Source organism: Poecilia mexicana, unplaced genomic scaffold (genome assembly GCF_051168715.1).
Source record: "Poecilia mexicana isolate PSO_F unplaced genomic scaffold, ASM5116871v1 scaffold_4, whole genome shotgun sequence".
NCBI classification, from domain to species: Eukaryota; Metazoa; Chordata; class Actinopteri; order Cyprinodontiformes; family Poeciliidae; genus Poecilia; species Poecilia mexicana.
Genome location: NW_028263373.1, coordinates 8654212 through 8726154, shown reverse-complemented (window position 1 = coordinate 8726154; position 71943 = coordinate 8654212). Strand labels below are relative to the sequence as shown.

At 41.3% G+C, this 71943-nt stretch overlaps 2 protein-coding genes across 3 annotated transcripts; one reads left to right on the top strand and one right to left on the bottom strand.

Annotated features, from left to right (window-relative positions):
• Positions 1 to 25173: 25173 nt before the first annotated feature.
• Positions 25174 to 45757, bottom strand: cbarpb (CACN subunit beta associated regulatory protein b). 2 transcript variants are annotated; one of them, XM_015006473.2, is made up of 11 exons: positions 45648 to 45757; positions 43836 to 44299; positions 43193 to 43265; positions 39380 to 39531; positions 36199 to 36257; positions 35300 to 35462; positions 33444 to 33615; positions 33167 to 33319; positions 32572 to 32815; positions 31932 to 32121; positions 25174 to 30124 (listed from the first exon to the last, which is right to left on the bottom strand). In XM_015006473.2, the coding sequence occupies exons 3-11, from the start codon at positions 43238 to 43240 to the stop codon at positions 28603 to 28605; spliced, it is 2703 nt and encodes a 900-aa protein (XP_014861959.2). In that variant the 5' UTR covers positions 43241 to 43265; positions 43836 to 44299; positions 45648 to 45757; the 3' UTR covers positions 25174 to 28602. The 2 variants fall into 2 exon arrangements, with proteins under 2 accessions (XP_014861959.2, XP_087861013.1); XM_088004887.1 differs by lacking the exon at positions 45648 to 45757 and having other exon boundaries at positions 43193 to 44572.
• A 1011-nt stretch (positions 45758 to 46768) lies between these two features.
• Positions 46769 to 54074, top strand: atp5f1d (ATP synthase F1 subunit delta). Its single transcript, XM_015006477.2, has 5 exons — positions 46769 to 47006; positions 48162 to 48315; positions 49802 to 49890; positions 53731 to 53856; positions 53948 to 54074. The coding sequence occupies exons 1-4, from the start codon at positions 46890 to 46892 to the stop codon at positions 53851 to 53853; spliced, it is 483 nt and encodes a 160-aa protein (XP_014861963.1). The 5' UTR covers positions 46769 to 46889; the 3' UTR covers positions 53854 to 53856; positions 53948 to 54074.
• The last annotated feature ends 17869 nt before the right edge of the window (positions 54075 to 71943 follow it).

Below are 71943 nucleotides of genomic sequence, written 5' to 3'. Positions count from 1 at the left end.
GAACAAGTATGATAACGGCCCAACGTCAGCAATTCAGGTGAAAGTGAAGAAATCAAGATCCCTGATTTTGGAGTCTAACGAGTGGAAAGGTACAGAATCGAAAGTGCTTTTAGGATCAACTTGGGACTTGGAAATTACGACCTGCAAGTGCAAATAGCGCACAGATTTGTCGCTATCTTTGTTCAGTCAGTATCAGCTTTAGAAACTTTAACTAGAGCTCTGATGTTAAACAATGTGTCAAGACTGGAGAGAAGTACAATCAAAAGTTGAGCTAACCAGCAAAGCTCTGCCCAAATGATCAATCTGCCGCTTTAAATCGGCACCACGTGACCTTGGAGGCAAAAGTACCATCAATGAAATCAAAAACTCAAAAGCAATATCAAGGATTTTTATTTTTTATATTTTACTAAAACATTCTTTGCATCAGCAACATTCCAGTTGCATAACAAACACATCTTCAGACATATTTCTTGCTGCCTGGTATATCTTGCGATCGCAAGACATTTGCCAACGACCATCTGCTGTCTTCACTCTTCAAGCAACCTTATGTCGCCTTGAGATGTCACTTATAGAAACAGTGTTAGTCAGACCTCATTTAAAGCTGCCAGATTGCGTTGTGCTAATTGGTATTCAACTTGATACGATTGACTTACTGTAGGCAGCCGGTCACTTTGTACTGTAAGTCACCTACCTCAAATGGTGGTGCAAAAGTTACATAGGTAGTCTCAAAAGTCATGCTGAGAAATCATAAACACAGATAATGAAGTGGAAATGATGGACAGAAAACACAAACACATCTTGCTTGATGCCAAACGGCAATTAAAACTTGGAAACTTATCTGTCTTTGTTGGAGGCAGAGCTTTGTGTCGCTCTTTCATAAACAAAACGTTCGCTGAAGTTTCACTCTAGATTCTTCAACCAAACATTAAGTCCTAACTCGAGTTTCAGGATGTCTGAACACGATCCTCCAGGCAGGATTTTAAAACAACTCATCGCACTGCATGCGAACGTAATTATGCACATGCATGCTCAGACAAGCCTCAAAAGTTTTATTTTTCAGAAACTTTAGCATGTTAACACTTACTCATGGAGTTCCGCAAGGTTTTGTTCTTGGTCCAGTTTCATTGTTGCTTCACATGCTTCTCACGTAACCTCTTACAGCCAATGATATATTTGATCACTGCTCTACAAATGACATCCAGCTTTTTTTATAGCTTTTAAATCTCTGTGTGTGCCTAGAATATTTGTTTCACAGAAGTATCCCAAATATTAAAAACTGCAGAAGATCAGTATACTGAGGCAATTGCACCTTCAAATTACATTAGACTAACAGTTTCTATCTGTTCCCAAACCAAGGCTTAAAGCTAAAAGCAGCAGCGCTCTGTAGCCCCTGTGCTTTGGTACATTGTGAACTTTTATTTATGTTCTGTGGCTTTTATGAACTTGCTCAAGAAGGAGTTGAGGACTTATCTCTTAGACCGGCATTTTGAGTGGCAATAAACCTTGATGTACTTCTTCCCTAATTGCTTTGATTTTATTTAAGTTTTTTTGCTGTTTTGCCTCGATTTTCAAGAGTAGATATGCCAGTACTGCAGATAAGATGTCCTCTCATATCACACTCTGCAAAGAACTCTGTGATAACTCATATGTGAGTTTTGAAGATCTAATTGTTTACACAGCTTTTGTAGTTCATCTGATTTCAATGATTCCCACCTGTAAGATAAAGGGGGTATAAACGTCTCATGCAGCACTATGACCTGTTCACTTATCACGCTGGACCTGATGCAAAATGTCATATTCCAACTTTCCAGCCTGCGTCTGCACGCTGGCCCTTTAAAGACTCTTGACTGCGCAAGAGCAGCAGTTGCCATGGCCACAAATGACTGAAGTGTATCTGTTGCCAGTGTAATGCTGAAAGCTGTCAGAAACAGATAAATACAATAAAAACAAGGAGGTGGGGTGTGGGGGGAGTAGCTTTTATTCTCATTATTCTCTTTTCAGAATTGGGCTTTGTGTGGCAGCTTAGAAACCCTAATTCTCTGCATCGGCCCCGACAATAAATCAATCACAAAAACAAACATATCTGCGAGTCTGTAATCCATTCGCAGATATCATTTTCGAAACTTGTCAGCGACAAAATAGTTCCATTTGTACCGCTTTGTGACGTCTGCGTCCGTTGTTTTTTTTGTTTTGTTTGCTTGTTGTTGCAGAGCACTCTCTGACAGCCTGATCAATGAGCTTCCTTTTTTTCTTCTTCTCTGCTCGTCAACAAGCGAGAATTATTGCAGAGACTTAAATCAATTTGTCTGCCATATATAGAAGCCGTTTCCTTCCAGAGCGAGGCAGAAAGGATAACGACGGATGGTGATAAATGGCAGGTAGAAAAAAAAAAAAAGACTGAATGCTGTATAAATATTTAAACAAGCTAAAGGGCAGATGAGTGTTTAGAATTAATTACCCCTCTCAGAGTAAATATGGATGCTATGACCGACTTCATGAGCTAAAGAACCATGCTGGAGTCCATGCAGTATTAAAGAGCCTCACCTTTTGGGGTTTATCAGGTTCACTGGGCGAGAGATAGAGGCCTTTGTTGTTAAATTACTTCCTGTCGGAAATATTTCCCTTGAATACGAGACAATGAAATGTCTCTTTGTTTTTGTTTTTTTTGGGGGTTTTTTAAAAAAAAGGGTAACAACTGGCCTCACTTTGGGGTCAGAAACAAGTCCATAACAAAAGACTACTGAGTATTATCACCCAATTTCAGCTTCTTTTTATATATATCTGCTTGGATCAGCTTTATTTGATCCAAACAAGGAAAACTTTGTTTTCAGAAACTCACATGGACATTAAATGTAAATAAACTCTTGAGAAGATTATATCAATATCTGTGTAAATCAATATCTGTCTTGTAAAATAAACAAAAATGCACATATGCATGTATTTATGTATTTACATGTGATGTTTTTTTTTTCTCTTTTTAATAGAGTGTTTGGAGTAGTGCGAATAGGCCAGCTGAGTGCTCTGTAAGATGTTTACGGTGAGCCTGGAGGAAGAAACTGACTCTGGAGTGGCTTTTGCAAATAGTGCTGGAAGGAAAATCATTAATGCAGTCTGTTGGGTTTCCTTAGACAGAAAACTTTTGAAACTCATTTGAACAACAAACTGATTTTGAGGAGCTGCTTTGACTATTAGGATTAATTGGAAAGTTATGTATTGACTTAACTATGGTTTTGTAAAATGCTTTGTAAACTGTGGGTGATAATCTTGGACAGGGCACCAGCCCATCAAGGGCAAAGACAATGGGACAAACCTGCAAGCATGCACACTGTCAGACATTACGGCAACGTAAAGCGAACAAGTGTACATCACGTTTGGACCGTGGAACCTAGAGAAAGTGCATCCACACTCAAAGAGAAGCCAACATAGAACATACAGGATTTGCATCTTCTTTAGGTTAACATATCACCAAATGCAGCTTTGAATATGTTTGAAACGTGTTAATACATCCATCAAAAAGATACTGTCATAACAATCATTCCATGACTATTCAAATAGACCATTTAACCAGACAAAAAGAAGAGTGGAACCCTGCTGAACACTGAAGGGCTAGGCACAGTAGGACAGGAGAGCAAAAGTCGTTCTGGTAAAATCCTTTTTTTAGTTCATTGCTGAGCTTTTACAAAGTCTCCCAATAACTGCCTCTTTTAATGCTTTTTTTGTGTTTTTTTTTTGTATAACAGCAGCGGTGGAGGTGGCGGAGTAAGATGAGCTGTTTAATGCTGGATAATGGGAGCAGATAGAAGAGCTCTTACCCTCAGGAAAGGGGGTGGCGTGGGGAGGGGGGAGAGTCATTTCTGGAAATAATGGATATTGACAATGGGGAAACAGAAATAAAGTGGAGACGATAACAAGGCAGGAAAACATGGGCTGTGCGTGTGACAGGAGCACAAAGGATGCGATATTTCACATCAAAGGCAGCTCCTTGTACGGTAAAATGGATGCATGTCCCACACACAGCGCTCTCTGCACCGCGCTCACACCTTCCACGCTTGTGCCCACTCATATGCACGTACGCCTTCACACAGTTTGGGTTTAAAAAAAGAGCTCCCTCTCCCTACACACACAAACACGCGCACACACACACAGGCAGAGTCACTGAAAGCTACATGTCTGATCCTCCAGAGACTCAGCTTGCATCATTCTAAGTTGTTACAAAACAAATGGCCCTTCCATCACTGAACATTACTCACACAGAGAGGATGCTGCTTATTGCATCTACTAGGTGTTTCTATGCAACCTGCGTGATGAGAGGGAAAAAAAAAAAGCCACATCCACATGGCATTGTTGGCTGATTGGCAGTCCAAACAGGAGTGAGCCACCTACTGAGGCCACACGGATGATGTCACTGACAGTAGATCCATCTGTTGTGAAATCAACTATTACGAGGTAAACATGTGAATCCTACTGTATTTTTTTTCTCAATTTGCTTACAGATTTTAAACACATATGCCGCCGAAGTGCTGTGAAATATCACTTGTTTCTGTGTTTAATTTTGTTGCCACACCTGAATGCTTCTGATAAAAAAAAAATAAAAAAAATACAAAAAATTTAATCATAATCGCCATCAAGACTTTTCTTTCACATTACCGGAGAGTTAACTTTTGAGTTCGGCAGACTCACGTTAGATGGCGTGACCAGCCACTTTAAGATCCCGATGGAGTCTCTGTCTTAGATTTAAACGGGCCGCACAAATTCACATCTCTCTGCACATTCAGATCCGAAAGAAAGGCAGTTGCAAAAAAATGTGTTCATCAGCTCATGTTTATGCACACAGAAGTATCTCGACAAACAAATACAGATTAGCAGTTTGAGTGATGCGCAGAATTTCAAATAGATTTTGATCTTCCTGAACGACACTGTTAATATTCATGCGGCTGAGGCAGAAGAATCTGAGTGGCTGCCAGTTGTTTCCATCAAGCCCTAATTAGGGCCACAATAGAGTTGTAACCGTGTTTGTGTGGTTGAGTGCTTGCGTCACAACTACGCTGATTGAAAATGTTTGACAAAAAAAAAAAAAAAAAAACAGGACAGAGGTCACGATCATATTTTTAATCTTTTTGTACGCACGTGTGTGTGGGTGTGTGTGAGACAGCGAGCATCTCCGCAACACACGCACCTGAGCATACTTATTCCACGTATGATGACTAGTTGTGGATGTTGTTCCTGCACGGCTGTCAGAGGGGAGATTTGTCCCTTTTGTCTTCCTTGAAGAGTTTTAAAAACTTACGTGAAGAAAGAATTTCAGATTTAGAAAACAGTTTAAACATAGATTTTTTTCTCTTTTTTTTTTTTGGTATGGACTGATTTGCAAACATTTTATTTTTCTTATTTCTTCCGGTGCTGTGAGGTGAGGGAAGCAGAGGAGGAGGATGAGCGCCTCTCTGGGGAGAATGATGCCATTTGGCTTTGCATAACTGTGTGCTGGTGTGTAGATGTGCACACACAGTGTAGCCCAGCGGGGTTGATGAGATAGAGGAGCATATGAATGAAAACAAAAAAAAAGTCAGGCAATAGCGTCCTTATTACGATAATAATAATAATTTTAAAAAAAAGCTAGGAAGATTTATTTAAGATTTAATTCGTTATGTGTCACATCTCTATATTTATAGATTTTTTTTTAGATTTGTTATAAAATCTCTGTGTTGAGTTAGAGCCTCTGAACTACCTTAAACACAGACCAATGAACATGTGAAATATTAGTGTAAGAAGAAAGTTTCAAAGAGGCTTTCATAGCAAGAGCATAATCCCACCTTTTAAAACTATTACATAACAAATACCTTACTCTTTTTGAAGTGCTAAACCTGTAGCACACTTTTCGAACTTTAGTCGTGTGAAAAAATAGAACATTCTATGAAAACCTTATCAATTCAAGTTCATGTGAGACTTCCCAAAATTTCTGTAAAATGATCAAATATATGTATGCAACATAAAAATGATTATGTGCAAAAAAAAAAAAAAACTGCTCAGAGGTAAAAGGTGAATGTATGGAGTGGGGTGATGTTTTTCTTAGACTGATGACGTCTATAGGAACCATGTCTTTCACTGCAGTTGTTTCAACTACAGGAATGTAAAAAAAAAACCCCACAAAAAACAGTGACTGACTCTATTTTATGTACTCCGTATGTTTTTTTTATATTTTGCTTAGTAGCTACTGAGAAAAGTTTTGAATAAAACTTGAATCTGACCTAACGTTAGCACACTGCAGGATTTAAAACGATGCTGTAGTCGTGGCAGTAGCAAAGGCCTTCAGAGAGATTTGCAGGCTGTCTAACAGAAGGTGCTAGCAGCGCTCAATATGTCACCGTCTCTTGTTTGGTTAATTGCAGCATGGTGCCGGTGTCAACCTTTCAGCAAGCCAAAATTCACTCATAAACACATACTCACACACCCAAATGGACGCATTCCCACTCATGCGTCCCACTGCAATGAACATATCAGTCCGTCATGACTGAATCACGATGTGCAATCTCGTGGCTAGTTTCGGTGCTTGCAGGTTTCATTTTGACAGCAAAAAGCTTTGGATGGGCAAAGTCACCGGAATATAACAAAACAGCTTTATTGATAATTATGTTACTAGAAAATTAAAAACAACAACAACAACAAAAAACCCACTAAGTTCATTGAAGCCTTCAGATCAACGGAACAAGCTGAAAGCCAAGGGTTAAAAACATCAAATTTGACTTAACGTTTAAACTGTCAAAACAAGTCAAATATTTAATCTATTTACTGGACTTCCAAACTTGTGAGGCTCGTTAATCTGTCGTTTTCTGACAGCTGTGTGAACATGCGAAAGAGCAGCTGAATGCCATGGGAATCCTGGAGGATCAATGAACGACTAAGGAAGCAAAGAGATCAGGTTCATCTTATTCAGGTCACAGCTTCCTGTATCAACGGGGAAGGAAAGCAGTGAGGGAGCGGACGTTAATATTTTTCGATTAAATCCTACGGCTTTCGCCTGCGTACGGTGTATTTTTTGTGGTGTGTATAAAGTTGTGGTCGTTTCGGGTTTTGAGATTTCCTTTTCTAATTGGTGTAAAACAACTTTATACTTCCTCCCACTCTCTCTCTCTCTCTCTCTCTCTCTCTCTCTCTCTCTCTCTCTCTCTCTCTCTCTCTCTGCGTCAACTCTCTGGTGAGTCAAATGTGATAGCAAAAGGCCACAGAGCGGTAGTCACCTCCGAACTTTAATCAAGCCCCTTCAATCACAGACACAGACACTGCCGGCAGAAGGAAGCTGAAGAAAATGGGTTATTTTTGCTTTTCTTCTTTTTTTTAATTTGATCTTCCTCTCTCTGCTCTACAGAACACAACCTCCAGATAAACTTGTCTTTTGAGTCTAGGGGGAAATTATATCTATTTATTTATGAGCTTATCTTCTGTAATTGTGTTACTCTTTCATTTGGAACATTTATTTTTATTTTATTTTATTTTTTCTGCAGAGGAGCTTAATGAGCTGCCTTGAACTGAGGATGTGTCCACACAGGACCCAATTAAGTGGAGTATAAAAGACCATCATTCTTCTCTCTCCTCGCTTGTGTTGTTTGGTGCTCCTGTCGCCTCCTGAGTGGAAGGACGTGGGGAGGTACACGGTTAGATTCATTTTCACTTGCCAGCTAATTGCAGGTTAAATATGTCAGGCTAATGCTTATGCATGGTGGGACGTTAAATCAACTCTTTTCACATCCAAATTCAAGACACACACAAGTACGGTACTGTGAGTACCCCTTACAAATGTATTCTCTTAGCCACAATCAAATGTTTCGGATGAAGCTAATTTTACTGTAAATCCAAAATGGAAATGGGGGAGGGGGGAAAGAAGCATCCCAGCTCCTGTTCACAGCTCCTGCGGCAAACATTAATTTCTCAAAACAACAAGAACCAAATGTTTGTCATTAATTGGCCTCTAAAGGGTTATAAAGTTTTATTTCTTTTTTTTTTTCTAGGGTGTGGGGGATCCAACAAACCGCAGTGAAAACAAACAAGAGTGGCCATTGACAAGGAAGATAAAGGAAATGAACTACTGTAAAGCTAACGAAGCATTTTAAAAAATTAAAGAGTATTATATTGGTATTTTAAGCTGTTGAGGGGCAAGATGGTCTGGGGCTACTTTGTGTCTTCGGGAGCCATTTAACTTCCCTTTAAGAGATGAAACCATAAATTCTGCTCTCTAGCAGAAAACCCAGAAGGTGCCATGTGAGTGGGCAATCCATCACTTTGTGAACTTTATCCTAACCCCTCTGGTCACACGCAGAGGGAGAACGGTCCAAAGCCAACCAGGAAGCCCTCATTTTGAACGGCTCAAATAATGTTGTCGAAGGATCTGAAGTGGGCCAATTCAAAGTTTGAACTGTGACGCTGCAGCATTCCCCGAAATATACTGGTCACGGTGGAAACCCCTCAACAGTGGCTGAATTAAAACAGTTCTGCAAAAGAGTAATTAAAAAAAAAACAAAAAGGAAAACCTAATTTCTGTTTATAGAAGCAGTTCATTTTTAGATACAGTTGGTTAACTTTAGCTTAAACAAGGAAATGATCATTTGAAAACTACTTTTTGTATTTATTCAGGTTATCTTTGACATCGTAACATGTTGGGGAATGGATGGATGGAGTTCCCATGATGCTTTGCAGATTGTTGTATCCACTTACTACTTAATTATGTTATGTTTTTACCTAATTGCTGTAACTGAGTGTTGGTTCAGTATCATAGTTGCTCTTTTCATGTACCTTGACGTTAGATAGTCACACATTTCTGACACTGTGGAAATTGTATCGTGAGTAATGTCAGGCAATAGCCTTATGTTCATTGTCATCCCCATCGTTCAATAGAATTAAGGCAATAAAGTGGCACCTCTGCTCAAAAAGCATTTCTCTTTACTTCATTATTGCTGACTTTGAATGCAAGAGTGCCACAACATGAAATCTGGTTTTGATCTTCTTGAGACATTCCACCGTAACGACAAAAGTAAAAGCATACATATTTTTGTGTTCAATAAAAAAACATGTTGAAGCAATCGTGTATTTGTTTTTTTCCCCCCTCGTTCAGCAAAAGATGCGACAAAACAACCAATCATGTTTTACCGAAAAAGCTCATTCAAAACAGTGCAAGGTGCCTGTGGTCATTTCACCAAAGCAGAGTGAGAAACCTTAAAAAAAACAAAGAATAAATAACTAAACTTGGTAAAAATGAACCACAGTTACAGCTGGATCGTATGAAAGGGAGGAATCTGAAAGTGGCCAATCTGCAGCAAATGAAATCCAAATGGGGTTTCAGTTTGGTGGTCAGAGGCCAGACATTACACTTTTTACCAACAGGAATTATTTATTAAAGTCCTTCTAAACTCCCACACACACGTTCATCCACTCCGGTGGAGAAGAAGGTGCCGCTGGCTTCTCTACTGCAGTATTGCTGAAACACACACACATGCACTCTGTAATGGGGCTGCAAGCTTGTTTTTTTTTTTTGTTATTATCTCTTGCTCTTTTTTTTTTTAAGGCTTTTATGCTTGTTGTGTGCACCCATGCTCTGGCCTCCACCACTCCCTCCCTCCCCCTAGTGATTTCCATAAATGTACATTTCTCCCCCTTCAGCCACCTTTTCGACAAGTTGTTGAAATCGCACATTAGAGGAGAGGAGAGTGTGTCTTTGGGTTGCTGTGGCAACAGGGTGAGTCATTCTGCTGCAGTCAGTTTAGTCACACTTACACCGACTGTATGTTTCCCTCTCTTCCCGTTCTTTCCATCTCGCCATCCCTATGGCTTCCTGTCCTTCACACACATGCTGGCACACTCACGGTACATTTTCCCCGTACTGCGTGTTTACTTCACACGTCGAGGTTAAGAACTGACTCGGGTTTCTCCTTCTAATTATTATTATTATTATTACAAATTTTCTGCACCTCTGTGTGAAGAACGAGACAGCTGCTATCTTGAGATCAATTGAACGTGCGTGCATTTGTGATGTGTGCGAGCGAGCGATGATAAGGGCGATCGGAATATCGCTGCTCTCCCTTTGATTACTTATTTATGGAGAAGGCTAATCAGTAAACCCAGAGTTGAGAAGCACGCTGTGAAAGAGACGGGGAGGCGTGAGAGGAGATGAGGGAGGCACTGAGAGGCAGGGGGGCACCTAACACTCATTTTCTTCCAGCAACACTTGTTAGCTCTGATTAAAAGAGAATATTTTTAAAGTTGATTTTTTTTCTCCCCCTCCCCTCCCCCCCCTCCTTTGTGGTGCTTTTTTCTTCTCTTTTTGAGTAACACTGTGAGTCTTTGCTTCCTGTTCGCCCGTTGAAGGACTGTGCACATTTGCAGCTCGCATGTCAACGCCACACCTCTGCCTCTGGAAGTGAATCACCAGACAACTCACTGTTGCTTAATTGTCACAGAGCTTGGACAGTGTTTTGCTATGATGAGGAAGTGGAAAAATACCCCTTGCAGTGCCACAACTTCAGAATGAATAATTTGTTTTAGCAACAATATTCAATATTGAGGTTAAATGTCCAGAGTTACGATTTTCTAAGCTACATGGGAGAAAAGTGACGATGAAGCTAAAATGTGTAGCGCAACTTTGACTCAGTCAGTCCAATATGTTTTAAGGAAATCTCAAACGGATGTTACAAAAGCTGTTTGTGTGTGGCGAACAGAAGCTCCCCAACACTGCGTTCCTTCAGCCGGCGGAACGAGAGTGGTTGAGGGCAGGTGTGACGAAATACACACCCAACCTGCCACATGCCTCACCAAAGTCCCAGTCAAGTAAATGCACATGAGCTATATAAGGAAACACATGAAAACATACTTATTTCCTCCCTATAACTCAAGCGAGCAGCTAGTCAGAGTAGAGAAGGGTAAAAAACGCCTCTAAAATCAGAGAATTCGCAACGTTTCTCTCACCGTAATGTCTGTAAGTATAGATGGTGAGGATTGTGAAGAATTTCTAAGTCGTACTATGAAATCGAGTTACAGCTATGAGGTGTGAACAGCTGTACTACGCAGCCCTCTGTTGCCAAACATTTCAGTAATGGACAAAAGCCCCATTTTCAGTTTTTACTGTCCAGTCGAAAACCGCCTCAGACAATGTCTCAGACTTTAGTAGCCCCAGTTCATACCTTTACCACACCAATGTGCTAATCATAGCAGTTTCAGAAAACAAATATAAAGAGTGCTGGTTATAGATACACCCATCTAGTCGTTAGTGTTATGATCCATAAATGTTTTAACTTTGGGTCACAGCTTTGATCATTTCTTTGTTTTATTCCTCGTTTCTTATTTGTATCACTTGTGTATTTGACTTGTTTCCTTAGATTAGCGTTCATTCTGTTTGTTAGATTCAGGTTTTCCTACCGTCTGCTTTCCTTCTGAGCTGTCTTATCTTTTCACCTCTCCTCCCAGCTATTTTCCATCTCCTACTTTCCGTCTGCCTTCATTCTGCCTCAGCTACTTTCTAGTTTCCCCTGATCAGTCCCTCTGGTTCTCGCGTCGCTCTCCACCCTTTCAGTATACATAGCCCCCCCACTCCCAATCTCATTTCTCCTATAAGCATCTCCTCTCTATTTCATGAATATTTGTGCTTTTTGATGAGCCAGAGTCCCTGTCTGCATTTTGAGCTGAATTCAGCTCCACCAAAAGTAATATTTAGAGGAAGCGCAAACTTTGCTTTATATCCCTTCCATCCCCGAACCTTTCTTGAAGTTTTTGGTTTGCAGTACTGTTTTCCCTTGAAACCCAAGACTTGGACACTGCCCAATGGGTCTTACTGGCAGATGGTGGGTGGCAGTATAGCACAGTTCCTACCACCCACATCTTGCACAAAGAGCCCTGTTCCTCTCGTTCTGGCAGGAGGAGATATAAGCCAGTCAAAAATGATACAAGAACAAGACAACAGCACAGAGAACAAAAGCAATTGAAGCCAACATCCGGCACGTCAGACAATATCTGAAATGCAGGCTCTGCTAACACAAATCAAAATACCACTCAAAGTGCCTTAAAACTAGAAACACATTCCCTCAGCTGCGATCAAACACCAATATGCAATATGCACCAATAAGATCACAAGTTTCCCCCAACCATATAAACACATAATTGGATTCTTTGGTAAAATCCAATTATGGATGCAAAATGTATAATTTTAGGAATTTTTCCGCAATTTATTACGCAAAATTTGCTTTTAATATCTACAATACATTTTTTAAAGTAACTAGCTTCGAACCGTGCTGCCTATCTTCCTTCTTTATCTATACTTATAGAAAAAATTCCCCTCATTCTACAATTTGTTGCAATTATCTTGCAATGGATAATTTTGTTCTAAAATCTGAATTTTAGTTTGATTTTAGTATTTATGATAAATGTTACTATCCAAAGGAAGAGAAAAGCCAAGAAGAAGAAGAAACATCGAGCTTGATAATTACTGAGAACTTAAAGATGAGAAGTCATGGAAAGTCCCGGTATCGGTACTGTCAGTGAGTAGAACCACTACTGGGGCGATGCTATAGGCAACTACAGAGGACGAAAGCATTTAGGAATAGTAAAAAAAAAAAAAAAGAGTGTTTGAAATCCAGTTTTGTCTGAAATTGGTGGTCTATGCTGCTAACAACAAAATTGGTAGCATCTAGTTAACCAATAGTTTTGCTGATGCCAGACATAGTTATACCTCAGTCCAGTCACATATGTTATGGGTTTAAGTAATCATTGGCGCATAATGCGACATTTGTCACTTGGTGTGACATCGCCATCACCAGACATCGGAGCGCATCCTCGAGTGGTTACTGCTTTGTAAGTTGAGCCACTGTGACAATGCACATGTTGAGCATTGGCTTGATTGAGCACCCAGACTTGTGCAAGCCCACAATTTGACCCCTAACAAACTCTGTCGAGTGCTTATAGCAATCTGTCTACAAGGCATGCTCTGTATCTGATGACCTCGACTCATCATTTTGCCTGTCGGTTGCTCTTGTAACTGCGACTCATCATGACGACGCTTATGCCCTCTGGCGTCCATTGTAGACATGCAATTTTTTTTGTTGAAACTGAAATCAAAATTCAGTGACGATTGCAGGCCGGACCTTAAATGAGTAAGTTTGACGCATGAAGGTTGAAGATGATATTTACAGGTAGGTCACATACGTATTTAAAAGTACATGGGCCGATTTCATGTCCTTTGCGGTCGCTCTTGCCGTGTCTGATCCGGACGTGTGTTGTTATTTCGATAATGTAGATAATTTGAGACATAACTTTCCAGTCATGTCCCTGTGGTCGGGTAGATACTTTCAATTTGGTGTCTCAAGATGGAGTGAGTCACTCATCTGTACCTCAGTGCTGACCCACGCATCACCCCAGGTTCCCCGAGGTAGATTGAAGTGATTGACATGGTCATAACAACCACACACACACACACACACACACACACACACACACACGCACACACGCACACACACACACACACACACACACGCACACACACACAGGAAGATGTCTTTCAGCAAATGTTTACACATTGCTCAGTAAATATTGCTTTGGGTGTCTCTTGGCCTTTGAAAACAATTTTAAATATTACCCTGAAGTGTCTCAAAATCTGACTGAGATCCTACGCTAAGCATGAGACAAATTGCTACAGCTAAGTCCAAGGAATTCTACAGGCTGGTTGATGAATAAATAACCCTGTAGTGTTTGTAATAATGTCTGAATATGTGTGGGTGTATTTTTGTCTTCCAGCCTCATCGTGAAGCATAACTGCTGTAGCAAAAAGCCTGAAAGCTTTAGTCTGTATATCACATCACAAGCAAAAGCTGGCAGAAGTGGGGGGGAGGGAGTTGTTGGGGGGGGTTTGCTCCATCTCCAGAGAGGTAGGTGGAGGGAGGGGTGGGGATGCACAATGAAGAGCTGAATGACGCAGCCGAGAAAGGAAAGGGCGGGATGCATGGAGTAGAATCCCCAACAAGGAGATGAGGAAGAGGAGTAGGAGGAGGAGGTGGAGAAGAAGAAGCGTAGGCAGACTGCGTGGGAAGGAGATGCTGCATAATCAGCTTTCGAGGGCTTTCTCCTGCTTTCGTCTTTACTCCACTCACTCCTTTTTTGAGTAGCCTATTTCTCTCTGTCAGCCCTTTCCTTTTGTAATTGACCGTCTCTCTTCTCTTTTAATTTTTCACGTTTCGTCGACATTCGGTGTTTTGTTTTTGTTTTTTTCTCTCTCCCCAGAATGACTCATTTAGCAGCACCAATTCAGGTGTGTCAACATGACACTTTTGTCTTGAAATTCACACTTTTGAAATGAATTTTAAAAGAAGCTAATGTCAAGAAGTCTCTGCTTGTGTCTTGAGACATGACACCTTATGCTAACTATTTGCTTAAGATGGAGAGTAATACAAAAACAGTAGGAGCAGTGGTTCGTCTGTACGCATTTCCCCAGTCCAATTCACAAAATAAATCTTTTTATAGCTTTATGGCTATCTAACATTCTGCTCGGGTCTTCTCAGTCAGTCCTATTTCACACTTATCAGCTTTTGGCATCACATTAAATGAGCTTCACATAATGAGTGAGAAACAGAGGAGTCGACTGATCATGAGCAAAGAGCGGCCCGATGAGTCATCGGCGTCTCTTACGCGTTCAAACTGCGCCTGGTCGCTGCTCCTCTAAAAGGCAATCCGGAACTTGGGAGGAGAGAGGCAGGGGAATGTGTGGGTGGAGGGGGAAGAGGAGGAGCAGGTGGTGATCATGGTAAAGGGAAGCGATGAGGCGAGAGAGAGAGAGAGAAAAGGAGAGACGGGGTTTTCCTATCAGAAGCATCCCCTGAATACTGAGTAACTCCACAACAGATTAGGTGGAGCAGGTTGGGAGATGGAGGAGAGGCGGAAGGGATTGCAGAGGTGTTCATTCATGTGTGTTGGGCAGATTTCAAATGTGCAACTCGTGGGTGGGTATGTGTACAAATGGTACCAAAAAAAAAAAGTCCACGGCTATTTGAGGTCCTAGACTCTGTGAGTACATGTAAATTGTGAATGAAGAACTCCTACTTAAAGGGAGCGATCCATTAAGAAATCTGGGTTCACATTGTTGAAAACTGCTGAGGAATGACTAAGCCAGTTTTGGGTTATTTTGTTAGCTTGGAGCTGCCTTGTAACCAACATGCAGCCCTGAAATATTTCTTGTTTGAGTTTAAATCTATGTTACGCTATATTTAAAAAAAAAAAAAAAGTAATTGGAGATTGTATTTAAATCTCATAAGGTCTTATTTTCAAGACCAACGGACAACAGACAAGTCATTGCAGTTTGTTCAACAAATTTTAAAAAGTGAAAACAAAGACGGTAACAATCAAGCATCAAGAACATGCAACAGGCACCCAGTTCCAGTAATGATCATTTGAAGTGTGGACTGTAAAGCTTAACCCACTTAGCCGAAGACTGCAGTATTTAATGGTTGGTAAAAAGTTTGTATCCATGACAAATAGTGTCCAACAACTGTAAGGAACCATCCGGGATGTTTACGTACATTTTGTTGCCATAATTACCGTGAGATAAGAAACTGGCCCTTGAAAAGTTGTTTCTTCATGTATGTAATTTTTCATATTTCTATAATAAAAGAAGTATCATTTCTATTTTTCTTATGTCTATAATTTCTATGCCAGATACAAGATGTTCAGTGTGAGACTCTTAATATGTTTCATATTCGTGACTATGATTTAGCAAGGACAGATTGTGCAGAAATAATAGCCGGGATCCGTTTTCAGTTTAAAAGTTACATACCCTTAGATTTGCTAGTAACCAGTTAGAGGTGGAACAGAATAATGTCAGACGCAACCTGTAGACGCCGCTTTCCTGTCAGTAAACAACTGTGTCATCTGCATACAGATGGAGAGATTCAGACTTAAATTATATACATTGTTAAAAAGTTATTGACCCAATACAGAGCTTTGTTTACACCTTACTGGGAACTACGCAAAGAATTTCATGGAACAAATATCTTTTTGAGTTGCAGATTTAACTTTTACATCATTATAAGAATAATATTTGCATACTAATTTTTGCTACTGCCACCAAGTGAGCAAAATTTAAGTATGTGAGGAGTGCAGGGATGTAATACACAGATCAAAGTCAAGGTTCTGATCATTTCATAAAACCTGACTTGCTTGAGACAAGAGGGAGCAGCTAATTTAGTTTGCATAATTAGATAACACAATATTGAAGGAAAGAAAATGACCATCATCTTCACTATTTATATCTGTTATTCTTTTTTTTTTTCTCACAGGTTCAATAGAAGTTATTCCTCATTCCACACTCTGATGATGACAGTGATGACGTCTCCACACATAGCGAAGGACAAACCGATTCGGTTTTGCCACTGGCTGCCTGCCGATGTGTCAGCCCCGGTTATTGGCTGGCAGACAGTGGCGACTGTGGCGGAGGTAAGCTTTGGTATGATGCAAAAGAGTGAAATGAAATCACACGGAAGGCTGTCGCTGTAGCTGTCTCCCTCTTTCAGGAAAGATTAATGTCAGACTCCCCAAAGCCTTTCATCCACCTCCACTTTTAATGAATGAATGTAGCTTTTAGTGGTCGGCTCTTTTCATCCTGCCGTCCGTCAGGGTGTAATACAAAGCAATGTCTGAAACCAGGGAGCACACAGCTATTTTGCTGAGAATAAAATATTTCCTGTTTATACCAACTGTGTTAGAAACAAACTGCATGTATTTGTACAGCCAGAAGCAGATAGGTATAGATTTCAAGTCAGTGTCAAAGTATCATTTTCTATCCTTTCAAACCTTTTCCTACGTCATTGTTATTTTCTGCTATTTCCTTATTAATGGGCATTTAATTGGAATGGGCTACCAACACTTGAATGCAGCACAGATTTTTTTTTTTTTTTTTTTTTCAGTCTGTGCTAAATCAATTCATGGAACCTTTCTGCATCATGACATTTCCTCTGTTTCCTGTGGTTTCTCCCATCTCAGCTGATCGCACTGCACTTTTCTTCGCCTTACTTTTGATGTATAGTTTTGACTTGTAGATTGGCAGTACAACTAATTTTTTAAAAAAAGCAAACATTTGGCTTCTTTTGAGACAAGCGACTTCATATTCGTGGTGCAGAAATAATCTTACTTTTAATCTGTCTTAGTCCGATTTCTACTGTTGTTGCACAACACCTCCCCCCCCCCTTCTCTCTCTCTACTTCCTCTTCTGAGAGGAGGGAGATGTTGCTCCCAGCTCTCCGTCTAACGGGTGAATTGAGTTTCCTAAATCTGCCGAGATTTACCCTACCCAGAACTGAAGTAAACTCTGTTTAAGCTGGGTGCGAGAAAGACTAGCCTGGTTTCTAACGACCTCCATCCAGATGTCCCACCCTTTTTCACCCTGTGAATTAGCCAGATAAAGCAGCCCGGAATCAGCTAGTTTCACAGAGCACACCTGTTAACGGTCGCTCTTTCTCTTATTACAACTTGCACTTGTTATTGAACCAGGTTGGTTTTAGTGACTCGGGCGAGTCCCAAGGGTGTTGTTTTAGTTTTGGCTAAAAGCAACCTATAAAACATTTTCCACTTTCTCCTCCCAGAATCAAACTTCATAGCTATTTTACAACCATCAAAGAACTTTAAGGTGACTCATTAACTGAATGTCCACAACATCTTTTAGATTCTCTTAATGCTAATTATTTTATTAGTAAGGCAGTTTTGCAAGGGTCAGTACAGCTTAAATTAGTAGCAGAAATAATCAAATAAGTAAAATCAATAATCTAGCCAATCTTTCCCTAATGCTGACACTGTGAACTAAAAAAGATAAACTTTGAGAGAGACGGACGGAGTTTGGCATTTTGAACCCCAGAACTGGCCTGATGATGAAGAAGGTGTTGCAGCAGCAGGAGGCTCCCAGTACAGGAAGAGTACTGAGTCAGAGCGGCAGGTCTCGGGCCTCAGGGTGACTTCCTCATGCTCGTAGCGGCCCTCTCCTTCTTGTCTTGCAGCTCTGTAGCTCCTTTCTCCTCGTCTCACCATCTTTCTGGTCTCTCGAGATGTAGAAGGGCTGGTCTCATGGAAGGAACACACCAGTTCTTCCTCTTTGCCTTTGTTCTTTGTCTTTGTCTTTATCTTCATCTTTGCCTTGGTATTTGTCTTTGGCTTTGTCTTTGGGGTCTCGAACCCAGCTGAGAAAAGTGCAATTTGAAGCCACATGTTGCGGGGCTAACGGGTTGGTCCCCATGTGCAGAACAGTCTTCGGTTCTGTGGCCCCGGCTCTTCTTCAGCTGCAGAGTTCTTTGTCCATCTCGATCTTGGCTCGAAGCTGCCTGAAGGATCCAACCAAAGATTCCTCTTTTGCACTCACCTTATATAGGGTTTATCCACCCTTTTGGTGCATTTGCATTGGCTAGCTTTGTTGCTGTGCCTGTTTCATTGGCTGACTGCTTGGACCGATAATCTCATATCCATCACCATCTTTGGACATGACCTGATGTCTGTTCTAATGTCCCCGAGTTGCTCAACAGCCCTCTTGTGTCTAACCTTCTCTTAGGTACGTTTAAAGTTTAGCAATAAGGCCTTAAGACACCTCCGCTCTCCCATCAGTTCCTCTTTCCACCTGACCTTTCACCTACCATCTACCTCCAACACATCATCAGTGACCTTTAGTTACAGTTACACATTTCACCACATTTCAAGTTCAATGTCAAAATCACATTTATAACCTTTTAGTTTATCTGGTTTAGCATTCACTTATATTATAATAACCATTACTTATTAGTTACTCTTATAATCATAATGTGAGTTCTTACAGACATTTCTGAAAAGAAACCAAGAATAATTCATTATTCTAATCATTTGACACCATGTTACAGTTACTTGTTTCACCTTTAAGTACTTCCATAAGTGTAAGAGTAAGTGTTAAATATTCTTATAATCAAACCAACATCAACCAATATTAATTATTAGCTTAATTATAAGTTATCATTATTAATTCAAGTATTTTACTCTGGGTTTTATCCAATTACTCAAAATGTTTAGATTTTATTCTTTAAACCTTTAATGCCCAAAATGAGCAGTCTGAACTATTTTAATCACTGCAGGCTGGAAACTTCCTCTTTTTCCAGGAAACCTGCTTTTCCTGTTTCATAACTCTCCTTCTGTCAGACTATGATTTTTTTATGATTAAATAGAAAAAAGTAGAATTAAAGCAAAGTTTGCAGGACACAATAACACACACACAACCAGATTAATTTTATTACCATCTGACTCTACTGTTGGGTCTTGATGTCACCTGTGTAATCAGTTTTAAAGATAACTTTATTTATTGTTATTATTAAACTAAAATCTCCAGCATGGGGAAGTGGGATGAGCTCGACTTTTTCTCGACACCCCCTCCTCGAGGTCGGACCTTTCACATGCTGGGAACCCAACACCCTCCTTCAGGTCTGCGTCGTCGTCCTCTGGAAAGAGAAGATGGTCCTCTGGGATGTGAAGATGCAGATCCTCAGTCGTCACAAAGGACTCAGCAGCTTGTGATGTGAAGATGCAGATCCTCAGTCGTCACCATGGCCACAGCAGCTTGTGATGTGAAGATGCAGATTCTCAAAACTCCACTGCTCTTTGACACCCCCTCCTTGGAGTTTTGATGCCTCCCAGGAAGTGATGAATGTCGAAGAGAACCCAGGTCGCTCTGATCCTCAGCTGGATGAACTGTCGATTCTTCAGGATGTGGCAATTCCTTATGGACAGGTTGATGAGTTGACGGACTGAGGCAGAAACTTCACAAAAAAAAAAAAAAATCTGGAAGTTCTGCAGAACAACACAAAAAGCATGAGCAGCATGACGCTTTATCCATAATCATAATCCTTTTCCGTCGCTGGAGGTCATTAAGGGGTACTGGAGTTGTCGGAGGCATCAGAAGTTGTTCAGGTCCTGGGAGGAAACTGTTGACCCTTCCCCTTCCAGGTGTTCAATGCTTTGTTGCAGGATGATCTTTGTGGTTCTCTATGATGCCACTCCTTCCTCACGACTTCAGTCCCTTTTCCATTTTAATCCATCCGTTTGTGACAGGAGTTCTTCTTTAGCATAATCCAATTTCTTCAGGGCCCTCCCAGTCAAAGCCTTGAAGTTGTTCTTTGAATGGCAATCATCCTGTAATAGTGGAAAATCTAACACGTGATGGCATGTTGCTTGATTCTTGCAATGTTCTGGTTCGCTTTAGCTAAGAACTGGCTTGAGCACTGACCTTGTGGACCCCTTTCCTCATTAATAGTACTGTTTTGCAGTGCAGTACTTGCTTCACAAAATTCTTTCCATTGAATTTGAGCTTGATCACCATTGTTGCAGGCCGATCTTGAGCTTTAATCCAAACTTTCTGCCCTGTTTTCAATGACACTGCAAACCGCAACTTCCCCTTTCCCTCTCTGGGCCAAAAGGAGAAGCGCCTCCGCCCCCTGCTTTCCGTGACGTGAACGGAGTTTCTCTGCAGGGGAAGACCTACTCTTCTACAGCTGTCACTGTTACATCATGTCCATCAGCACCAAGAGGTACTCCTGACCTCTCTTTTCTGTTATCCATGGGGTCTGCTACATCCATGCAGACTAAAGCCCTGGGTAATGTGCTCTTTGATGAACAACCCTTCCATCCGCTGCCCTGAGAGCCCTGCGTATGGACCACATACTCACAGTCTCACAGCTGCATCGGACGGTCTGAAGGGACGTCCAAAGGTCTTGTTCCACCAGCTCCTTACGGGTGGATCGCACGCCTGCATGTCCTAGGGCCCCATGCACGCTCCGCACGACCTCGTCCCCGTACTCTTCTGGGACCTCCCTTCCTCTGGGAGAACTGTCCCACTTCTCGATTCCAGCAAAGACAACCTTCCTTTGATTCACTCGAGTCCATGTCTCAAATCCCTCTCCACACAGAATCACTCTCACTGGGGCTGACTGGAACAGGGATTTAGACAGGGATCAATCTTCATCTTCTCTCCTGCTCTGCTTTTGTGTTCGAGTCGCCTTTCCCCCAAAGCCTCTCTTTAGCCTTCGAGCAGGGATGGGTTTAGGCTATTGGCTACTGGCTTCTCGTCTGGACACTCGCGTCTATCCTCAGCAGAAGCTCTCCCTCACCTGCATGCCATACAGTTACTGCGAGGGTTGTGACTGACAGCCGGATCAGTCACCACTAACTCTATTCCTTAAGAGCTAGCCTCCAAGTGAGCTATTCAGATACTCGCCTCTCTGTTTTTACTGACTTGGTTAACGTAGGTCCTTCCTACTCATTTGAAATGGGCCCACCTCTTCTCAAGGGGCGGTGCCCCACGTTGGGCGCCACCTTGTTGTTGCACAACACCTCCCCCCCCCCTTCTCTCTCTCTACTTCCTCTTCTGAGAGGAGGGAGATGTTGCTCCCAGCTCTCCGTCTAACGGGTGAATTGAGTTTCCTAAATCTGCCGAGATTTACCCTACCCAGAACTGAAGTAAACTCTGTTTAAGCTGGGTGCGAGAAAGACTAGCCTGGTTTCTAACGACCTCCATCCAGATGTCCCACCCTTTTTCACCCTGTGAATTAGCCAGATAAAGCAGCCCGGAATCAGCTAGTTTCACAGAGCACACCTGTTAACGGTCGCTCTTTCTCTTATTACAACTTGCACTTGTTATTGAACCAGGTTGGTTTTAGTGACTCGGGCGAGTCCCAAGGGTGTTGTTTTAGTTTTGGCTAAAAGCAACCTATAAAACATTTTCCACTTTCTCCTCCCAGAATCAAACTTCATAGCTATTTTACAACCATCAAAGAACTTTAAGGTGACTCATTAACTGAATGTCCACAACATCTTTTAGATTCTCTTAATGCTAATTATTTTATTAGTAAGGCAGTTTTGCAAGGGTCAGTACAGCTTAAATTAGTAGCAGAAATAATCAAATAAGTAAAATCAATAATCTAGCCAATCTTTCCCTAATGCTGACACTGTGAACTAAAAAAGATAAACTTTGAGAGAGACGGACGGAGTTTGGCATTTTGAACCCCAGAACTGGCCTGATGATGAAGAAGGTGTTGCAGCAGCAGGAGGCTCCCAGTACAGGAAGAGTACTGAGTCAGAGCGGCAGGTCTCGGGCCTCAGGGTGACTTCCTCATGCTCGTAGCGGCCCTCTCCTTCTTGTCTTGCAGCTCTGTAGCTCCTTTCTCCTCGTCTCACCATCTTTCTGGTCTCTCGAGATGTAGAAGGGCTGGTCTCATGGAAGGAACACACCAGTTCTTCCTCTTTGCCTTTGTTCTTTGTCTTTGTCTTTATCTTCATCTTTGCCTTGGTATTTGTCTTTGGCTTTGTCTTTGGGGTCTCGAACCCAGCTGAGAAAAGTGCAATTTGAAGCCACATGTTGCGGGGCTAACGGGTTGGTCCCCATGTGCAGAACAGTCTTCGGTTCTGTGGCCCCGGCTCTTCTTCAGCTGCAGAGTTCTTTGTCCATCTCGATCTTGGCTCGAAGCTGCCTGAAGGATCCAACCAAAGATTCCTCTTTTGCACTCACCTTATATAGGGTTTATCCACCCTTTTGGTGCATTTGCATTGGCTAGCTTTGTTGCTGTGCCTGTTTCATTGGCTGACTGCTTGGACCGATAATCTCATATCCATCACCATCTTTGGACATGACCTGATGTCTGTTCTAATGTCCCCGAGTTGCTCAACAGCCCTCTTGTGTCTAACCTTCTCTTAGGTACGTTTAAAGTTTAGCAATAAGGCCTTAAGACACCTCCGCTCTCCCATCAGTTCCTCTTTCCACCTGACCTTTCACCTACCATCTACCTCCAACACATCATCAGTGACCTTTAGTTACAGTTACACATTTCACCACATTTCAAGTTCAATGTCAAAATCACATTTATAACCTTTTAGTTTATCTGGTTTAGCATTCACTTATATTATAATAACCATTACTTATTAGTTACTCTTATAATCATAATGTGAGTTCTTACAGACATTTCTGAAAAGAAACCAAGAATAATTCATTATTCTAATCATTTGACACCATGTTACAGTTACTTGTTTCACCTTTAAGTACTTCCATAAGTGTAAGAGTAAGTGTTAAATATTCTTATAATCAAACCAACATCAACCAATATTAATTATTAGCTTAATTATAAGTTATCATTATTAATTCAAGTATTTTACTCTGGGTTTTATCCAATTACTCAAAATGTTTAGATTTTATTCTTTAAACCTTTAATGCCCAAAATGAGCAGTCTGAACTATTTTAATCACTGCAGGCTGGAAACTTCCTCTTTTTCCAGGAAACCTGCTTTTCCTGTTTCATAACTCTCCTTCTGTCAGACTATGATTTTTTTATGATTAAATAGAAAAAAGTAGAATTAAAGCAAAGTTTGCAGGACACAATAACACACACACAACCAGATTAATTTTATTACCATCTGACTCTACTGTTGGGTCTTGATGTCACCTGTGTAATCAGTTTTAAAGATAACTTTATTTATTGTTATTATTAAACTAAAATCTCCAGCATGGGGAAGTGGGATGAGCTCGACTTTTTCTCGACACTACCATACAAACTCTCTCTCACTTTACTGTTGGCAGTAGGGATCTTGACCTACAACATCTGGCCATAATAAAACATCACAGTATTTCTCGTTGAGGTGACTGCCATCTTCCAGACACAAGCCAATTGAGGTCAGCGTCACCTGACGACGTTGTAATAGAAGATGCCTCAACTACTTTTCTTGGAAGCATTCGTTTGGCAACATTTTGGATATCCAGAGAGACAGGGCATACCATCAGTAGAAACTGGGGAATCCTGCCTTGCTGACCATGGTTTAAGCACTTCTCTAAGGTCTAAAGAGATTCAATTTGGTTTGTTCGTGTAGCGCCAAATCGCAGCAAATATCATCCCCAGGCACTTCACAAGACAAACTGGTGCAATTTGTTTTATGGAATCAACATTTTTATAAAAAATCAAATCAATTTTGCTCAATCCAATCCAATCCAATCAGCTCTCATTACACAGAACCGAGTTCGATACCCGCTGTTTTATTCCTCCGTTTACCAAAGTCGGTGGACCGCATAATACCAATTAGTAAAAAGTTTATTATCCAGGAAAATCATGCAGATTTCCTCATGTCAATTGTTCTGCAGCAATCCTTTTATCCAGAGCAAGCATGTGATGGTGGCAGGGCAAAGAAACAATTACCCTCGAAAAGGAAGAAATCTCCGACAAAGTTTTGCCTACTTTGAACGAGAGGACAGAAAAGGCGGAGAAAGCAGACACAGTTTCACTTATCTAGGATGACATTTTTATTAAAAGGAAATCGGAGTAAATTGAGTTAAAGCGCCTAAAAATCGGCTTTTGCCTCAGAAAGAAACAAAGTTAAACTTACAAGCACCGAAAACCAATCTGATAGCGAAAACATAGTCAATGGCAGCACGTCGAGGTCTTGCAGTGGTTTCATCCAGGAAAGAGAACAGAATCTACAGAGTTACAAAGTGCATCTCAGCCGTCTGAGGGAGAAACAAAGGTTTGTCGGTTCAGTTTAAAAATGTGAAATTGAGATATAAGCACCGAATTTGCAAGTTTATTGAGCTGTATGACACATTGGTGTGGAAAACCTTGTGGTGCTGGGAGGCAAAGGGGACACAGTTTGATTAATGTTCTACATTAATTAATCAGCGACCTGGAAGGTGATTTTTAAGATTTCATGAGGTCCCATTATTTGCTCAATGACCAGCTCAGCACCCCAATCCCAGTCGGCTAGAGTAGACGCAGCTCAGCCAATGTGGCGTGGCAGATCGTTCAATGTTACAGCGGGTTATGATGACTTGTGGTGTCATTTGTGAATTCCGGTATAATTGAATTCTGTTTCCATTTGGGTGAAAAAATCTCATCGTGGTGAGGAGTTAAACCCTCCGTCTGACAAGAGGGACGGCCTAAAAGGCACGAAGAAGACGACGAACATTTGACAACTCCCCTTTGTTGATGACAGACTTTATTTGGCTTTTCTTTCCAGTTAATTTGGGGGGAGGTGATAAGGGCATGAAAAGAAATCGATATGAGCCGCAGCAGCAGAGAGAAAAATGAAATGAGATTCATGAGAGGCAACCCAAGCTGCGATCCGTTCCCACGCGTTGATAAACTACCATTCCCTCCGAACAAAGCACACTCTGGCCAGCTTCGCTTCATTCTTTTTATTGACAGATTGTAAAACAAGCCTAAAATAACACTTTTCTTTTTCTTTTTTTTTTTGTTTCAAACAATTTGGTCCCTTCAGGTTAAATAGGTTCGACTCAACAGTAGCTAAGTTGCTATGAAAAGCTCATCACATTTCTTCCCCAAAAGAAATGAAGTTCACAAACAAGCAAATAATACAGATTTACTTTTTTTTTTTTAAGAAAGAAATTGCACGAAATCTAAGTCCGAGTTTGACTCTTTTAAAAGTGAATTCCCTAACATACAAAACGTCTCTGCCTTTTAACAAATAATTATAAATTATGGACTTGATTTTATTATTTTTTTTCCTTTACCATAAGTCTGAGAAAAGATAACGATTCTGTTTTCAAATGTGAACTCTCATGCAGTCCTACATGTGGCTATGGCACCAATGCATTTGACAGGCTACTGATTGTATACAAACACCGTTTACTTCACTTTTACAGTTATCAGTCTAAATCTAATGAAGAACATTGATTTAGTCTAGCTCTTGCGATATTGTGCTGGAATGCACAGCAAACTGTATTACATATATATCTTATTTTACATCTGCACTGTTCCACTTAATAAATATGGCCATTTTCTCTGTGGTTTCTAAACTGTTGTTGTCGCGGACGTTCCAGGCTTTCGATGTGCAGGGAAAGCAGTTGTCCTTCTGTTTCACAAGAAACCTTTTATCCTGCTGGTGTATCGTATTACCCTCTTGCTGATGACATCAAATATTTGGGCCGTAATGGTTCAATATGCATGTGGCGTGAATGAAAGGAAAGAGGAGCAATCATAAGGCTCTCCGGTCTCTCCCATTTGCATTCACCTCCTTTCATCTCAGTCAGGGGAGGAATTCAGCTCTTGCCCACTTTGCAATAAAAGAAGACTCTTTTCATGCAGAAGGAGAAGATATAATGTGGGCAGACAGGAGAGAGGTATTATCATCATCATCCACCCAAATAAATAGAGAAAGAGCCCTTTGCATTTACTGCAGGGCAACAGCCTTAGAGGATGGTGGGGGATGCAAGGAGGACTTCCCTCCTCCTCTTATCGTTAATATTTATCCCAGTCGTCTGCAGTGATCCCCTTGCTCCACATTACAGAGGCAGGGATTTCTACAGCCCATCTGAGGAAAACTTTATGAGCGCAAGCAGTTTATGATCAAACTGACAAAGGTGCTCAAGATGAATAATGTACTGTAGCGCCTCCTCGCTTTACTCCTAATAAATAATCAAATGTTCTCATTTTAGTTGAATGGTAGCTGCTGTTTCCTGGAATCGCACACAAGGAGTAAATCGATTTGATTTTTGTTCAGGTCAATTTTGAAAAAAAAGTTTATTTTTTTTTTAGCAGAAGACAAAGGAAACCCAATGAGGACAGTGGCATTTACATATCAAGTTTAAAATGACGACCTGTTGTATTGGTTGTTCAGCAAATCCCACCGGTGACAGACTGGACAGAAATCTAAGGAATTTGGAGGCCAAATGAAGCATAAAACTTCCTGTTGTTAAAAATTGTACATGGTCTACCTTGGCAGGTTTGTTGGTCTGGCTTGTACAGTCTGGCCTTCACTCCAATGTGCATAAATGAGCTGCTTCCCTGTTGCCAATTCACCTCCTTGGACCACGTTTGACAGATACTGATGCTCACTGAACAAAAGCTTGGAAATACTATGACCCCTTTCTGAAAACACACCAGTTCCCCCCTGATCAAACTCTTTCCAACCCATCAATTGTTGGGACAAACTCTTCACTCACTGCCTGTTTTCCATACAGTAGCATATGTCACGATGAAGATATAATCAGAAGCCTCCCTTGCAGAAAAAGCTCCATCGTAAACCCACATTGACCAAGCTCTCTCTGGGATTCCCCTAGTCGTTCAATGGCCCATGCATGTGTTAGCTGTCAAAACTCATACTAGAATTATGGAACGACTACAGGTTTGAGAGATCATCAACCATAATACGTTAAAACAAAAAAAAACAAAAAATCACATCTGTGATGTAGCCACATTCAGACCAGCTTGTCCTGTGTGTGTATGGCTAAAAATCATAAGCGCCAAACTTCATAAAGGTGAACTCAGTGTATCTTTGCAGCACAGCTTTAATTGCTTCTTCATATTCTGGAGAGGCAAAGTCGCTTATTCTTCCAGAAGTCATCTAACGGTGGGCTCTGCCTATACCACGCTTTGCGAGCCCACGGGAGAGCCCACGGTTGGCTAACTTCGCAAAATCACAAAGAGATGGTGAAAAAGTGTCTTAATCCCACACTTTTTGAAGTTTTTCCTTTCACACCACCTGCCAGAGGTCACAACGTTATGATCAGTGTATGCCGGAAGGTAGCGCATGTTTTTAGAGCTTAGCGTGGTTTTGAAAGATTTCTCACAATAAATACCCATCATGTTCAGTAGTTCTTACGTAACTGCCTAAAAGATAGCTGTAAACCTGTAAACACAAAGGTCTATTTTTTTCCTGCCAAGACAGAGACACGTGGTGTCAGTGCTGCGCCAAGTGCTAAGAGCTTATTGAGTTCTTACGGATACACCTCGCACAGTTTCTAAATTGTTCTTTACGCTATCCAGGTGTTCTAAAACGTAAAAGTACCTATTAAGTAAAACAAACAAACAAACAAACAAAAAAAGCAAACAAGAAATCAGCAACAAAGTTACGGAATGGACTCAGGAAAGAGAAATATAAATAGGTTCCCTTCAAAAGAATACATTTTACAAGAAATTTGCCTCGTCTCTGAGAAGGTTGTAAAGTTTGTTGATTTACACAACCAGTTTGGACCTTTTCTCGCGAGGTTTAAAGTGACTTAGAATCTACCAGTATGGAGATTAATTTGTCTGATATGGTCTCGGCAGATTAATTAAAATTTTAATCCTTCATTTAGTTCAGCTAATTATGACTGGCAGCTAACTGTTGTACTCAGTTCGAGAGCTTTTCACTTGTCTAATAGCACCTGGTTTCACAGTGGATCAGTGAGCAGAGGCTGAACCTGCGTCCAGCTTCAGGTTTTCTAACTGGAAAGACATAATTGGCAACACAAACTGAATCCAAATGTAGAAATGGCCGAAAAAGGATACAGCTATCAGTAAAGCAGGTGGGATGTTCTGACATGTTTCTCTGCTTATCTCTTGTTTTCCACAATCAATCATGTTCATTTAGAAGCTGCAAAAATGTGAACATGAAACACATTCAAAATGCTTAACACTGAGAACATTTCTTTTAGATCTCTTGGTCTGTAGGCTTCATTTGTGGACTGGTTCAACGTGTAATTTGTTATGTTTTATTCATGGCTCTAGATTTCACCACTCAAGCCATGCACAAAAGAACACAAACTAAAACCAATACAAATTGTGTATGAGGAAAAGTGAGGCTGACGATGTCGATGACTGGAGCCCTGCTACACTGGGCTGTGGTCTGGGGAGGCATGTGCGGCTGTTACGGTTACACACTCGGTGGGTGCGTCCTTGGTCCGGCGAAGGGCCGCGTACAGCCTCTCGTCCAGGTTAGAAGTCAGCTTGTCCGTGAGCTCTGCTGTGATAGTTTGAGGGCCGTAACCCGAGGAGTTAGGCGGGTGAGGAGGTGAGCGCTCGTCCGGGAGCTCAGGAGGGTGCCCGCATTGTTTGCTGTCCTCCTGAGTGTCAAGTTGCTCAACCAGCCCTCCATCTTTTTCAAACAATGAGGGCTGAAGAGGTGGAAGAGAGGAGGATGTGCGTTCCTCTGAATCTGTGACCGTAAGTTTCTTGTTCCTCAACTCAGACTCAGTAGACGTTGGCTCAACCTTTGGGGTGTCAGGAGTGCTGCCAGTTCCATCGCTGGTCTCCTCGTCAGGCGCGCTGACGATGCGGGGCAGTGTGCTGTGGTAGCTCGTGTCCAAGGGGTAGTTTACGCTTTCTCCCCTCCGCAGTGGAACACGGTGTCTTTCAAAGGAGGTCTGGAAGTGTCTTACTCCGGGGTCACTCCACTGTTTGTGGCGCTGCCACTGCTTACGGAGGTGAACGCGGGAGCGGTGTTTTCTTGGCGACTCCTGCAGGTCAAACTGAGGATCGTGGCGGAGGAACTCATGGAAGAGCGCATCTGTTTTCTCGTCTATGCTGTAGTCACGCCGATGAAGGGTTATTGGTTGAGCTGGAGGCTGTGCATCCTCTCGAGGGTTGAGCATCTGACCGTATGGCAGCCAGCTTAAAGCGCTAGCACCTATCTCCATGGGAACTCCTCCACTGGCACCCAGCAACAACTCATCTTCAGGTTCCTCTTCGAAGAGATGAGACTCGAAGCTCTCGCCGATAGTGCCCGTTCGCCCCGCATTGGTGAAATGATGCCTTTTCTCATGGGCAGTTCTGTCTTTAGGGCTGTCGGTGATGCTGCTGCTGCTAAACAGCCTCAGATCCTCGGGACCTCGAGACGGAGCCTCTATTGACGCATACCCGCTGTCCATCTGTAACAGTTTACGAGTCCCCGATTCTCCATCACTACTCCCACGCTCTGATTCTGTGCTACCATGTTTTCTCTTTAGTGACTCTTGCATCCCCAACTTCTCATCTGCATATGCAAAGAAGTCCTTGTCCTCCTCTCCACCCTCCGCCTCATCGCCCAGGTCCTGGGACGGGTAACTGGGAAGACCTCCTCTTTCAGCGTCTGTGCGTACACTCAGCGAACAAACACTGTCAGCATCGCTGCAAACCGAGTTCCTGTTGTTGTTGCTGCTCTGGTCGGAGGCAGCGTACTGTTCTAGCGATGCACGCAGTGTCCAGATGTCTCGGTAAAGTGACTGTGAATCCTGGGGTTGGAAGGAGTCTGGGGAGTAGCCGCCTTCCGTCCTCACCACAGAGAGGGTCTCTTCTTGGGGATCAGGGGACAAGCCAATCACCCCCGGTCCGCCACGGCTGCAGCTGGGCTCCACCACCACCTCTACCTCTACCCTGCAGTGTGCACACAGGGGTTGGGAGACAAAATAAAATACAATAATAAAATAAAATGGGAGAAATAAGGACACAAGTGCAACACAAGTGTCATTGTCAGAGAGCATTGACCTGAGAAACACTACTGTGTTCACAGTGCACAGAATGATTTTTATGACTTGCAATGGCTGCTGCTGAATGTCCTCTGAGAGCCAAATCTTTGAAGCCACAGGAACTAATATTCTGCTGTCGGGTTTGGAAAAAAAAAATTATCTTCCAAGAAGAATAAATCCACTTAAGTAACTGAGCAAAAGGCTCATAAAACAATTTTGCTCATTGCAGCTTCCGAGAAGTTAATTACATATTACCCAATATCATCAAGCACACACAGGAAACATTAATGTTTATATGTTTATTTAATGTTCAGCACTAGCAAAATCCAAAATTATATACTGAGCAGTTTTTACTTTATGAAACTAAAATTATATAGGAAAGATATAAAGTTAGAAAAACAATTTAATGTTTGAGGACCTTGTGAAATTACCCAGCCATGTCAGCAATGGAATGGGTTTTTATGCCAGAAATAAACTCTGTGTCCCAATTCTCCACACCGCTCTCGGGGGAGGGAGGAAGGGAAGAGCGCTCTGGGAATCCCCAACATCCTGCTTAAAAACATGAAATCGAGTTTAAAAGACCTCTTGTTTACTGGGACTTTGTCACACAAGTGGCCGGATAATGGCGAAATCGCATCTTCACAGTAAGTCAGTATGGTGTTAGGAACTGATTGCATCTCACAGAAAAACTATTCCTCTAAAACAGATCAGGAACACTCTGTCATTTGTTACCCAATCTTTAACATGAAGACCTTAGCTGTGAATTTGTAGCAGCTATTTCAGTAGGGTTAGATGACACATGCAGGCTGCTACAACTAGATTGTAAGATGGATGGATGGATGGATGGATGGATGGATGGATGGATGGATGGATGGATGGATGGATGGATGGATGGATGGATGGATGGATGGATGGATGGATTGAAAGACATTTTACAGAAAATGACTGAATGCTACTGAATGGATAATTTATGGATAGACGGATAGATCATGTAGTGGATAGATGAATAAACACAATGATTGCTGAACCTATAAAGCAATGAGTCAATTTATTGCATGAAAAATTAAAATGAGCTTTCTAATGTTTGATGATTGATATACTGAAGGACAGTTTTGTTTTTAGAGATGTTATCCATTTAATTTGTGTTTCGGTTGTGTGTGGTTTTTATTTCCGTTTTATTTGTTTTTGGTTGCTGTGTTTCATTTTGGATATTTAGAATAACTTTCAATTTCAACGTTATGTGTTGTTTTATATATAAAATTAAAGTTTATTGGTCTTTGAGAGAGGGAACTTGCATTATTATGCCATTATGAATATTTTACTTTAAAATGGTCTTGAAACAATATCATCGTTTATTGCAATAATTACTGGGCCCGGAAAATCTCTTATCATCCACGCATCAGTCATCGATGTGTGGATGACTGAACAGCTTTTAGATTGTGAAAAATGAAACAAGACCTGGAAAACAATTGTATCAAACTCCCCCTTTTTTCCCCAGACCGCGTAGACATACATGCCTCACTAGTAGCCTTGTTTGGTCTAACACAAGTTTTTTTTTTTTTTAAGAATTTACTCGGCAGATTAGTGAGGGAGTATTGAGACTCAGAGTTTACATTTTCCGTACAGTGTTACCATAGCTTCTCTTGTTGCCGTAAAACATGGTTGCAAGGCAGCAAAGCAGTGGAGGGGATGAATGGCAAGGGAATTAAAGATACCTGCCGAGGGAGGGGGGTGGTGTGGATGGGGGTGACAGGAGGCGTGTGGTGGGCTGGCTCTGATAGTAGGGGACATCCTGGGTGCGGGCAATGTACTGGATGAGGTCTATGTGGTGAGTGTCATTGTCGTCCTGGTCCATGCTCTCGCTGGCGGCTCGCTGGCGCTGGAACTGCCTCCGCTTGGGAGAGCCTGGTGCACACCAAACACAAAGAAAGAGCAATGAGTTTCGACAAGCCTCGAGACAGCAGGAGCGGAGTTGCACTTAATTCAGCTGAAAGCTCCGTCCGACTGTTTGGGATTTTGTGATCTCTTTGGAGCGAGGACAGAAGAGCATCGGGAGGAACCGGCGGGAGCGTGTGTATGGTAGATGAGGTGAGCGGCAGGGAGGATTAAGTCAAGGGCTCGAAATGATTTGGAACAACCAAACTTTACATCATTGAGCCATCTGTCTTGTGTGCTTGTGTGTTTACATCCAGCTCAGGAAAAAGGCGGCTCACAGTGGGTTGCTGGAGCTCCCTGCTAAACTGCTATCTGCTTACCATGAGAGAATGTTGGCAAAGACACAAAATAAGTAAAATCTACAGAAAAAAAAAGAAAAGAACAATGAATGATAGAACAGAAAGAGTATCAGAAATGAACCTCTCGTGTCCAGGCTGGATGCTCTTTGGCTGCTGTCCAGCTTCCACTTTTTAATTTTGAAGTAGGGGCTGGCCCCCTCCAGACTAGCGTGGCGCCGAAGTTTGGTGAGAAACTGCAGGACAGGCCTCGGACTTCCCGCGATGCCACAGGTGGGGCCCGCACCGCTGTTCCCCATCGTCGGCGCTGCCTCTCCTACGCTGACACTGCTGCCCCTGTCCCGGGGCCTCGCTCGCATCATCTCGATCTAAGCAGAGACACAGAGATGTGGTCATGCGCAAAAATGCGCCCACAGCAGTAGTCTGAGTGGAAACCTCTCCGACAGTCCGTCACTAATGTAGCGTCTCCACGTTCACCCTTCAACCATCGTTCCCTCATGCCGTGTGAGCTCTAATCTAATGTGTGCAGAGATGTCTTTAGGTGCAAAGTCTGGCCGAAAATGCACCGCTTGACAAGTGATCCATGTCTGCATCTTCATGAACTTGGTAATATACTTTATTCTAGTTTCCTTCTATTGTCTTTTGGACAGTTGTTATATCCTTACTTAGTACTTTCTGGTAAATTACTCCTAGATTTAATGTTAGGTAAAGCTACTTACAGAGCTGGAGGTCGGCTTCGTTGAGCCGAGAGCTGCAGATTTCTCACAGAAGCTGGTGTCAACCACAGAATTGAGGGCATCCCCGGGGAGGGCACAGCTGGGATTCACGCTTAAATTGATCAGCGGCGTTTGTGGCAGGGGGCAAAGCATTGGCTAAAAAGTGAAGAACAAAACCCCCTCAAAAAAAGACTTTGTTTTAGGTTTCATCTGTTGACTATGTGGCTTTTTGAAAGTAAAAATAAAAATAAAATCATACAGAAGAATTGTAGTCTCTGACCTGGAATATGGAAAGAGCTGATTTAGCCACAGGACGGGTCGTTGACGTGATGGTGTTTTCAGCCGAGTCACACTCATGAATCGTGACGATTTTGAGTGCCGGCGGGGGGATGTTGAGGTTTGTGAGCCGCGCGTTCTTCAGGTGGTGGAAGTCGCCTTCGGTCAGAGTGTACCTGAGGTGCACACGGGTGAAAAGTGTGTTTGCAGCAGAGCATGCGCAGTGCCTTTCAAAGGTACCGCTGCCCTTTCAACTGTGCAGCTGTTTGCCAAGTTGTAACCAACAGATGACCACGTGAAGTAGATAACAGTGAAGCGAAAGAAAAAAATTCAAATGCTTTTCAAATTAAAAAAGAAAGATCTGAAAAGTGTGGCATGGATTTGAATTAGACCCCCTCTACTCCGGTAAGCCCAAAATAAATGCAGCACAACCAAACAGCAACTTTAGGAATCAGCAACTAACAAAAGAGTGAGAGTTCACTTAGACACATTTTAATCTCAGTTAGACTGGATGTGTTCTGTGCAGATCTCAGAGGTTTGCTGGAGAACGTTAGTAAACAAACAGCAATTGTGAGCGCCTGTCAGAGTTTTGTTCAGTCCATCATTTGAAAATGGAAAGAGTGTGACATACTTACAAACCTAAGAAATAAACTGACAAGCTTGACAGAGAGGGCTAATCAATTAATTTAGCAATTCTGACTTTATTGGAAGAGTAACAAGAGAGACAAAAAGACTGTGTTAAAATAAAGTCATAAGAAGTCCCATTTGCAGCTTGCCACAAGCCATGTAGTGGGCATAAATGTGCAATAGATTATGCTGTTTTGAAAAACTAACACTCCTCATAGCCTTGAACACATTGTGCATGGTGGTAGAAGTGGAATAAAGGACATAAAAACTATTTGCAGTTGATAGGAAGTTGGAAGGAGGTTAATGAGAGGGACGCCTGTAAGAAAACCTGCAAAACCCTTGAGACATGACAGGATTTTCACCTTCCAGCAGGAAACAGGACCCCCAACATACAGTCAGAGCCACAACGATATAACAAAGTCCGGACTTAAATCAAATTAAGAAAATTACTGAAAATCTCTGGAGAAGCCGCAGAGATCCAGACGGATCTCCGGTGCAGAAATCTGTCAACAGAACGACCATTAGTCCTTCAGTTTTCTTCAGCAGAAATGTGGAAAGTGATTGAAGCTATCAGTAAAGGGCAATCCTGGAAGAAAACCTGTTCACAAAAGTCTTAAAACTGAGGCAGATTTTACCTTCTAGCAGGGCAATGGTCCAAAACACACAGTCCAGCCAAAGTTAATGACTTTAGGCTATTTAGGAGTGCATTCAGTTTTATTAATTGGACAAAAAAAAATCTAAAAAATAAATAAATAAAAGATACAATTAAATCACTAAAGTTTGTGGTTGCAATGTAACCAGATGTTTAAAAATACAACTTGTAGAAATACTTTTGCAACCCAATGGAAGTGGCACACATTTGTATTACAAAGTTCACATTGGTGTGTCTTATCATTGCATAAGAAAGCAAATCAACTTCAGAGCCATCACAGCCTCACGAAACTCAAGGTTAGGCCCCATAGAATAATGTGCAGGGCTTCAGGAGAAAAGTAGGACAGCAAAGAACAAACAAACACAAAAAAAGCTCTTTGTTTCCCCAGCATATATAATGGATTCTACAGTCATTCTCAATGCTACACCAGCGTAGAAGTTGGACATAGTGAATTGTTTACATTCTTTGATCTCAGAAAACAACAGTCATTTAGTGCAAGAGTCGAGTGCTGAACGAAAAGCAAAAAAATCTCTTTTCAAATGTGTGTGTGTGTGTGTGTGCGCGCGCGCTGGCTATCTGACCTGCGGCCCTTCTCCTGGGTTTTCTTGCCATGATCAAAGAGAGCAGCTTCATTGAAGGAGACACGGCGGCCTGTGGGGCCGGTGGACAGGAAGCGCTCTGTCTCTTGGTTGTGAGAGCTGGCCATGGACAGGCAGTCTGACTCATCCACCCTGATAGTGATTTCTGCCCAAATATAAAGAGACAGAGGGAAGTCAGAGAGACTCAGATGTTCAGGCTGATAGATGGAGAAGAGTTTTAATAAAAGATGAAAAGGAGATGGATGAGTAACTATACAGTCATGCACTCAACGTGACTGGTGGGCAGCTGAGCAGGAGGTTCATCAACATTCAACACGCCACCCCCCCGACCCCACAAAAAAAATAATAATTTAAACCCAGTTACACTGACTTAAACTTTAAGTTAATGAAGTTTTCTCAATGACTTTATAATGACGTGGTGAAATCGAAACATACCTGGAGTGTTTGTTTGATTCCTTCATGCATGTTTGAGAAATTCTCTTGGCAGCCATTTTCGGGTGCCTAGGTGTGTGTGTATGTATTAGAGAGAGAGAGTTTGTGTGTGACCTTTGAACTCTTTTTCTGGTGTTTAAATGGTTTTATAATTCATGGAACAAAAATGACCTATTAGACCATCTTTGTACCCTAGTGGTGTACAGCCCACATGGACATATAAACAAAAACAAAGTGCCGCTTTTTCCAATGATGGGAACCATTTAGGAAAAGTCATAAAATTTCAAGTTGGAAAAAGATAGTTTAGGGTATGTTTTTTTTTTCCAACAACTAAACATTGTAGTGGGTCACTTTGGACCCACAAAACACAAGGGTTAAAAAAAAAAACAGCTTCCATCAGAGTCAATCTGTTCATTTATCCCTTCTTCCTTTCTGCATCCCCATCTCACCATGGGTGGGCTGAGACTCCTCCATATAAGTGGCAGTTTTCTCGGGGTCATCGTCGGCCCTGGGATTGAAACACAAGAGCAGATTATTGCTGTGACAGGATTACCCACAAAGTTTCCGACAACCAAGACACCCAGCCGTTCTAACACATGGCATATGCATGAATCTAAATGATTTCAACATAGCTCTGTCTGTTTGTTTTAATGTTGTTCATCTCCTGGGGGAAGACGCTGTATCCCAGGCTGAAGTCTTCTGATGCATCAAACAGGTTTTCCTGTAGGAATGCTCCTCAGCTTCTCTGTACTTGCTGAAAAACACATTCCCACACGAATACACTACCACCACCAGATCACAAGCTGCTAAGTATCAATACATGCCACCCTGTTCAGATTTCCATTTGGTTTAAAAAGAAAAAAAATCATCCATAGTTAATAACTGCAAGTGATCAACTTCCTTGTGGAGGTGTGTCTGCTCAAATCCATTCCTGCAAAAATATGAGGAAGTTCTTGGAGTAGAAAAACCTTTGCACTGTGTGCCTACCTGTGTGGTTACGCTAAGTGAAAGCCTAACTTTTACCAAAAAAGAACATGTTGCCTCGTTAGATTCTAAACGCACTTTTTAGGTTGCAGGTTAAACTCATATTAAATTCTATCAATACGACAGAACTCCCACACCTGCTCACCGGTTGCCCGACGTTCTTTCTCAACAAGTTTATTACACATTTGGGATATTTTCTTAAAACCCCTCTCTGTTTTATCACCCTTATTAGCTGCTGATCCTCTATAGTGCCTCCTAAATCCCAGGCAGAGGATTTGCTTGATGAGATGAGAGGAAAAAAAAAAAGAAAGAAAGAAAGCGAAAGCTCTCCAGTCATTTTCCTCCATTTTATTTCACCGTGCAGGGCTGAAAGCTGCATGCATGTGCTTGTGTGGGTGTGAAGTGACTGGAGGGACATGTCCATCCACCCAGATCTGTGCTTTTCCTTGTCTTTCATTTCCTCTGTGGCTCCTGCTTTGCCGTACAAGTGTGATTTGGTGACTTCGATAGGCGTGCGTGTGTGTGCGTGTGTGGAGTCTCTGCACAGTGCTGGGTTGAGACGCAACATTAATCACCGCCGATGGCTGCTATGAAATCTCATTACCCTCATCATTTGTACCAGTCGGCCCGATCCTCGTTTTCACGCCTCGGCCTGAGCGCTCGCTGTTTATCTGCACCTAGAGCTCTCGTGTGCTCGTGTGTACGAGGGTTGTGCATGTGCTGCCGTTAGACGGAGCCACAGAATCCGAGGGGTGAGAGGATGGCGGGGGATGGGGGTGTGGGGGAGGGAGAGAGGGAGGGCTCAGCCATTTCTGCAGTGAATAAACACAGACGATTCGCAGATAAATAGCCGTGAATACTGAAAGTGCCTCCAACAAGGTGTTTTCATAACAGCACCACAGGAGGTCCTGACATTCAAGGCAGCAGCCATGTAGAATGAGCGAGCACGCTGCGCTGTCATGCTTTAACATGCTTACACGTCTCTGTAGGCTGCCAATCCTGCGAGCAATAACAATCCAGCAATGAAAGCATATAAGTAAACGTTTTCTTTTTTTATTATTATTATTATTTGCACTGCAGAGACTGTGAAAAGTTTGAACACCCCTGATCTGATATTGGAAAATTATTATTATTTTATTTTTTTATTTTTTTTACATTTAGCATGACGTCTGTTCTGTAATATTTAGCCAAAGCACTATTTTATTAGAAGAAAAAGTAAAAAATAAATAAATAAAACTTACTGTAATAACCTGGTAGCATAAGTAGCCACATGCTGATTGAGTTTCATTACTGAGACACGGCCCCACACATCATTGCCAGTTCAACGTTGCCAATATTTTCCAAATCTACCCGACTGTCGGGAAATCTCCTGTTCACAGTCTTCCATGAGTGAGCTGGGAGACCTTCTGCCAGATTTGGTTTTGGAAATTTTGGCTACAATTTTCTCAATTTGTTGAGTTGCGTACGAGCTGTGACTCAGTGTGATGCCGGATAAAGACATTCCTCTTCATACTCATGTATTGAACAGTCACCTACAAGCTCAGGGTCAAAACTAACTAGAATTAAGAGGTGAAGATAATTTCATAACATAACAAACACCCCATTTCGAACTGAGCAACAACAACAACAGAAATAATTCAGATCATCAGTCTACAGAGGGTCTGGTGTTCTTTAGGTGATGCATAGTGTTATTTTTTCAATGTCAAACATACCTTGTAGAAAAGTCTTGGTTTTGCCTTCTCCTGACTGATACCTTTGTACATTAGATCCCTTTTATTTTATTTTTTTCAACCTCTCTGAATATGATGGTGTAGTCAAAGGATGCAAATGAGTATCTAATAAGACTAAATATTGCAGTCCAAACCAAAGGTCCAAAAAAGTGTTTGTCTAACGATTCCTGTTTTATTTTCCTCTCCAAACTGTTTTGTTTTCCAGTTGAATTTGTTTGAATTGTACAGTATTTACGTCACATTAAAAAAAATTAAAAAAAATAAAGTTTTGAAATGATTTCACGGAATCATGCCATTTTTCCATGAGAATCTGCTGTATGTCTCACTTGCTGCTTGTTTCACACATGAGTCTTGTTACATCCATTCTGCAATTACGATCAGCTCCACAATGAATCTATGCATAATAGGACTTACGCCAGACTCTCCTTTAGCAACAGTAGACTGTCAAGAACCTCCCATGCACATGGATTTGTAGCCTAACCTGCGGTTTTGAATTGAATTTTAGGGAGTTTTTATGTGCAGCAGAGCATCGTAGTAGGTTTGAGGGGGATTGGTGGGTAGATAACCGAGACATTTGACAATAACAAAAAATATCAGAACGAAAATCAATACAACGGCCCTTTCCTACAGCCTCAACATCAGCAGCTGACTTCAATCAGCCTCGCTGAAACACGGTCAACAAAAAGTGAGCACCGAGGGGCTTTATGAGGTTACCATTTATTACTCTGCTCTTGTTATTAGATTACACAGCTGCTGCTTTTATCATGTTCTCTGCTTTTATCAGTTAAGTCTGTCGGTCTCATGTCGTTTCAAGGTTTATATAACTTCAGACGAGGGGACTTAAGCAAACGGCTGAGCGACAAATAAATACACGGTGGATCCGCCGTAGGTCCACCGCGTTGTTTCGACGCCGCACCTGTCACAGAGGCGCCCTCCTCGGCAGCAGCAGCGGCGGCAAACGATGAGGAAGACAGAGATGCTGACCAGCGTTCCTACCAGAAAGGCAGAGAGGATCACCAGGAGGAGCACGTGGCCATCCGGCTGCTCCTCAGGCTCAAGTGGGATCTCCTGAGGTAAAAACACAAAAAAAAGGTACGGAGATGTTAAAATGACATGTTTGCCTTTTATAGGGTTAGACAATGCTTCTTGTCTGAAACAAAAACAACTTTAGGGGGAAAAAGTCTATGTTTTCAGTAAAGTCACGCGTTAGCAAGCGCAGCAGCTTGTGAATCCTTGCTGTTTGCGGTTAAAATTGTGTCGATTCATACTTTTCAGTGTCACGGGTCTTTATACCAAACTGTCGCTTTAGGCCTGTACGTTGCTTTTTGGGGTTTTCAAACAGATTGCACTTGGTGTTTGGACTGATAAGCTGCTTGGGGCTTGAGGAGCTCTGCCACTATGAGGCAACATGATACCGACAAAAAATAAAATAAAAATAGCAGTTCTAGAGTATTATCGCATAAAAACTTTAAATGACACAACATAATTTCTTTGGCTTAAACCAGAAAATCAACAGATGTTCCTACTGTTGCTTAAATAATATTAGGACATATTGGTTATAACAGGTATAATAATGTTACATATGGCAGTTGTTGTTTTTTTTTGGGTGGGTCGTTATCTTCACTTTTTTTTTTTTAATCAACGTTATTTTGTGCACACCATCAGGGAACAAAACCTACAGCTCTTCCTGCTTCGAGCACTGACAGTGCGCCATTCAGATTAATGAAAAGAAAATTAGTGTCACATTAAAACGGTTACAAAAAGACGAGCTTCATCATCTGGAGAACATTGCCAGAGCGCAGCTCCGGCACAAAAAAGGCGAGATTCTTCTAAAATGCAGAAGAGGAGCAGAAAGAGAGCTCACCTCGAGCTGGCATTTAAAAACTCTGCTCAGGCTGCTTGTGTATTTTAGTATTATAGGGAGGTGTTTTATAGTTTACTGAAGGTTTTAATATGTTATAGGTCTGACCTACTACTTTTAGAAGCCCTCTAGGCTTCTGATGTCTTCAGAGAAAGTTCCTCTCTTACTGCTTATAATTAAGTCTGAAACTCACAGTGAGGCGTCATCCGTTACATACAGACATTTGGAACAACTTTCCCACAGACCTGGGCAGAGCTTTAGAGTGTTTATGTCTTTAAAAGCAATTTAAAGACTTTTTATCCTTGCTTTTGGTTATAGTTTTGTAATTATGTTTAGTGCAGTAGTTGATTACATTTTAGCTTACTGAATGATTATTCGGCTCTATTGCATTTTTAATTTGAATTCACTGCCTTTGCCTCATGAAAAAAAAAATATTTTTTTTAGAATGCCATTGTTTGTATATAGATTATCGTTTTGCAATGTCCTATAAACCACATCTCTTCTGTAAGCAGTGCATATTTTTATATGCGAAAGATAACTTTCTGGATGTTCTCTGGAATAACTGAACTCGTTTCACCCACCAAAGCTAAACTATGCTTTCATATTTTAGCTAGCCAGCTAGGAGCAACCGTGTCGCTTTGCTATTTTCTGCAAAGTAAGCTAGAAGGTGACAAACAGATGCTAACCTTCAACTTGGACAAAACTGTTTACTTTGCAACATGACAAGCTTTAACAATAGAGCCGATTTATGGCTGCTTGCCACATAACAGCAGCACCATGCAGTTTGAAAGATTGATTTTTAAGCCCACCGGTTGGTTGGCTTGCATAAACTAAATCTATGTATACAACTGTCTGACTGATCAATAAACTCCAGGAACTATTAACCTGTCTAAGATTCACATTAGCAATGGGAGAAGAAGGAGTACAGCTGAGGGCGTAATCCACACACGAGCAGCACAGGTGGATGCCGCAATCAGAAGTTTCTTTTTGTTGTTGTTTGTTTGTTCGTTTCAAACACATTTAAAGAAGGAAGACAAAACAATTCCAGTTTAAACCCAAAATCATTGTGGTGTTTTAATTACTTTCCTCAGTGGACTGCACTAAAACCGGAGTTCTCTATGCCACACTCAATGTCTGGATAAGTGCAGTAAAATACTTTAATACAGATGTCCAAATGTGCCCATAAAAAGCAGAGACATCATAAAACCGATACATTTTTCAAATACTCAGCACTCATGCTGAATTCTGAAGTCTAAAGGACACACAAGATCTAAAGTAAGAACAGTCAGAGTGTAGATAAAGCAAAGCTGCATGCGCTAAAGAATCTACCAAGACAAGTTAGCCACTAAGGTTGTTTTTCGCATCTTATGTAACATTTCCTCTTTGTCAGTAAGTTGCTCAGCACAACTCTGAGGTTTAATGTCCCCAGAATCATGACAAAGTAAGAGAAATGAGAAAAAAAAAATTAATTACTCCTGTATTGTTCTTGTGGTATTCTGCAGAAAGCCGCAGCATAAAGTAGGTCGTTACTTCAGCAGTTATGAGAAAGACTTCCCAACATGATTATAGGTCACAGCTAATAAAAAACTGAAATTCAGTTTCTCGGAAAATTTACGAAACAATTCATTATTATTATTTTTTATTTTTTTGTCTTTTGACAGAAATGCATGAACTCAATATGTGCACTCAATATTCGGTAGGGAGCTCTTTTGCATAAATTGCAAAAGTAGTACCTTTGGCAGTATACGGGCAGGCATTAAGTTCTGCTAGAAAATGAAATCTACCATTTCATTTCAAGAGCTTCTACTAAGGAGAGGGAAGCATGAAGTGCAATAAACTTTCCTGGCTAAAGTTGAGAAAACCTCAGTGAACCAACACCAGCAGATAACATGGCTTTCTAAACTATCACTGACTGTGGAAACGTCACACTGGACCTAAAGAAACTATGATTCTGAGGCTCGCCGCTCTTCTTCCGGACTGTGGGGCATTGGGAATGCTCCCACTGTAGAATGACAAATTTTCTTTCATCTGAAAATTGGACTTAGGACCGCCGAGCAACATTTTCCTTTTTAGCCGAGGTGAGATGCTTATGACATTGACTCTGGTTCAGGAAATGCAACAGCTGTAGCTCAGGCCCTGGATACTGTATGTCTGAGTGTGGTGGCCCTTGAAGTGCTGACTGCAGCTTAAATCTATTTCTTGTCAATCTCAAGTTTCTTTTGCACCGTACTTTTTCCTTCCCAATACAATTCTTGTCTTCTGTCTCCCTTATCATTTGTTTATGCTATAACATGACTATTCAATAACATTTTTGTATGAAAGACGCTGGTCTATTGATTTTATGTAATATTCAAAACGGACTTTTTATTATTATTATTATTATTATTATTTATTACCTATGTCAGCATTCTTTAAAAATGAACAGAAATAATTGTCAAAATGTACCACTGGGTGTGCAGATAAATTACTTAAATTTTCTAAATTTTTGATTTAGAAAACAAAAGTCTCACTTTTTAAATGATGTTTTCATTATTGAGTCCACCTGTGTAAACATGGCAGACTTTTGCATATCAGACTGACAATCTTTGAGCTCCGCAATAGACAACACAACAAGTGTTAATGTCTACTACCCTCTGACGTCACGCCATAATTTCTCTGCAAAGGGAAATTAAAGCTGAGATTAGATCAGAGATTTAATTATACCAGACCCAGGTCAGGATGTTCTCTATTAGCCAGTCAATCGACCAGAAGAGAATATGAGGGGAAAGTATGGCTCTGGTGGTGATCTGCACGCAACACACACACACGCACACACACGCATTTAACAGGAAGTTTGAGAACAAAGTCAGTGGTGAAAAGCAGACTTACTGTGGAGTTTTCTGGTAGGATGTTCCAGACGGTAGACTTATTGCTCATGGTCCTGGCCAGCTAAAGAGTCCCCCTGAGAGACAACACAAGCACACGAATGCACAAAGGAAGCGCCTGTCACTGGAGCCGTTTATCAAATCACAAAGTCAGTCACCAAATGTGCTGTTTTGTCCAGGGGAATAAACCCAGGCATGTCAGCCAAGGGCAAGCTGACAGAATGGTGTTCATTAGCTCCCTAGAACGTAACTGGGTGCTATAATTTGTTGGTTTTAAGGGCAGCTGAAAGCGAAATCTATCCTGGAAACTAGAGGGATACTGCAAAAAAAAAAAAAAAAGGGGGGGGACAGAATCGGCTAAATATCTGGGTTTTTGGAAGTGCCCAGGCATTGAAATGGCTTTTGCAAATTGAAGCATTGACTCTTCGGCTGTACGCCACCACACATAGTTTTGGATCAGGCTGACAACTGGATCTATTCCCCCGTATATCCTCTCGCACAACAGAGAGAAACATCAGCTCTTTCAGCACCGCTGCCTTGTATTTGCTCTTCCAGATCACACCCTTTAATACTGCTACTGCTGCATCAAACACCCACCCACACACACACACACACACACACACACACATACAGATGAAGCTACTCACCCAGCGAGGAAGAAGCAACATGCCAGCAGCATTCAGCTCTTCTTGCTTGCCAGTCAATCACTGCAGCACTCAACTTCAGCAACACAAGCTTTAATCTGTTACCTAGTTCCCATCTGACTTCCATACACTTGTAAGCCATCTAAGAAAGAATGGTTTGCTTTGCAGTATATTGCTGCACCACATCCTGCTTTCTGCCAGCCCAGTGATCTTACCCTGATGGAGGGCAGCGCGCAGCAGCAGCAGCAGCAGCAGCAGCAGCAGCAACAGCAGCAGCAGCAGCAGCAGCTCTGGATTTGTGTGTGTGTGTGTATGTGTGTGTGAGTGAGTGAGTTAGGCTGTATAGCTCAGGACTCTCCTCCTCAGCTCCCTTGCTGCATCCTCAGCCGACTGAGCCAGAGCAGCAGTGCTTCCCCCTCAGGACCGGCCCGCTGGCCTTGGAGCAACGGGACGAAAGCGCTGCATGGCTGGCAACGGGCAAACAAATAAGAGAATTATTATGTTATTACACTATTGACATGATTCAGTTACCCACATTCAACAAATACTGTAAGATCGTTTTAAAGATTTATTTTATATCTCCTAACTTGGTGGAGGGTTGGAACTGGTTCAGCTCTGGCTATGATTGGCTAATTAAATACTAAAAAAAAAAAAAAATGTTGTTTTTATTATTATTTATGTGCAATAAATGAATAACTTGCTCTTTTTAATCTATCATGCACCTACCAACAGCAAGTATTGTTGATACTTTTCCTAGTTTAATAACAAACACAAAGATTAGGGATATAGACTTTGATGTGAAAATTAGAGCAACTGTATTTTTTTATTTCTTTTCTAGTATATATATATATTTATATATATATATATATATATAAACTAGCTTCATCAAAGAACCTGAAGTCAATTTTCTTTGAAGTTTTATAGTCCTGGTTGTCGAAGCAGAAATTGCGATTGGTTGAAGCCTAAATCTTCCGGCCAATGAGAAATTGGTATATCGGACAAGAAACTGATGATTGGTGCATCACCGTGTGAAGGAACGAAAACTGCTTTAAGAGCAGCATGATAACAATAACAGTAACTTTCGTCACTTGGTCTAAATGGTTACATGAAAATTATAGATATTCACTAGTGCAGAATCTGGTGGAGCTGTGATAAACTTGAGCTGTGACACGAGTTTGTAAAAGAACTGTCAGGTTTCGCCGTGTTGTAAGCCCTGGAAATAGCCTCTGCTGATTAGCAGCCAAAGCAGATGGTGAGACACGGGTGACCCAGCAATGCCGTATCCTTTCACGCTTAAAATCTCAATTCCTACCAGCTGCATTACCGGCATCACACAGCGCAGCTTTCACAGCGCGTTTAGATTTTGTTCCGTCTTTTAGCGCCAATTATCTTCACGCCTCCAACAAAGTAAGAAACATATATAGCACCAAGATTTGAAGGGGGGGGAATACATAAAAATGCTCGATTTCTTTGTGGAGAAAAACTGATTGAGGTTTTTTTTCTTCTTCTTCTGATTATTCATTTCTGAAAGAATGCAGACTGATCCCGTGTGTTTTTGCTTTGAAAATGAATGAATGGAAAACATCAATTTGTGCAAAACATACAAAATAAAATAAAAAAAAATGCACAATGGATGCAGCGAGGCATCTTGATATTTTACAGGCGCCTTTGATTTTTATCTGTCCGGCGTTTGGCAAAGCTTGAGCGAAGGCAGCGGCACGGCTCACGATCTAAACTGGCTGCACACACACATAAACACACACACGCACGCACACACACAGAGACACACACAAAGCGGCTACGGGCAGCACTCACCTACTCGACCAGCCTGGTCCATACGGGAGGTGGAGGGGTCGAAGGCAGCAACACAAAACACTCCTGTGAGCACTTCAATGTGTTCTTTTTAAAGCTAAAAAAAAGTATTTATGAATGAAACGCCACCGTTTGGGACACGCCCACCGCCCCGTCAGAGGCGCACCACGTGACGTAGGAAGTGAGGTAACGGGAGTGAGGGATGAAGGGTCTCTCAAATTATCCCGAAGCGCATCACAGCTGGAGCAAAGCCAGAGGAAAGCCTGGGAGGCTGAACTATATGTAAAACAGTATATTTTACACACCTTATTCATAGCGAAGGAATTGTTGCTATTCCTTTTTTTAAATTTTTTATCCCCTTTCATTTGTTTTACACATGTAAGCAAAGCCTTTAGATTATTTGGAACAATAAAATAAAAGTATGACTTTTTTCCCCTCATTTTAGTAAATCAAATCATGCTCCAATATCTGCCAACTCAACCATGTTTCTTAATTATAAAACAATAACCTTGTGGGTCCATGGTTTGCATTGTCAACAAAGGAATTCTGGCGCCATCTCCTGGCAGCGACAGGCTATGATTTTGCTGTGTCCATAATGGCTTTTGGGTTGAGGATCTCTGCAGGTTCTTCAGTTACCGCAGGGCTTCTTAGTTCCTTTATTTGACCGGTCGATTTAAATGGATATGCCTGACTCTTGGCAGATTCGCTGTTGCAAATTAATATGCATTTCATTTGCAATATATAATGCAAATGAAATATATATTGCAAATATATAAACATTGTTCTTTTACTCTGTGAACTACTGACAACATTTCTTCAAAATTCCAAGCAAACATTTAGTATGTATTTACAGAAAATGAGAAATGGTCAAAATAACGAAAAAGATGCAACGCTTTCATACCTCAAGCAATGCAAAGAAAACAAGTTCATATTAATTTAGAAACAACAATACTAATGTTTTACCTCAGGAAGGGTTCAGAAATCAATATTTGGTGGAATAACCATGAGGTTTTCAACGGAGTTCGGTACAGTGGTCTCTTAATTTTGTTTCTCCAGAGCTGCATATTGTTTTTGAGGAATTTAAGAAACTACACTACCCAACGTTCTTTGCGTCTTTGCGCGAGCACAAAGCCTTATGGGTAACCCGAAACGTCCTTGTCCTTGCGCACATCGACTGCCTTCACGCCTGGGCCGGGGATTTTCTTGTCATTCACCTGTACTTGAATAGAATAAAAACTTCCAAACATGATGGCTGCCAGGTTTCTCCGCCGTGCTCTCCCTGCGTTGAGGCAAGCTCGCTCCTACGCTGAAGCCGCCTCCGGTGCCCCGCAAATGTCCTTCACTTTCGCCTCTCCGACACAGGTATTGCTTGTCGCTATTAGCGAGGCTCAAGGCCTAGCTTAGCCTGTCTGCTATTTACAGCACTTTTTTGCAGTTAAAACGCATTGTCGCCGGTTGCTAACCTGTATGTCCCTGGTGGTGTGCAGATTTGAGCAATTGGACACGTTTGTTGCCATTGCATCAGATGTAGAATACGTCAAAAACACAGCTTAGGTCAAAGTTAGCATTGTGATAAGGATAGCTTCGATAGCTAACCTGGCTGTCATTCAGTGGCTTTAGTCAGTTCTGTGTCATTTGTCTTTAAAAAATATCACTGAAGAACCCTTTTTATTAATTTAACCAACTTATTTTTTTTACCTGTTTTCCCCCAAAAAATGTTGACCCTAAATACTTATCTTAATTTCACTGATGTGATTAACCTTAACCTACATAAAAAATGCTTATTGATAAACCGTAACCTTGAAGTTCATACAGTTTTAATTTGACTTAGCTTGAAGTTAGAATGTAAAAAAAAATGCATTAACATTGTTTTACATTTAAATCTCATTCTGAAGTGTGATTGTGCTCAATCTCTTACAGTTTGATTTGGGAAATCAAATCAGAATCTATTCGTATAATTAAAACATTTGTTAATAGGACTTTATGCTTGACAAAGTTAAGCTCATATTGCTGATTTTCGGTATGCCAAACACAAAAAAACGTAATTCTCTGCATAGGATTTAAAGTAGTCTTCAAACCAGTTGTGTTTATTTGACACTTACGATTTGTTTGTACTTTTCTTTAGTGTTTTTCCTTTCCTTCATTATAAGCCTTTAACCTCTTACTAAGAAGGAAGGGAATCACTGAGATCTAAGATCTCTTCTTCAGGAGTGTCCTGGCCAGATGGGCAGCAGCACAAAAGACAGTTTCAAAACGCTTGACATGCAGCAACCGAGACACTAAAGATAAGACTAACGTTGCCATAAATGTCTAAAAATGAGATCAAACTTGGCAAAAGCATCGGCAATCTGGTGTGGATGATTTCAGGAGAAACGGAGGTAGACATAAAAAAAAATAGAGATCACAAATAATAAAAGGTAAATAATAAATAATAGTAAATAATACGGTATTGTGGAAAAAAAAAATCAACATCTGACAAAAACAAATGTTGTTTTATATGTGTGTCTTCTCTCCCAGGTGTTCTTCCAAGAGGCCAGTGTGAGACAGGTTGACGTCCCCACACTTACTGGTGCGTTCGGTATCCTCCCGGCTCACGTGCCCACCCTGCAGGTGCTCAGGCCCGGTGTCGTCACAGTCTTTAATGACGACGGCTCCTCTGCCAAATACTTTGGTAAGATCTTACTCTGTTGCTATTACACAAGCACTGTTGTCTGTATCATAAACATGTACATCAAACTGTGGCAAAATGTGGAATTTGATTACAATGTTAGGAACGTACTTAGTGATTTATATTTAAACCCCAAATTTAAGCAGTTTGAATTTAAATGAACAAATGTGCATTTCAAAACTGTGATATTCCATTGTCAATATGTTGCATGCATAAATCTGGGTTAGCATATCTAAAGCCTGTCCACAGTAAAAATGTTAACGTTTTAAAAAACTATTTGTCCTCTCACAGATTGCTTCTGGTATTTTCTTTGTCTCGCTTAAATTTTTCAAGTCATCAAACTAATTTTAATACCTGAAAAGAGTAGCTTGCATATGTACAGTCTTATATGCTCGCTTTATTTATTCATTAAAAATGGCTTTCAAAAACATTTATATAATAATTTATAAGTTAATCAAAAAGTCAGAGGACTTTTTTTTTTAAGGTTTTGTTGGCTCTAGTGGCCTTTATTTTAAAGTAGTTTGACAGGAAAGAGGACAATGAGAGAGGGGGGAAGACATGCGGCAAATGTCACCAGGCCGGGAATCGAACCTACGACCACCGGCATGAAGACCAAGGCCTCAATACATTGGTTGTGCTTTGCCCCTGCGCCACCACAGCACCCCCAATAAGTTAGAGGACTTAGTTCACCATCATAATTTTTGCAATCAAAGAACACATTTCTGGAGAAGAGTGAAGCTTAACAGTCTGCTCCTAAGGAGTTTAGTCTATAAGCACTGCCACAATAAATGTGTCTCTAACTTATTTACAATTGACATGAATATTAGGAGCTGGTTGTTGTGAAAAAGAGTCGTATTTTATAATAGTCTTTTTTACTTTATTGGTTAAAAAAACTGATTGTAGACACACTGTCCCACCAAATGTTCCATTTTATTGAAAACTTTTGGTGGGACAGTGTGTCTACAATCAACAATTAATAAAGGTCATTGGTGGTGTAGCAAGGACCGCACTAGCCCCACTAGTGCCACTGAATTTGATTGACATGTACACCAGACCTTGACAGATGCACAATTTCAATATAAGACAAACATGAATTGTGGTTGTTGTTTCTGTCCATCCGTGATATGTGTGAAAAATGACCACCGCTGGTTTGATGACGTCTCAAAGCCTTAAGATCTTCACTATCCCTCTCCGGACAGATGCTTGTCAAAAACGCATAACCAAAACAAATCTGTTCATTGCAATTACCTTGTCCTGGCATGGCATCTTACATTTACATTTCACTGTAAACTTTTATATGTCTTTTGCACTGAGTACTATGCTAATTGAATCATGGAAAAGCAAAAACTTTGTGAACATTGTGTAGGAATCCTGTTAAACTCCATTAGACCACATGCATTTGGTCTAATGCTGCTCTTTTTATCATGCACACATCTAGAATCACACATTTATAAGTTCTTACAAAAAGACACTGTGTATGTTTATGCAGTGAGTAGCGGGTCAGTGACGGTCAATGCTGATTCTTCAGTGCAGCTACTTGCTGAGGAGGCTGTTCCCCTGGACCAGCTGGACGTAGCAGTGAGTATAAACTCTGCCGTATTGCTCACCTGTGCTGTGAGGTGTTAAATTATTCTCTAAAGTTTTTTCACGTAACATTTTGTATTTATGTCTGCGCTCAATAAATCTTTACGGCTACGACGTACTAGCTCACATCTCATTCACAGCTTACTTCTTGTCATAGAGGCAACTGGAAAAAGACATGATTTTACAATTAAAGCTAAATGTTTAATGAGCATTTTGCAGTTGATTTTAGAAGCTCAGACACAAATATTGTCTGAAGTTTGTTGGATTTTCCGGGCAACATTTAGGTAATGGCAGTTTTCAAAATGCCGACATAAATCAAGTCAAAACGTATGGCTTCTGTTTATCAAATTAAATTGTTAGACGTTTTATATAACAATTTAGGCATTCTTTTGGTGGTCAGTAAATTTTACCAGAGTTAGAAGATTAATGGAATAAGAATAAGGAAGTCGGTTAGGAAAAATCAAAATTTGGCAATTTCTAATGTCAAATTTGCCGACATTTGAAAACTAATGTCAGGAAATTTGACAACAAAAAAAAAAAAAACCTGGAAGTTTGTGTGTAAATTGAATATTTAGTGCTTTTAAAGCTACCAAAACCCACAAGATGCCATGAGGAGAGTTTGCTGTGTTGTTGTGCCATCGGTTACTCATTCACAATTGGCATCAATTGGGTCAGTTTTTTTTTTCCTTTACATCAATTGAGCTGTCCTCTTGAGCTCTTTGTAAAAGGTCATCTGTCCCTGCAGTCTCAGATCATGTGCGTTCTGCTCTGAAAGGACTTCTCTGTCGACTTAAAGTTTGAAACGGTGCTTCTGATGCTGAGAGCAGCTCTGCAATACTCTGCTGCTAACTACTCTGTTAACTGGGCTGTTAACAGCCCAGTGGATGAATACTCTGCATCCACTGGGCTGGATGAAAAACGGCACCAAATGATGTAGTGCAAGTTTAGCCCAAGCAGAAGAGGTGCAGTTTGAAAGACGCAGATCTTCAGACGTGGCTTCGTATCGCTTGTGCCTCGCCAAAGTCAGGAATTGACGGAAATTTGCTGCATCGCAGTCAAAGGTTCTGAGCTCGAGTAAAATCCAGTTTTGTTTGTATGTTTGTGAAAATGAAAACAAATGCTTAATTGTGCCTTATTTTACATGAGCACATATTTTGAATTATGTCAAAGATCACAACAAGGAACAAATGAAGTCAGTGATGTAAGGTCTGAAATCTGTCTTTAACATACGTTAAGATTAAAACAAAAAAGGCTAAATAACCGTATAAATGTGACGTTTCAATCGATATCCTGCTGTCACATTCCCTCCTTTCTAAACTAGCTGTGTGAAAGATGCATCAATTCTTTACGTACCAAGATCTTTCAAGACTCTTGCAGTATTATAACTTGAAAATATCAAATTGAAAGTATTAATTATGATATCATTTTATTGAAAACTGCAATAAAACAAAAGCAATCTGTTTATTAAATGCATTAAAACTTAACTCTCACCATTGCGCAGCAACAATGTTCCTGGCTTCAAAACTGCTAAAATATGACACCTCACTGTTGCTACAGCATTAAAGCGTTTTGAGTGAAAGATGAATTAAAGGAAATAATCTTCTAATTCCTTTTTTTTCCTGTTATGTTTAAACCACTACCTCCATCAAGAAAGCTGCAGCACATTCAAAATCTGAACCAGCAAGTTAGACTTCAAACACAACTGCGTCTTGTCCAGAAAAGGCCTAATTGGAGCCTCTCTAAATAACAAAATCAATATATTTTGTAAAACCAGAAAACGCCGTCGAGGTCAGTCGGTCCGTTTGAAAGGGATGAAGATCTGACACAGGAAGTTGAACTCGTGAGCTTTCGTGGAGCAGTAAGCTCCATGTTTAGTCATTTGCTTACTGTCACTAGCTGCGTTTCCATTACAAATGAGCACAAAACGTTGATATTCCTGTAATGTCGAAAAACACAATTTCTCAAATGCAGTGTCTCCATTAAATAAGAAAGGCAATTAAAGACGCACGTGAATAAGTTTGTTTACCCGATAAGCCATTAAGAAAACACGCTGCGCCATCGTCCTCCTACACCTTCCTGTCGTCGTCTTTGTACTTTCCATCAGCACCAACATCTGGTTGTTGATCACACAACTTGTGTGATGCGAAAAGTGTTTCTGTTGCAGTTTTGCGAAATACACTAATGTCTGTACGACTGAAAAGCCATAAATAAGTGGTCCTTTTCCATTTCTTTATGAAAATAAAGCAAATTTACTTCCATAATTCCAGTTGGTGCAATTTTAGGGTCAATAAAATTGCAGCTGCTGCCTTTCTGTTAGACTGTTTAAGCCGTAGGACCTGTGAGATGTCATATTTAAACTGGGAAGCTTGTTACCATGCCACTCCCTGGCACACTGGATTCATTCACACAAAGGGAACAATATAAGTGATCCTATTAGTAAATGGAAAACCTGTTTAATAGCCCACATTGTGGTTAAGCCAGACATGTGTTAATATTAATGGCATCACTTCATACAACTCCTGTTTTTTTTTTTTTTTTTAAATAAAGTTCTCATTTAAAGTGTAATCAGTTGGTTTCCTCTTGAGGGAGGCGTCTCTGACTGACTTTGTATTTCGACTTTCACAGATGACCAAATCTCTGTTTGATATTAATGTGACGGCGTGTGTCTGAGGAGGAGACCCGCAGCACTGAGGCCGATGTCACAGTTTATCAGTTCAAGCCGTCAAAGCCGCCGGCTCCCCTTTAAAGTATACGTCCAGTATGTTTAGTCGCAAACTCTACAAAGGAGGGGAGCTTTTTATGCTTTCTAAGTTGTTCTTTAAGCAATAGCAATTGGCTTAATTTCCCTCTAACTCTAATTAGCTTACATAATTAGCTTTTCCAACCTGATGATTATCCATCTGACCAGTCTGGAGGTGAAGCCCAGATTAATGTCGGCCACGATAATGGTGGGGCGTGTTATTATCCACTCATCATAGAGTTCAGTCTCTCGCTCTGGGCAGCGTTACAGTCTGTCAGCTTGACTCTGTCGCAGTAAATGAGTTATTTTTTAATCTTTTTTTTATTTTTTTATTTTCCCCTTCCTGGTTGTCTTTCACTCCATAGTAACAATGCACATGGGCCCACACTGTTAATAAGGCGGGAAAGGTCAGTCACTGTCGAGTTATAGCAGATGTGCCAAGTCCCTACTGGGAGACCTTTAACTTCCAGCTATGTTTGGCATTTCTCATTTCTAATTGCGACTGTGACAAATGGAGCTTTCAGAGCAAAGAGACAGTGGGGATTTTCTCCACTCGTCTTTGTCCTCACTTTCCACTCTTGCTCGGTCTGGCTGTTTCAACTCGGACATCCCCGTTGGGAGATACACGCATGCAGTCTCGAAATGTTTGGAGTTGAAGTATTTTCCTGTTCTACGCACAGATGGAAAAAGGAGAAGAGAGTCTGGAAGGAAAATGTATTTCTGGACTTTATTTCTTGTACAGCTGTAAAAATGTTGAGTCGTCTATCTATCCCTTCCCCTCTCCCTATAGTTTTTTTTTTGCAGTTTAAACTGTGTCCTTTGTTGAAATATGCATTAAACTCTGTTTTTGTACTTTTTACTTGTATGGTAAAAACTGATAGAAAAAAAGAGCATGAAGTCTGGGTTTGTAAAAAAAAAAAAAATAAATAAATAAAAATACTCCTTTGTTGTGTTAAGAAAAAAACGACTCGTAAAGCTGCACAAACTCTGATTTTCCTACTTTGGCAGCATTTTCCAGATTGCAGAACTTGCCTTCACTTTTTTGTTTCATTGCTCCATCCCCCTTTTTTTTTTTTTCTTCCATTCACTTTCAGGCAGCTAAGGCCAACCTTGAAAAAGCCCAGTCCGAATTGGCCGGTGCAGCTGATGAGGCAAGAAGGGCAGAAGTTCAGATCAACATAGAAGCCAACGAGGCCATCGTCAAGGCTCTGGAGTAGACGGTACAACTTCTCAGCTCCTTTTAGCAATTTTGAGTGAAAAAGCAGAACATTTGACACATTATTGTGTTTTTGTTCTCCCTTTTGGTTTCAGATAACCTGTTGCTCGGATGAAAATGTTCTGTCTTCTCGGGATTCCAGCTCAGACCTGTCGGCGTCCGGAAAATACCATTCTTTCTTTGTACAGTGAATGAAGTTAACAATAAATTTATTTGGAGTTACTTTGTGAAGTGTTTCCTAAATCTGTTATTTTGATGCTCAAAGTGCGCCGTTGTTTCAGATTATCTGTTTGTACAATTCATTTACGTCCTTTTATCACAATCACTTGCAGTTTTCCGTGCAGCTGCAGTTACTACCACTTGATGGCAGCAGAGAGTAATTAACCTTATTTAAGCTGACCCATTTTTTTTGTTCGTCATGACAAATGAAACATCCGTCACTAAAGTTAGGATGATACAATTCCTAAATGCCGTCAGTAAACCCCCAAACTTGGGAATTTTCTCATTTCTTCAGTTCTGGGATCCGGTATCAACTGCTGCTGCATTGTGACTTATCATAGGGAAATGTGTGGGTTAGCATTACTTGGAATCCTGTGTCCCAAAAAAATTGAGCTGGCAGTGCCCACATCTGAGAGATAACAAAAAGCATCAGCGATGAGGCCAGTAAAATGTCTCCACGGTCTGTTCTGTGGAAAACGGAGCTTCGCGCTTGGTTTGCAACCACAGCGTCCAGCTCTCGTTCACTCTGAGGCTGTGACCTCAATCACGTGCTGAATTGTTGTTCACAGAACAAGAACCACAAACCTTTCTAAAAACACAACAGCCATAGTAAGTGCAAGAAAGGTTGATTTCTTTTGTTGTGTTTTGATCTCTAAAAGAGCTCTGAGGCCCTAATAGAAAATATGTATTTATGGTTAGATTATAGTATACTTTGTATTTGCCTGTGCTTGATTTTAGTTAGGGTTGTGTTGGTCTACTACATAAAATCCAATTAAAACAAATTGAAGTTTGTGGTTGTAGCGTAACAAAATTTAGATAAGAGTGTGGAAAGCCTTGCAAAACACACTCTGCTGCACATTCATTTGAAACTATTCTCAGATTTAGTTTTAATCCATTTTAATCAGAAAAAGTGAGGCACAGAAGGGAACCCAAGTGAGTAACGCAGTTGGATTTAAAAAAAAAAAGCAGTGGTCGACACCTTTCACATCCTTGTCTCTGTTCTTCTTTCTAATCTGTCATCAAAACCTCGCTCCAACTGAAAACATTCATAAAGAGTGCACACTCATCCTCGCGCATCGGTTTTTCACAATGCACGACACGTAGCATTTCGGAGAAAAACGGTTGATTTTATATATATATATATATATATGACTCAGAGAATCACCATCAATCCAGATTTATTTTGAGGGAAGGTGAAACCAAATAGTTTTTGTTTTTTTATCTGATTCTTCATCAAAAAGTGGCCTTGTGTTTTCCACAAGAGTGACCGGCTCTCGCTTTGTGTGTAAAACTCCAAAACTCCGCTGGATGTTTGTGGAAAATAAAGACTCTGAAATTGAGGAAGTTTTTTTTTTTTTTTTTTAGGTTTGCCTATGGATGTATTTTTAGTCAACGGGATAGATGTGAGGCGAGGGCAAGGTGTGCTTTTTAAATTTTTCTTTGTCTTTTTGTCTTCCTCAGACGCACATCCAGATTAAGTGAATGTCTCATAAATGGGCTTTCAGACCTGAGAGTCTAAGTGCTGCACGGCAGCAAAAAGCATCCCGCTTTATAACCGCTGCACATTGATAATAGGGGATGAGTATTGAGTGAGAGCCCTTACTGGAGAGCCATTTCGAGTTGAGTAAGGGCCTGGGATAATAAGTCACCGTCTATACCCCATGTACTGTAATTAAAAGACTGTACCGTCTGCACCCGGGAGTGAATAACATCATCCAGGCTATGACAGTCCACGGAGTCATGGTTGAGTGGTACTCGATAACGAAGCGAGTCACAGCTTTGGGAAAGCGTAGCATGGCACGTTTATTAAATAAACCATATGGGGAATACAGGAGACCAGCCCATGTGAGTCATTTTATTTACACTGATGTCACCTCAAAAACAGACATGAAAGAGTTTTTCTTTTCTTTTTCTTTTTTTTTTTTGCCCTTCAGTTTAAAGATGTGTTTTGAAAAGTGGTTTGTGTTAATTAAATGCCGTATTGTAGCATTTAATCAAATGTGCTACTTGGAATGCTTTCCAATGTCGGGATGAAATAATGACGTGAAAAACTCAATTATAAAAAGGTTTTAAGTCTACTGCTCCTGGTATAAAACGGTGAAAGTGCACTTTGATAACTTAAAATTAGGTTACTTCTATGTTAAGGAAGTACTTAAGGGATTGTTTTGGTTTCACTTGATGGATGTTCTCAAACTGTTCTGCTTTATTTCAATGTAACTTTCAAAAATGTGCTAGATGGGTTCATGTCAGTTTGGCAATGTTACCATTGTTGCTAGAGAAAGCTTAGTTATTTGAAGTGAACTTTCTTCCTGCCAATCTTAGCTCAGTAGTTTCAGTTACAACTTACACCGAAGTCTGAAGACATAAAAGTGTAAAATTTACAGAAAAATGTTCGAAACGCTAAAAAAAATGTGTCTTTCATCGATGGCTTAGAGTTTCCCAGCATTAGTTTGATTAGGTTCAACATCAGTAATCTGCAAACCTTTTTTTTTTCTTTTTCTTGCTGCATAACACAAGTTGCGTTTGAGCTTAAGGTCACAAACTGATGACTGGACTTTTTCCTTCAGGATTTTCTTATAGTGAGCAGGATTCAACGCTCCACTGACTGATGTTGAATTGCCCTGGTCCTGGAGCAGGGAACCTGCACCACACTGTCACACTACCTCCAACACGGTTGATTGAATCATGAACCCCAACCTTAAGGAAGGCCTTCAGTGCTTTATGTGCTGTTCTGTTTTTTGTTTTTTATAAGACTTCCTGGAGCAACTCCTCAGCTGTTCTTGAAATTCTTTAGAGCAACCTGCTGCATTCCTTTTGAGATCTTTCACCTACTCTATGACGCCAGACATGCTTAGTTTATGTAACAGCTTAAAGAGACACGGCAATTGCCGTTGAAACTATCAGAAAATGTGAATAAATACAGTTTACACAGTGTCATTACTTATTTTTTTTCCAAATAGTGACAGCTTGATTTGAGTATTTTTTTTCCCTCAGTAAATTATTTTTGTAACACAATTAATTCTGATTCACCACTGTGAATACAAATGTGTAGCCCTCTGATAAGCAATGTCTCTGTCATCCAGTTCACAACAACTGACTAAAAAAAAAAAGTGAAGCAATACCTTCGACAACTAACAGACAGGGAATTGACATTTGGCTTTGATCAACAGTTTTCAGTTCTCTAATGGAAATGGCATCCTCTGAAGCAGAGAACAAAGAAAATCACGTAAAGGGTTGATACCAGCGTGGTCGAGCTTTCTGCAGGGATGCAGAGAGGCAATAAAATTAATCACAAAGCCGATAGAACCGAGGCATAAGATTTTCATTATATGTGGGTAAGGGCTGGAATGTGACACGTCCTCGTTATGAGACAGCGTAACATTTTCCTGTGTTTCTTCGGGGCATTTTCATGCAGGCTTTAGTCACCAGCGTGTATGGATCGGAGGCGAGCAGACCGACTTTAACCTCCCCAGCCTTGAAATGCAGATCAGAGTCTCTGACTGGACGCTCGAACCAAAAGTCCTCTTCATCGCTTTTACATCAGTGCTCTCGTTCTGCTCGCGAACATCATTGGACGCGCTTCACGCACACTCACACTGACATTTCACACTTGGTGTTAATGATAATTCAAGCAGCTGACATCAGTCGGCGACACGTGGATTTATCAGTCACAATCGGGAGAAATAAAATCGTGTAATGATTGAATAGAAGGGTTGCGGGGCAAAAACAAAAAAAAATAAAATGAGAGAGGGACAGATGACACATTAACTGACATGCTGTGACTCATAAAGAAGTGCTACATGTGCATACCATAAAAAAGAGAAGACTGCACGTTTGGATTTCTTTTTAGTGGAAGTGAATGTAATGTTTTTATGGGATGTATGAGCAGGAAACAGAACAATGGACTGGTGCATCTGTTTTTCTGTCTCGTCCTGCTTGGAGGCTGTACCCTGTAAACATCGATGCGGTCTTGGCGCCCTAGATAATATCTGCATTACACTTTTACGGGGAAAAGAATTATAAGACAGTTTAAGGTAAACGGATGCAGAAATATGCATTCAAATCAGTCTATGCGTATCCTATATAGTCGTATTACAACGCAGTATAACTTGGTTCATAATTCATATGGGTAAAATATTATCTAAGGAAGGCCAACTGAGAACATTGAGTTACAGGCATCTATAATTGTGGGCAATTCATAAATGGAGAGCAGTAGGGAAAAATAGCAGGTGGAGAAAACGGGGTATATCCTCCAGCAGCGTCAGCCTATAGCATCATCGCTAAGAATAAGTGAATCCACTCTGTGAGCTTTAACAAAAAGTTAAAGTCTTAAATGTAGACAGGGTGCCTTTCTTATTGACTAAAACCTGGAGCTGGTTCCACAGGAGAGGAGTCTGCTAACTAAAAGATCTGCATCCCGTTCTACGTTTACAAGCTAGGGACTGCCAGTGAGTGCTCTGTTCAACCAGTGTGCTTTCTATTGGGTACATATGGAAAAATTACATTGATAATTTGTGACGAAGCTTAATTATTTTAATGATTTTAAGTTCTAGTTGGGATTCAACCTCTAGCCAAAGACAAAACGTGATTTATCTACAATCTTTTTTTTTTAATTCTCGCTAACACTCTCACAGGTATTCATACCCATCAAACGTTTCCCCACAACAAGTTGGAACCAAAAACCTTATTGAAGTTTACTGTCATTTTGTGTGATAGACAAATGTTAGATAAATGACAAATGGTTTTCAAAAACATTTTACAAATATCTAAAAAAAAAAGTGACGTATTTGTTTTCCATTCCCTCTACCCCATCGCCCCTAAATAAAATCCAGTGCAATTGATTGGTTTGGTATCTAATTATACTATCCCAACCTTGAGACATGGGTGTAGCAGCATCTGTTAGAAGCAGCAAAATACTTGAGACTGGACCAGAGGTTCAGCTTTCCGCAAGATAGCAACCCCAAACATACAGTCTGTGCTGCAATGGAATGCTTTAGATCAAATTTAGTTCAATCACAGTCATATGTTTGACTGAACCAGTTAATGCTCAGATTGAAATCTAGCTACAAACCTAAGACGAGACCTACGCAAAGCAAATGTTCACACACGTCTCCCGTCCAATTTGAATGAATCTGGAGAAGAACTGGCAAAAGGAGTTGGAGCTTGCGGATCCGATAGACATACCCTTCCCTAGACATGAAGCTGTAGAAAAAAGTGAATGGTGGTCCTAACACATAAATCATAAAACGTTTGTCGTAACCTTACAAAAAACATGAAAAGAAAAAAAAGGGTTGTGAATAAGTTTAGCAAAGGACTGTGCATTCCCATAGCAGGTGGCAAGCTACAGGATATTAGGAGTGCCTGATGTGTGAAGGCAAATAAGAGACCTGGGAGAGGAACGAAGAGGAAATTAAAGGTCTGGAAAATTTAAATGCTCTCAGCAACGAGCCAGTTATGACTTTGAGGACTGCAATTTTCCACAAGCCGGAGTGTTCCGAAATTACACATAGGATCTGTCGTGCATAATTATCTGCCTTCGAAATTTTATTATACCGTAGATGTCGGTGTGGCTCAGCCGCCATAAACGCATTCCTTCGGATGGCTTTCTTGCGCACAGAAATCTTTTCACCTGCGAGAAACGGTCAAGCGCGTCCAAGTTTGCATGAAAGGCGGTTTTAGAGAGAAAGAGAGGCATCCAGGGAGCGGAGCTGATTGAAGTGCTGACCTTTTGGTGGGACCGTGCAAAGTGGGGGCCTGCAGACTCTCAGTCAGCTGTCAGATACTGCATCCAGCCTGGTTGTGGGAGTAGGGGCCCTGACACCAGCCTCCCACCACTCTGCCCTGTTTGTGTCATCCATCTCTGCATTCTTCCAGCCTTCCATTCCACATTAACACCCACCCATCCACCTGCCAGAGACGAAGAGCCAGGCAGCGCCGCGAAAAACCACTCAGCCAGACACAAACATCCACACACACAAAACAAAAACAGATTTTAACCTGTGCCAGCTAGGTAACGTTTCTCCTACAAATAGCAGTGTGGGCATTTGGGAGAGAAATCGCAAAGCCGCAAACAGCCTGCTGTAGGGGTGAGATAATCAGCTTTGTGGTAGCAGCAAATGGCCCCCTGAGTGGCAAGGCAGGTAATCACTGCACTGAGTGCTTCTGTGGGAGAGGAGGAAAGTGCTTTTTTCCATCCTTTCCATGCGAGTGTCTGGGCATATTCGCTCCGAAAATGAGCAGCCAACTCAAACGCGCACAGTTATAAAAGAACTCCAAATGGGTAGCCGGTTGCAAGCGCCGTGGCACATAAGCTGTCAGCTGTACAAGAAAAAGAGTTTTTTTTTTCTTTAAATATATATATATATATATCCTCAGAATACATTTGTTTAACCATGAAACAGAAAATGACAGTGAAAGAAGGAAAAACTTCAGGCAATTCCCTGTTCCCCAACAGCATCCCAGGTCGGGAATGCTTACGTGAAACATTGAAGCCACACATCTTGCTTGAATCGACATCAGAGTTTTTTTTTTTCCCATGTCCTTAATGTGTTTCTCATTAAGCGGTCCCTTGATGAACTCAACCGGGTTACTCATTACTGATAAACAACACACTTTTTAATTCCTTTTACTGCTAATGTAATGTGACATGAAGATTTAGTTTGTTTTTTTGTTTTTTTTCGTGTGACATTGCAAAAGCATCGCGTTCTCACGCAATAAGTATCGCATTCCCAATAAGCTAGCAAACACATCCTGGTCTAATCGGAGGTGAATAGTTTTGCTTGGGGCATTTAATTTGCATTCTTGCACATGGTAAGGTGGGCCGACGCTTGGCTACCTTTGGCCGAGATAAATGTGAACAAAATGTTATTTCTCCGGAGGTTCCTGATGATGAGCCTTGATGTTCCAGCTAGACGTCCTGCAGCGGTGCGTATCGGCAGGGTGGAACCTGTCATCAGCGTACAGTATGTACAGTGCCACTTTAGGAAGTGTGAATATTTCTGTCGGGTCCAAAAGGTGAGGATGGAGAGCTCTTTGAAACTGTGTCAAAGGTCGAGCGACGCATAGGATATTGGTTCTGTTCAAGGAAATGAGAGGGGAGAAGATTGGCCTTTTGTGACCTCAGCAACACTATTCACAGATCTATATTTAGTTATGAGGCCAACAAAGAGGCACTTTCAGGCTATACGTCTCATTATTTGTCCTAAGTCATCAACAAAGCAGAAAGCACATGTGTTAGTGCTTTCCACAGTGTGTCATTGGAGCCACTTCTGTGCAGAAAGATTGATAATGTACAGAAATAATTCTGTCATTCATCTCAATAAATGACAATATCGTTGGAAAAATTTCTATATTGCAGCTCTTAATTTTGATGTTTCTAGCTAACACATTATTAAAAACCCAAAACTATTTTTAAGAAAATTACAATATCATCAACAAAGGGATTTTGTCTACATAGTCAAGGATAAGACTGATGATCCTACAGAAGATGGTCTCTGTAATCCTCCGAAAAGACTGGTAACTGCATTACACATTTTTCAAAGCATCAACATTAATGTGTGCATAAACAATTTGTTGTTGATTTTAAGATTTCAGTCACAGCAGTACAATCTTCTTCAAGTTTTTATTAGCTGTTCACCATAGTCATCTAAATTAACTCTTGAGAAATATCACTGTGTGGGGAATCGGTTTCAACACAGTCCTCCCGAGGCTATTTCCGTGCCTTTTCCTAACACACTTTTTCCTTCCTCTCAACTTTCCATCAGTTTGCTTGGATGCATCATTTTGTGAGCAGCTGGATTCTTTACCGTGACCTTTTCTCTCCTCCATAATTGGTGGCAAATATTTAAACTCCTCTCTTTGATGTTGTGTAAAAGTAAAAATTTGAGAAAAACTAAGCTTCAAAATGAACTTTTTTTTTTCTCTGTGTGCCATCAATTTCTATATTTACCTTATTGAACTGAATCGCTGCAATAAGTGAACAGATGCGGCTGTGCACGCGATGGACCGTAAAATCAGGCAAATCGTCCACAAGGATGAGAGAGACGGTTGACTTTGACAACTAACGCGGGTTTTACGTAGATCGAGAGGAACCTGAAGACAATGCCCGACGTGATTTTGGCGGCCCTGTTGCCACAAGGTGACTGATTGCCAACACACAGGAGTAACATTTGCCACGTGTGCCGCGGATTATGTAAGTGTCACAATGCAGCCCCCCTGCAAGGATGGTGGTCGAGTGCTCGTGAAGCAAAGCAAACACAACCAGATAAATACGAGCGATCCCGGCGCAGACGACGCTTGGCTTTGTCCAAACAAGGCTAACATCTGTTTGCTCCGGATAAGCCAACCCTGCAGTGAATGTAGTTTTCCTCTCTCCCCCCGCCCCGTTCTTCTCAGTTCATGTCCTTCAGTCCCATGTGATTTTTCCATCAGGCCCTGAGCGGTTTTTTTTTTTTTTTTTCCTTGCCTCCTGGGGCCGGTTCACGCGCCTTTTCCTACAGTCTGTCTTCAGCTGATCTGCTCCCCTTCCTTTTTTCCAAAACATATACTGAATGTGCCTGGGCACGAGATGACACATTTACGCATGAGTGCGAATATGCACACGCCCACTGTGCAGAAGCAGTCTCTTATCTGTCCCTTTTTTTTTTTTTAATTGCACGCTTAGTTAGCGCAGGTGACGGCCCTGTGGTGCGTTCTGTTGTACTCGTGCACGCGCCCAGTCACGCCAAAAAAAAAAAAAAGGGGAACTTGGGCAGCGCGTAAATAACTCCAGAGCTGCACCTCCGGACTCTCTTCCTTCCTCTTGTGTCGAAACTTCTGTATCATTCAATCTCTTCTGCCACCTGGACTCTTTTGAAACTTTTCAACTGACTGAGAAATTCCTGCAATTTTTTTTTTTTTTTTTGCAGATTGTGCAAATTGTAAATATAGAAACAAATCTCAGAGAAAACTTTCAGAGTTTTCTTCTCCTTCTTCTTTTGGAGAAGGACTTTCCGGACATACACGTCAAGCATTTTATGCTCGCACAAGTCGCAGTTTTGCAGAAGCAGAGCGTGGAACAAGTTAAAAGCTTTGCACTGTGACTTGCAAATGTGACACCCCTCTTGACCTTTGCCATTCCAGTTAATCCTTTTTGTGCCGGCTGACGTTTGTTGCTGCACCCAGTGTGACTGAAAACTCTCCGTGGCTTCATGGTCACAAGCCTCTTTGGTGGGGCAACGTTGGAAAATATGCCAATAAGCTAGTTTCCACCCAGGACGCCCAAAGCCGGCAGAAATAGCTTCTTTGCCTCTGGCCTGGATTCCTCTGCTGATGTCCCTGAGTTGCTTGTGATGGATATAATTAGAGGAGAAAGTCACTAATGAGATGAAAACTGAAAAAGCCTAAAAAAAACAACAACTTGTGATCAAGATTATATTTACACCTTTGCAACTGATCATATAAAAAAATATTTGATGTTATGAAATGTAAATGTTTTCAGAAATGTTCAAATTTCTCTTGAGGGTGGAATTTCTTTCTAATACTTTTAAAATATTTCTGACATTTTTCTTGCAAATGAGGAAATAGCCGAGTGGATTCCAACCGTGCCCCCCGCCCCCCTCTGCTGTGTTCCTCTTTCAGCTCCACCTTCCTCCACCGTCTCGTTGCGTGAATCCTCGTCTAGAGTGTCCCTCCACCCTTGGATTTTCCGGGTTCTCTGCACTGACCGAGGCTTAAATAACCCATCATTGAATGATTGTGTGCAGTGTGAATTACTCCACAGAAATCCGTCGCTCATTTCCAGCCTCCAACTTACCAGCCACCTTGCAGAAGCATTCAGATCCCGTCAACATTTTTTCATTTTCATGGATTTTTAATGGAAAATTGAGAAGTGGAAAGAAGATGAGACGTGGTATTCATAGTATCAGTTCTGAAAATCTAGCAATTTATCGATTTTTGTCCGAAGTAGGACAGATTTGTTAGAGAGTGTTTGGAAAAAAAAAAAATATATATATATATATATATTTGTTTTGCATTGGATTTTCAGTCTGGACTTTGACTGGGACATTCTAACTCATGAATATGTGTCGATGTAAACCATCCATTACTCAGCTATTCACTGTTAGTTTTGCAGCACATAAAGAATTTTGCATGTAGTCTTAAAAGTTCCACTTTGGTGTGCAAACAGGACACCCTCAAGGCCAGATAGGAGGAGTCGTATACAATCCCATTATACTAAACTTTGGTTGCAGCGTGACAAAATGTAAAAAAATAAAATCACTGGCCATGACTGCTTCTCTACAGCGCTTTATATGGCAGCGTCCTGCTTACCGCAGCATACGGTGTCTGTAACAAAAAGCCGCTATTGAATGTTTCACATAATTTCAACCCTGGTCAGAAATGCTCTGAATGCAGCTGCTGACGGTTCTCTCAAGTAGAGCGTTGCCAACAGAGTCTGTTCCAATACTCCAAATGGCAAGCCAAAGTTTTACTGTTAGCACCTCTGAAAAGGTCTGATTTCAGAGTAGGCTCACTTCTGCATATGGTAACTATGTGTAAATGTGTAGGTATGTGTCATTCAGAAAAGCAGACAGCTTGTCTGAGACAAAGCATAGTATGACCTGAGCTGAAAGACAGGCTTATATTGTATATTTTTATTTATGTCTTATATTCTCAGTATCCAAAAAAAAAGAATAATCAATTCTCAGTAACATTCTCAGTAACTTTCTTTTATTGATTTATTTACTCTTGTCTGCCTCCTTTTGCTGACTTTGCCTTCAGAACTGCCTTATTTCTTCATAGTCTCAACAATGTGTAAAAAATCGAAGGTTGTCACATTTTAACTTCTGTTGCGTTTCTTTATATACAACCCAGTCTGCCAATTTGCTTCCAAACCACGGCGTCCACGCAACTATCCCTCACCGGATATTCTCCCTTTTCTCTGACAATTCACTGCAAGTTGGAGAGAAGATTACGTCTGAAAATCCTAGTTGATCACCAGCTTCTGAAATGCTCAGACCAGACCGTTTGGCATTTACAGTCACGCCACGTTCAAAGTCACTTAAACTCGTTCTGTTGCTCGCGGTGTTTGCCCAGTTTGAACTTCATCAAGTATCATATTCACCATGGAAGATAAGCCTAAATGCATTGAATTGTTGATTATGTGTGTTAACAAATAAAGTAGCCAGTCGGTTTATTTCTTAGTTAAAATGTTTTTTGACATATCCATTGTTAAATAACATTTACGTAGATTAAATAAGCTGCATTTCATGCTGGCCATTTGCTTTACTATCATTTGATAGGCGTTCAAATGATGAATTTGATGCTGGTGTCGTACTGATTGTTGCTTCAATTTTCATGCAGGTTTACAATGGCAAAGCTGGAACAAACCAACAGAGTAAATGTTGGCTCTTTCAGTGGGGGAAATGTGAGCGGCCAGAGGTCAAAATCACGATCTCGTCCGACAAAAGATCATAAAAACACTGATTACCTCCGTAAAACCGAAGTGGCCGTGGCTTTTAATTATTACTCCCAACTTTGATTTGAATGCCTGAGCATGTCAAGCGGAAACATCCCACAGTGTTATTCATAAACTGTGTTGACTACCAGATATTTTACACCCACGGAGAGCAGAAGCCCAAATTAACCTGACCTGCCTGTAATATTGCTGCATATTTAGCTATAACACACTGTGTTCCAGTCAATTCCTGCCTCCGCTCCCATTTGCAGTCTCAATTTACCCTTTAAACTGGCACTGAACTTGGCACATCACAGCCAGCCCACCATGCAATGTGTCTGATTATGTAAAATTCTCCTCCATGTTCTTGCTATTGTGTGACAAACACTAGTGGAGGCCCGATAAACACATCCTTTACAAGCAGTCAACACCAGACACGTCATCTGGCGCGGCAGAAATAGACACAACTGACTAATTAACTGCGAACTCATTTCTGGCTCCCTGGCTATATCAAGTAACGTTGGGAAGAAAGAGTAGACGTGGCTAAACATAGATAAGTCCAAAGTCTGGTTGGAGAAAGTGAGGTTAGTAGATTAGCTTTCACTCCTGGCACATTGATGGAGCCCGTCGGCGTTTCAACACACACGAGCCGATGGGCTCGGGACCCTAACCCCATCCAGCAACTGATACAAACATAATCGTGTTCAAAACAGGGTTACTTGGCTCTCATTCTTACACGTTATCAATCATCCAAGCGAACAAGCATGCATGTGCTTACACCATTGGGTAGGATATAATTAATCTAGAATGCAATAAAAATGACGATAAAATCAGAGTATGTGGAGACAACCCGTACGTACGCAAAGAGAACTTGGGAAACACGACACACAAAAAAATAAAAAAAAAAGCTCAGCCAAAATCTGAGATGACAACTTTCTTGCTCTGACAAAGCCACATTTTGCTGCCCGGCGTTTGCCTCCAGGCCTTCTATAATCCTTCATAATCCTTCGGATTATGAACCTGCATGGGGAAGGCCAGACAGGCATTGTAAATTACTTTTGTAAGGGCAAAAGTAACTTACAATGCCTTCGTTGCAGGATCTTGTAAATGTAAAATTTAGAGTCCTTTATTATCTAGCTCGAAAAAGCTGAAGTAGAATAACGCAAAGAAATCACCGGTGTTAGTTAATACTTGAAGATAAACAAGTATCTGTGACAAGTATCCAGACCGTTGGATGTTTCATCCTTTAGTTCCTTTTTCAAATTAATCATGATCAACAAAATTTCGCTTTTTTTTTTTTTGACAAAAAAAAATATTTACAGCAAAACTTCATTGTCAAAGTAGGAAAATGGATTCCAACAAAACAATCACAATAGAATGTAAATATATCATATATGATGACGCTTGTCCACTGATATACAATACACTTGTATTAATTTACACATATCGGGACTATTTTTACTTATTAGGTAACACGGTGCAGGCAATCGGTGGACAAGATTTTATTTAGGGTTGTCATAACAAAGCTGGCTGAGAACGTTGAGAACTTGTAAGATATTTAGCAAATGGAAATGGGACATTTTTCTCCCTCCTTTTTGACTATTATGCATTGCTTTATGTTTCACACAAAATATACTGAAATTTGTTGTAACTGTAATATTTTTTTTTTAATTCTCGGATTATGACTATTTTGGTAATTAGAGCTAATAATGATATGTAGATGTTTTGCGTGTGCTAAAGCTGCAAGGAATTGCTTGACATCATCTTTGCTGTTTGTATCTGTTTTCCAGTTTAGCTATTTCAGGCTAGGAGCCACTAAGTGGACGTTTCAGCTGAAGCAGCACAGGAAATGCTGCTTTCGTCACGTATTAGATTAAAGTGAAGCCTTCTCTTTGATCTGCACAGGTCAGTGCAGCCGTTCCACTGTGAGTCACTTTGGCTTCCCCTGTCATCCACCCATACACAGTAAATATTTAACTCCGTGTCATTTGGTGGCGTTCTCGGTTCAAGATTCTGCAGCGTTTCATTGATTTCAGTGACAACACAACATTTTTATTAAAGTGGCAGGTAGCAGAAGGCTGGGTTCACATGTATGAAAATGTCAGCGTTTTTTTTAATGCTTTTTTTTTTTTCTTTTTTTTTTTTTAGAAGGGAATCCTGGAAGGTTTCCCTGATTTAGACTGCTATGAAAACAACTATCTCTGCCAAAGAGCAATGAACCCAAAGTCCAGTGAACTCTCTCTCTTTTATGGAATTACTGCTGTTATCGTAACGGAACCACGGAGAGCGATGGCAGCGAGGGGGAAGACTAATGGGCAGGGGAAAGCGCACGAGAAGTGGTGGGTGGGTTGGAAAGTTTAGGGGGAGAGAGGGAGAGACGCACAGAGATAAGAGGGGAAGGGGGCGGCGGAGTCGGAGGGATACAGGAATGGATGACGTTGTCGGTGGGGACGGAGGGCTATTTTCGGTTTATGGAAGGGGGAGACGGGAGGAGGGGAGGGAGGAGGCTGCTGTGTACTCCTCTTGGCTGACGTCACGAATGAGATCAACTCAGCAGGACCTGACGCCTCGATCATGTGACCTGGAGTGACCTTCGCAATCCACGATTAAATTACTCTGCGTCAGCTGTAGAGTGAAGACCTGCCACAGGCTTAAGGCCTGGTCAAAACAACGAGGGGAAATAAGGAAAGCAAAACAAAGACCCGAAGAGACCTTTTCCTTAAAAAAATAAAAGAAGAAGTGGGATACCAAAGCATAAGAGTGAGAACTAATTAGAAAGAGCACGAGTTCAAGGGTGGAGAACAGAGAGACAACAGGAGACGCACAGAGCAGAGGCACACCAGCCAAGATTGAATTAGCCTGCAGCTTTGGCTACCCCTAAGCCTGGGACGGAGGAGGATTAGTGGGCTAGGATTCGGGAGAGAGAGTGTGCGTGTTTGTGCGTGGGAGTGTGTGGAAGTTTTCAACTGCGTGGGTGGAGAGCAGGGCGATTTGGCAAGTTCTGAACTTGCTTGCACTAACAAAGGAAATGCCTGCATCTGGTATTCATCACCAGTGTGTACTGTACAAATACACAAACACACACACGCGCGGACACACACGCACACACACACACATGCATACATTCATAGCTATTATCTGCTGTCAGTTTGTTTCCCACTGCTTAACTTCTGGGAGCAGTGGTGCTCATAAAACAGAGCTGGTGAGCTGAATTGGTGTCCCCCTCATTTCACGTTGACCTCCAAGAGCGGAGCGTTTACAACCAATGCGGCTTGGTGAATGGGCAGAGCCATTGCGAAAGTCCATCTCTTTTGTTTTACCAGAAGAAATACGCAAGAAGTCCATTCTGTGTTGCCAAAACCACCTACCCAGACACCCACACTTCCTGCCCTGAGTCTCTTTCCTCCTCCTCCTCCTCCTCCCTGCTTTACTCCCGTTCTCTCCCGTCTATCTCTCTACTTTGTTCTGCTATGTTCTATTTTCTCCTCTCTGCGCTGACACCTAACCTTTGTCGGACCACGGATCCCTCCAGCACCGAGCCGTGGGCAGCCAAACAGACAAATAAACAAACGCGCAGAGCTGACACCCTCCCAGCTTGGTCGAGTTTCACAGCTAAAAAGGTTCTTATCGTGGACGGCTTGTGTCCTGTGGGTGGATTTCATTAGCTCAGTTAACACATTCGGTCCAGTTCCCGGCTGTCCTATTGTGGGCCTTTTTAGTGAGAGCAGACCGGCTCTGTAAAAAGCAGCAATTATCAGGTTGATTTTGCGGGGGCTGTTGTAGTTATACCACTTGGAATAGGCTGTACAGTGAGAGGCTTGCAGGCCCAGAGCAGGGCTTTCGGGGACTGCACGGAATCACGACACAAAGACTGTGAACGGGACAAATGTCTCGCTGCACATGCACGGAGTATGCACAGAGCTGTGTGAAGTCTTGTGTTACAAACGTGACAGGCCAAGTCATAGCAGGACTTTGTATTCTCACAGGAGACATGAGGAGGCTGAATTTTCAAGAATGACTACTACGCTCCTGCAGGAACACTGAGTTTCATAGTAAATAAATGTGAATTTAAGGGGGGAAACTTGTGTGTTTGTGCATTTTAGCTTTTCTTACCCTGTAAGTTCCATTCTCCCAGAAAATACTATAAGAACCCACCGAAAAGTACCTGGAGATGTTCTGTTGTGGGGGTGGGAGTTAGATTTAGGTCAAAGGTGTGACTTGAGCTTAGGTGAAGTTTGGGGTTAGGCATGTAATAGTCTTGGTTTGGTTTCAGCTTAGCATCAGGAGCTGGTTATAGAAATAATTGAGAATTGGATGGAAGTTAATGCAAAGTCCTTGTGAAGACTTTGCACACGGACTACAAGAACTTCTGTGTGTGTATATATCTTTCTACACACAGTAGAAAAATCTACTGCCTCCTGAATACGAGTCTTCTGAATGTTGAACTGCATGAGTATTTATTACCCTTTAACTTTTTTGTATTGAGTCGCATTACAACAACCACAAACTATATAAATTGTTCCTTTCTGACTCATTGTGTGGGTTTAGTATTAATGCATTGCTAAAAGGGACAAGGGACTTCCCAATTCTTATTTTTGACAATGGTTTTCTTCAAGCCACTTTTCTATGAAGACAGCATAGGTAGAATGCAAAACGTCCCTGTCATCAGATTAACACAACTCAGCTCTGGATCTCTGCGGTTTACCATGGTGTTACTTGGAGTAACTTAGAGTGACTTGAATGCTTTTCTGATAAATGGCACACCTTGCCTGGCCTGCCGGCATAAAGGGATGACCATGTCTTGATGGGTTTGGAGATGTCCCATACTCTCTCCGTTTCTTCGGTTAGAGACCTTCGAAGCTTGGGATGCTGTTTTGAACTTAGCTTTGCTTTAAACATCTCCAAAACCTTGTCCCTGACCACTTTTGTTGTGCTCCTCGTGACGCTGTATGTTCATTACATTCTTTAACAAACCCCTGAGGCCGCCATAAAGCAGTTGTGAGATTAAATTACAAACAGATGGACAAAGTGAAGGGATTTTGCGACTTCTAAAGTAAATTTACTGCACCCTAAATTGATTAGCATAAAGCAAAGTTAAAAAATAAAAATACAAACACACTCCTATTTGTAAAGCGAATTGAAACCATGTATCATTTTTCTTCCGGGTCACAGTCCTGTTTTACTTAATTGCCACTTTAACAGACGCTCCCAGTAAAACAGATTTTCGGCTGCATTTGTAACGTTAAAAAAAATAAAAAAAAGGAAGGAGCACTTTTGCAAGTGAGCGTTCCTCTTGGATGTGTTCCACACTTCGCGGCAAGAAAATCACCCTTCCATTGTTGCAAAATGGCAGATGATTAAGTATTCCTTTCTTTTCAAGTTTAGCCAGAACCAGTGAATAAACTGTAGAGTCAGAGCATACTTAGAATGCTGCTAAACCCCCGAGCCAAAGTATGAGGAACGGCATTCTCATTACTCACTGGGCTCACATGCAGTGTCTCATCACTTTACCCTCCACTTGGGAATGCGTTGACTAAGGAAGGAGTGACTAACATGTTGTAAGTCCTTTATAGAAACAAATACAGGCAGTATGCATTATTACTCATAACTGTGGAGGGACATATAAACACTCTATACCGTACCGTATGATGAATGCGCCATCTGTGAAGACTGAATGCAGTTAGGACAATTACGAAACCTTTGGACGGCGTCCAGCCGCTCGGTCTGCAGATCTTGTCGGGTTCAGTCGGTATTCGCTCAGTCTGAAGCAATGGAAAAGTATGTGCTTTAATGTACGCCCTCGTCTCCGCGAGGAACTTTCTGTTTTTTAATTGAAGTGGATGTGTAGGTCTCCGCTGAAGTTTTAAGAACAAGAAGAAAAACACAACAACAAAAAAGTTCCCCAGAAGAAATGTCGTGACTCGCGTCTCTGGAAATGGGGGCTCTGGTGGAGAATGTTCCCGGCCTGGATGTTCAGTAGTTACTGTAAACTGTGATTGTGACTAAATCGTAGTCCAAAAAGTGACACTTTCTTTTCTTGTCCACTGTCACCGCATGTTCCGCACAGTTTCTCTCCCTTTTTTTCTCGCCGACACTCGCCCTGGCGCGGTGTCTGCTTCGGTGTACGAGGCCGCAGAACTCTGAGATGGATGTGTCATCAATCGTCTGTGCTGTGAGCCGGGAGGGCGAGCGGGCCCAACTTCAAACGGAGCGCCTTTCTGCAGGTGTGGGATCGAAGGGCCCGTCCGCACTAAAAAAACAAAACAAAAAAACATTCCCCGTTCGGGCCCCCCTCTCCGCTGGGTGCTCATGTGACACCTTTACAGATACCAACACGGTACCTTGTGTTCTTTTGTGCTCCGTTTGAAAAAGTAACACTCTTCTCACACCACATTTGTTACTACTCGCTACTACTATGACCAGGCATCTTTGGGTTAT

What these genes read in the sequence shown, in the direction of transcription:
- atp5f1d (XM_015006477.2), top strand. Translation starts at nt 46,890, where the DNA reads ATGATGGCTGCCAGGTTTCTCCGCCGTGCTCTCCCTGCGTTGAGGCAA. An exon ending in CTTTCGCCTCTCCGACACAG is followed by an intron (nt 47,007 to 48,161) that starts GTATTGCTTGTC and finishes CTTCTCTCCCAG; the next exon opens with GTGTTCTTCCAAGAGGCCAG. An exon ending in CTCCTCTGCCAAATACTTTG is followed by an intron (nt 48,316 to 49,801) that starts GTAAGATCTTAC and finishes ATGTTTATGCAG; the next exon opens with TGAGTAGCGGGTCAGTGACG.
- cbarpb (XM_015006473.2), bottom strand. Translation starts at nt 43,240, where the DNA reads ATGAGCAATAAGTCTACCGTCTGGAACATCCTACCAGAAAACTCCACA. An exon ending in TCCTACCAGAAAACTCCACA is followed by an intron (nt 39,532 to 43,192) that starts GTAAGTCTGCTT and finishes TTTTTACCTCAG; the next exon opens with GAGATCCCACTTGAGCCTGA. An exon ending in GGAGGGCGCCTCTGTGACAG is followed by an intron (nt 36,258 to 39,379) that starts GTGCGGCGTCGA and finishes TTTCAATCCCAG; the next exon opens with GGCCGACGATGACCCCGAGA.